The sequence below is a fragment of the Diabrotica virgifera genome, chromosome 6 (assembly GCF_917563875.1).
Source record: "Diabrotica virgifera virgifera chromosome 6, PGI_DIABVI_V3a".
NCBI lineage: Eukaryota > Metazoa > Arthropoda > Insecta > Coleoptera > Chrysomelidae > Diabrotica > Diabrotica virgifera.
In genome coordinates this window covers 13378917-13451005 of record NC_065448.1, presented here as the reverse complement: position 1 = coordinate 13451005, position 72089 = coordinate 13378917, and the positions used below count along the sequence as shown (strand labels likewise).

The window sequence follows — 72089 nt, the reverse complement described above, 5'->3', positions numbered from 1 at the left end:
GGTATACTTATAGATAAACTCCATTATAATTGCAAAAATATGAAATACATAAAATATGCACAATACATTTAAATTACGTACAGTTGTACACAGTACCTATTGTTTATTACTTGGTAAAAAACTTGGTCAAAGTGAAAAAATGTTTGTTTTGTCTGATGAAAATCGGTTCGGGTTAGCCAGACTTCCGGGTTATCGGAGGCCGACTTATCGGAGTTCCACTGCACGTAAACAGAGACGGCTGCGATTCACGTGTACCTACAAACATATTGAAAATATTCTTCGAAATCCGAAGACCGGGTCAGGACTGACCCGGCATCATATATGTTACGTAGAGGAAAAACTGTAATTTGCATGTTCACGAATTATATACGAAAAAATAGATTGAAACAAATAAGGAGAACTTACGATCAATCGGATTTGTAAAAAAATTATGTACGGGTAATGTTCTGGATTTTTTTAAAGAAAAAAATATTACGCCACTGAGGTATTTCAAATTTAAAATCATTTTTAAATTCCACGTTTAATTTTCGATAAACAACTCTCGTATCTTATTTTCATATGGTGCGCCGTTGTTATGCAAAAATAATACATCTTGGCGCGTATTTTCCATTTCCTAATACATTATCAAAAACTATCCAAAATAATAATACTAAACTAGAACAATAACAGAAAATATTACTAATAAGATTTTAACTAGATGTAAAGCTATAAAAAATGTTCAAAATGACTTCCTTCACTGGTGACAAAAGAATTTTATATTCATGATTTGCGCGTGTACGGGTAATGGTCTGAATTTTTTTAAGAAAAAATTATTACGCCACTGAGATATGTCAAACTAAAAATAATTTTTGAATTACTCGTATAATTTGTGACAAAAAATAAATCTTGCCCTTTTTTCATACGAGGCGCCGCGCCGTGTTTATTTTTTTATACAAGAAAAATAAAACATCTTAACGCTTACAAAGTATTCGAGGTATTTTCCATACGCATAGAAACTTACTTCAAATACTTTGTAAACGTTAAGATGTTTTAGTTTTTTGGATAAAAACGGCACCTCATATGAAAAAAGGCAAGAAAAATTTTTTGTCGTAAATTAAACGAGTAATGCAAACATTATTTTTAATTTAAAATATCTCAGAGGCGTACTATTTTTTCTTTAAAAAAATTTAGACCATTACCCGTACGCGCGCCAATGATGAATATAAAATTCTTCTGTCACCTCTAAAGTAGGTCATTTTGAACATTTCTTGTAGATTTGCAGCTAGTTAAAATCTTATTAGTAATATTTTCTGTTATTGTTCTAGTTTAGTATTATTATTTTGGATAGCGTTTGATAATTTATTAAGAAATGAAAAATACGCGCCAAGATGTTTTATTTTTTTAGCATAAAAACGGTGCACCACATGAAAAAAGGCAAGAAAGGTTTTTTACGATAAATTAAATGCGGAATTTAAAAATGATTTTTAATTTGATATACCTCAGTGGCGTACTATTTTTTCTTTAAAAAAATTCAGACGTTTACCCGTATGTGCGCCAATGATAAATACAAAATTTGTAGTTATATATTACAAATGCGCAATAACTACCTCTTAAAACCCACCAAATTTCATTTTCATAGCTCAACCAGTCTTAGAACAATAAATAAATTATCAGTTTGAAATAAAAATTTCAACACCCCGTATCTTGGAAACGAAGATTATTTCGGTCATTATTTTTTCATGCAGAAATACCCCTAAAATACTTATTTACAAACACCCTGTATATTAAAAAAAGTAACAAGCAAAGCCGTATGACCTGTTTTATTTTACTATCTAATAATCATTTAAGCAATTTTGGACGGCACAGTTCTTCGAATAAAAATGCGTAAAATGACATTTATACCATGTCAGAAGTCTTGTTTTTAATTAAAATCTAGTCGGTAATCAAATTCTTTAAATATTTCAAATAAAGTCCGATCAAAAAGCAATAAATTCTAACTGTCAACGTTGAAACGAACACTGAGTGAACAATCATCCTGATCGATGAGTACCACAATTTACTCATCTTTTAATTAGTTTTTACGGCAGTCTCAACCTTCTTGTCGGCCTTTGAATTATTAAGATGTGAGAACAGTGAAGTGCCAACTAATCCATAAATCGGGATCATTGGGATCAAGTCTTATTCTTCAGTGTAGTGTTGCGTTCTTACTGTACTGATTTATTTATTTGTGAACTATTACGCGAATTGACTTTTAATTATTATTAAATAAATAAAAGACTTACTTGAAATTGTTTAATTTATAACACTTACAATTTAACACTTAATTTACAACAATATCTAATTTATGTTACACTTTCTAACTTATTTAATTCATTTACAAATATTATTTATCTACTTTAAAAAATATATACATTTCAATAACCCGATCGCCACGTTACAATAATTCACGCGATGGTAAAATATTAACTGACTGCCCTCTGCTTAAAAATCCTCCGCTTATATAGATACGGCTCTGCTTCGAGAACATTTCGAATGCCTGAGACATGTCTCCGCCCATCATCGGGAATACTCTGGCTTAGGCCGCGTTCAGAGTGGACGAGCAAAGAGCAAAGAGCAAAGAGCAAAGAGCAAAGAGCAACGAGCAAAGAGCAAAGAGCAAAAAGTGCACGTTCAGAGTGGACGAGCAAAGAGCAAAGAGCAAAGAGCAAAGAAGTGCTAATAGCGGGTAGTTACGCTAGACGAGAGTTTAGTTTTTTTCCACTCGGCAGTATGGATAGGAGCGGTAGGATATTTGCTCTTTACTCTCACAGTAATCCATGTAGTGAGACCGCTCACGTCTGAAAAAATTTCCGATTCGGTCTCTTTGTGGATTCCTATTTAAAAATATTTTAAAATTTCCTTTAAACAAATCTGAAGGGTGCCGGGCGGAATTTTTGGGCAGAAATTGTTTAAACAATTTTTTTTAAACAAATACAAAAGATCACGTTTTTTGCTCTGGAACATATTTTTAAGTTTTGTGGGTCATTCTAAACAACAAAGGTATCTTGTAAATGTTCTCAAAAATTGATAGTTTTCGAGTTATAGGCAATTTAAAATCTGAAAAATGCGAAAATACGCATTTTCGAGGCCTAAAAACTCATATTTAAATTAGTATTTTTGAGGTTGCCAGATACTTAAATTGAAGTTTAAACATTGAGCCTCAAGACTCTGAAGAGTGATCGCGTCTAACCTTAATTTATACCGTTGTTTTTTAATTGTTAAATATGCGTGTTTATCCGATTTTTTGCCGGTGTGGCGCGCTCTATTTCAAAAATCTCCTATTTTCCTCCGAAAATTATTTTTTCTAGATTGTTTGGGATTTTCTAAATAAAATAAGTTTCTTGACATTTTTCTCAAAAGTTAACAGTTTTAAAGTTATAAGCGATTTAAAATCCAAAAATGAGTTTTTTATTAACTTATAACTTTAAAACTATTAACTTTTGAGAAAAAGTCAAGAAACTTATTCTATTTAGAATATCCCAAAAAATCTAGAAAAAATAATTTTCGGAGGAAATAGGAGATTTTTGAAATAGAGCGCGCCGCACCGGCAAAAAAATCTGATAAACACGCATATTTAACAATTAAAAAACAACGGTATAAATTAAGGTTAGACGCGATCACTCTTCAGAATCGAAGCTGAATGTTTAATCATCAATTTAAGTATCTGGTAACCTCAAAAATACTAATTGAAATATGAATTTTTAAGCCTCGAAAATGCGTATTTTCGCATTTTTCAGATTTTAAATCGCCTACAACTCGAACACTATTAATTTTTGGGAAAAATTACAAGATACCTTTTTTGTTAAGAATAACCCAAAAAACCTAAAAATATATAATAATAAAAATGCGAACTGAATAAAAATGGTATACATTTTTATTTTATAGTCGTATTACTCCGTAGAGTAAGTGCACACCTACATTGCATCCGATTTTCTCCGATCAGATCAGATCAGATCAGATCCGATCCGATCCGACAGGCGGTGCCTACATAGGGCTTTTCATTCACAGTCATTTGTTTCGAGCTTCTGTCATGTGTCACATAATAATAATTTATCTACGTCATACGTTATTGGTATATAAACAATACAAACCAAAGACGTATGGCGTAGATATATCAATATTATGTGACACATGACAGAAGCTCGAAACAAATGACAGTCGATGAAAAGCCCTATTAGATCCGTCTTTCTCCGATCAGATCAGATCCGATCAGACCGGTTTTCCGGCGAGGGTGCCTACATTGGTTCAGTAATCTTCCGACCACCGACCACCGACAATAAGTTGCGATGAAGTGTTGAGATGATGACATTGAATATATTTAAACATGTTAGCTTGCAACCCCCAACTTGCAACCAACTTGCAACCAGTTTGCAACCAGTTTGCAACCAGTTTGCAACCAGTTTGCAACCAACTTGCAACCATCTTGCAACCAACTTGCAACCATCTTGCAACCAACTTGCAACCAATTTGCAACCAACTTGCAACCAACTTGCAACTAAAATTGCAACTCAACGTGCAACCAATCGGAATGAAACCAAACACTTCTCGATGAGAATAGGAGAAGCTACTCCCGACGTCGGCCGATATCGGATCTGATCTGATCTGATCGGATCGGAGAAAAACGGATCCGATGTAGGCACCCCCATTTAATACTATGGGTTTATTTTCTATTCCGACGTCGGCCGACGTCGGATCTGATCTGATCGGAGAAAATCGGATCCAATGTAGGTTCGGCCTAACTAGGTGCATTTTTCCGTTGGAACTTTACCAGCTGCAGACGGGGGATGTGAATTACATAGTGTAGAATTCCTTCCCTCTCGTCTTCACTGCAGCATCCATTTGATTTGCAAATTGTAGAAGTCTTGGAGGTGTCACCAGGAAAGTGTACCAATAAGTTTTCAATTTAAAAATCTTTTAGTAATATTTTTAATATTTTCAATATTAATAATTTACTATTAGGATTGAAAACTACTTCGTCTAAAAATATATGTTCCGGAGCAAAAAAACGTGATCTTTTGTATTTGTTTAAAAATAGTTATTTATGAAACAGTTCGTGAAGTATGCTTTTTGCGAACGCACGCGATATTTAGAGCACGAGCGACAGCGGAGCGAGTGCTATACATCGCTTAAGTTCGCAAAAAGTACTTCATGCACAGTTTCATACAATATTTTATCTACTCTACCATAAACAAATAAAAAAACTGTAACTCTTCGTCACTGGAATTCATTTCTATTCTACAATTTTTAGAACTTTGACATTTAAAAATTTTAACTTCTTTCAAACCACAAAACTGTAAAAACTTTTGTCGTACTTTATTGCTCATTATGTCATCACCATGACAACGCCAAAGTTAAGGATATTTGATTATATGAAAGTGTGTTAAAAACAGTGCGAAAAAGTAAGTCCCATTTAAAATACATTGTTACTTCACGCTCACTTTAAACACTTCACGCACTGCTATCTATAATGACAGTTTTCACAAACTAAAAACTTACACATAATATAACATAGAGTAGATAAAATTGTTTAAACAATTTCTGCCCAAAAATTCCGCCCGGTGCTCTTCAGATTTGTTTAAAGGGGACATTTTTGAATAGGAATTGACAAAGAAACCGAATCAAAAATTTTTTCAGACGGGAGCGGTCTCACTACATCGACCAAAGAAATCAAACTTGTTTGGTTTCGCCGCTTTGCTCTTTGCTAGCACTCTGTGCACCTCCGTTTGCCAGTATGAGTTTGATTTCTCCGCTTTGCTCTTTGCTCTTTGCTCTTTGCTCTTTGCTCGTCCACTCTGAACGTACGCTTAGCGGAGAAATTACTCGTCAATGACGTGGCCCCGTTGTTTGTGACTGCTAGGGGCAGGGCCGGCCTCAGTTAGAAACTCGTCACAGTAGCATTTGTTGCCCGTTCTTACATCAAACTTTAACTTCCTAAAATAAATTCGAGAGGCAGCAAAGAATAGATCGATGTCAATATTTTCGAGAAGATTATTCAGTAATTCAGTAATTGCAAGAATATTCAGAAATAGACAGTTTGGCTTTCGTAATGGCTTGGGAATAGCAGAAGCTCTATATAGTTTCACAACTCTTGTCCAAAAATGTCGAGACCAACAAAAAGACCTTTTCGTCGCATTTATAGACTATGAGAAAGCTTTCGACAAAGTTAAACATAACATCCTCATGGAATGTCTAAAGCGAAAAGGACTTGACAAAAATGATATTAACATAGTAAGACATCTGTATTGCCACCAACAGGCTGTGGTAACATTAGATGGAAATAGCTCGGATGGACAACAGATAAGTACAAGAGTAAGACAGGGCTGTGCACTTTTGCCACTACTATTTAATATAATACTCCGAGGAGGTATTTACACAAGCACTTGAAAACTGTACAGAAGGGATCAAGATATAATATAAGCAGTGGGGTTCCTACGGTCTCCTCCGCATCCCATATTTCGCTCGCCATCGTTTTCTATCCACCCATTCGTTTTCTTCAATTGCTCTATCTGCAGATTGCAGAGGACGAGGATGACCTACAAAGACAACTTTATCGATTCATCAAGCATGTCGACGACTCAACATGAACATATCCACGCAGAAAACAAAATGCATTACCATTGCTAAAGTCCCAATAAGACGCAAGCTCGTGGTAGAGGGGAAACCCATAGAACACTTAAACCAGTTCAAATATATAGGTGTAGATTTATTAAGTTATCATGTCCCAGCCAGAGACCTAAGAGGACAAATTAACAAGGTCGCTGTCTTGTCCGGATGTTTGAGATGTGGTCTGGAATAACCCATATATGAGAATGGATAGTAAAGTTAGAATTTATAAAACTTGCATCAGACCTGTCATAACCTATTGAATCAAGAGAAGACACCAATAAAACGAAAAGCAGGCTACGAACAACCGAAATGAAGACACTAAGAGCAATAGCAGGGAAGACAAGAAGAGATAGACTACGAAACAACATCATCAGGCAACAATGTGGCGTGCAAGATGTAGTCAGATGGAGCAGGCAAAGCTGAAGAAAATGGTTCAGACATGTAAAAAGAATTGCGCTAGAAGGAAAACCACCAGGCAAGCGTCCACCGGGGAGACCACCAAAAAGATGGTGAGATAGCTGGCAGTCTACCTCTCAAGAAATACTTCAACGTTCAACGTCGGAATTAACAGATCGACAGATCTACAACAGGTATAAGAAGAAGAAGAAGCTCTATCTGTCATATACTGTTCTATGCCTTTCTTTAATGTTTATGCAGGCCTTCCTCTTCTTCTTCTATTCATGGATGTGTAATTTAATGCTCTTTTTGGCCATCTTTTCTCTGACATCCTCATAACATGACCATACCATAGCAATTTTTTTGTTTCTATATGGTCAACCGTGGAATATACACTCTTTGTCCGTCGTCTTATTTCCTCATTTATTGGTACGTGTTCTAATCTAGATACCCTGCATGCTCTACGTAAGTAATCCATTTACGCTGCTTCTATATTTTTTCTTCCCTTTCTTGTGAGTTGCCAACACTCTGCTCCATAAGTTATAATAGGTTCCACAATTGTTCTGTAGATTGTTAATTTTGTGTTCAGCTTCACCTTGTTAGACCATAGTAGACCATTTAAAATATGAGTTGCTTTCCTTGTTGTATCCTATGCTGTATGTCTCTTTTTGTAGTTCCTTCTTCTGATATTATGCTTCCTAAATATCTATATTCCTTACATTTTCTTATACTTATTAACTCTAATTCCGGATCTTCGGTTTCCTCTCCTATTCTCAAATATTCCGTTTTCTCCATGTTCATACATAGGCCCCATTTTTCATATTCGATCTGTAACTTTCTTAGCATATAATCCATATCATGTTCATCGTTGGCAAGAATTACTTGGTCATCAGCAAAAAACAAAGTTGTTAAGCAGTTTTCTTCAATTATTATTTTCATCCCAGCAACTGTTTTCCTCCATTGCTCCAGAGCTTTCTGGATGTATATTTTAAAGAGTGTTGGCGATAAGCAGCACCCTTGCATTAAACCTTCTGTAACAGGGAATGGTTTCGACAAAAATGTTCCCCATTTAATGCAGATTTTCGGGTTTTGATACATATTTTGATTTGCTCGCACATATACTTCACTTATGCCTACCGTGGTCAAAATTTCAAAAAGTTTCTTTAAAGGTACCGTGTCGTAGGCTTTTTCCAGATCAATAAATGTTAGGTGAGTAGACAGATTTCTTGCTCTTCTTTTCTCTATGACTTGTTGCAGCACGAATATGTTATCTGCGCAAGATCTACCGGCGCGAAAACCACTTTGTTTTTCCATGTCCTGAATTTCTAATTTCACCCTTTTCTTTAATACTCGGCCATACAACCTCCCCATTGCAATGGTTATACTTACACCTCTGTAGTTTTTGCACAACGTTTTGTCTCCTTTTTTGTAAATCGAGCTAATGTATGCACAATTCCAATCTTTTGGTATTTTGTCTCCCTGCAACATGCATTTGTTGAAGAGTTCCGTCATTATTTCGTGCAGTATGTTTGATCCATATTTTATCAATTCGATTTGATATTTCCAGGTCCTGGTGCTTTCCCATTTTTTGATTCTAATAAGGCTTCTTTTATTTCTTTTGTAGTTATTTTTCTAACTTGTTCATTTATATTCGTCTACATATCTATTTCAATACTAACGATACAGTCATTATCACTGAAAGTGATAAAGACCTGCAGACGCTAGTTAACACAATTTGTTATACTGGGGAACAGTTTGGTTCAATAATAATCATAAAGAAAACAAAAACCATGGTTATCAGTAAGAGGGGAAAAGTCATTACAAGGATCCAGATAAAAAATGAAGGTATTGAGCAAATGGACAAAATGAAATTCTTAGCTGTCTGGATTCCGGAAGATCTAAATCCGAAATCAGAAATAAATTCGATCAAGAATAGAGCAATCAAGAGCAGCCTTTTTAAGATGTGGAAATTTGAGTAACCAAAAACTCAATCTGCAAATCCTATATCGGATGGTAAAATGTTATATCCACTCTATTCTTCTTTATGGTGTCGAAGCCTGGATGGTTAATGTTGACTTAATGAGAAAGCTGGAAGCTTTTGAGATTTGCCTTTTTAAGAGAATTTTGAAAATACCATGGACCGACCATGTCCGCACCTATCGAGGTGCCAATATTGATTCAGATCACTTTCTAGTTGGCACAAGAATTCGAGCTAGAATCTCAAACGCGAAGAAGAAAAGAAGTACCAAAACAACGCGCCTTAATATTGAACTTCTCAAAAATCCGCAAACGGTAGAAAGGTTTCAAAACTATATCAAAACTAACTACATAATTAATGATCACCTAACAATCAGCGAACAATGGGAAATGTGTAAAAATAATGTTAAAGATACAGTAAATAATATTCTAGGGCTAGAAAAACCACCATCACTCAATGACTGGTTCGATGCTGAGTGTGAGGACATTACAAGAAGAAAGAACGATGCATATAAACTGATGCAGCAAAGAAAAACCCGAGAAAAACAACAAAAATATAAAGACCTTAGAAGAGAAGAGAAGTGCATTCATAGAAAAAAAACGCGAATCTATGAAAATAGATTACTGGAAGAACTTGAGACATTAAAACAGGAAAATCAAACAAGAAAATTCTATAAAACTCTGAATAATGTAAGAAAGAAATTCAAACCGAGGCTAAGACTATGTAAGGATAAGGAGGGGCAATACTCAATACAAAAGAAGAAATATTGAAAAGGTGGGTGGAACACTATAAAGAACTACTTACTATCGAAGTAGAAGACCCAATTTTAACTATTTATAATGGGAAATAAGCCACAATATTATTAATATATATATATATATATATATATATATATATATATATATATATATATATATATATATATATATATATATATATATATATATATATATATATATATAATTATAATAATCCTCCATAAATATAATATATTTATGGAGGATTTCGAAACTAATATCATTTCTAAACAAAATTTAAAACCCACTGTATGGTGGAGATATGTAGATGATGTGTTTACAATATGGCCTCATAGATCAGAATTATTGGATACATTCCTGAATATTATAAACGATCAAGAAGAGAAGAGACAATAAAATTTACAATGGAAAAGGAATATAATAACACCCCGCCTTTCCTCGATGTTTTAGTCTCAAAGAAGGATACTGGATATGAGACTCAAGTGTATAGAAAACCAACACATACCAACAGATATCTCAATTACAAATCAAATCACAACTTCAACGTTAAAAAGGGAATCATAAAATCCTTATATGATAGATCCAAAATTACTTGTTCTAACGAAAATTCATTTTTAGAAGAAAAACAATTCTTAACATCTGTTTTATTAAAAAATGATTATCCTTTATCGTTTATAAATAAGGAATTGTCAAGACTGGATCGAATGGAACAGAACAACATAGAACGGGATCCTACAACATTCACAAGAAATAATACGAGGAAAATATCAATACCATACATAAAAGGACTATCCGAGAAACTTAAAACAATAGGAAATAAATTCAACATTTCAACAACATTCAAAACAACCAACACATTGAGATCTATTCTATCTAAAACTAAACCTAACAATGAACAAGAAAGGACAAAGAATTGTATTTATAAAATACCTTGTGAATGCGAACAGTTTTATATAGGTGAAACATCAAGACCATTAAACGTTAGAATAAGTGAACATCAATCTTATATTAAAAATAGAGAATTTGATAGATCTCAAATATGTCAACACGCATGGGATAATGAACATAGAGTTCAGTGGAGAGATTCAAGTATAGTCCTGAAAGAAACAGATAGTAAAAAGAGAAAAATCAAAGAAGCGGCTCTAATTATGCTAAACGAAACCAATTGTGTCGCAAATTCCTCGGTGGAATGCAGTAGGATGTGGATACCCATACTGAAAGAGGAAGTCAATAGAAAGAAAATACCACAATTAGTAAGTGAATAGTCGAGTTAGTACATAATTTATATTTTAGTATTACTTATATATCCATGTATTATTGATATTATTTATAATTTAAACAAAATTATAGTAAAGTCAGAATTTGGTATTAATTTTGAGAGTAAATTAAATGTAAGACCAAATACTTACGATATCGGGATAGTATCACGAGGTTTTTCCTGGTTTTTCCTCGTGATTTACTATGAGATCTCTAACGCGAGAATTTTAATGTCACCGTTGCATATGGTTGTCTTTTTAAAGACAGATCACATGCTATAATTTTTTTGTGACGGATATTCTTGAGCTGGGGTTGATTTCATGTAATCGAATGAACTATCTTTCAGTAAAGTCGTCCCAGGAACGCAACTCATAAATATTGGCAATATCATTTTAAAGTCTTCTACTTTAAAATGTATCATATGTATCTGAATTGCCGATATAAATGAGTCAAATTAAATAAATTATTAGAAGAATTTTTTTACTAAGCAACAACATTTTTGTTTGTGTTAGTAGTATTTTGTATTTTGACAACGGCACCCGATTTGGGCGTCGAAACGTTAATAAAAATCATTTTTTTAATAATATTGTGGCTTATTTCCCATTATAAATAGGTAAAATTGTAAAAATGCCACAAGAAAATAGCTTCAGAACAACATTAGAATATCCAAATCAACAACCCCCAGGAGCAAGCAACAATACACCATTAGGGCTTCCATCAATTCAAGAAGTGTGGGATGCAATAAAACACCTAAAAAATAATAAATCTCCAGGAAGTGATGGTATACCCGCGGAACTTATTAAATATGGAGGTGCTACTCTGGCTAATCAAATATATATAAAATAATACTGAGAGCCTGGAATGAGGAACAAATCCCGGAAGAGTGGCGTATTAGAATCGTTTGCCAACTGTGGTAGGGGAGCAAAGTATGCTAAATGTCCAGTCACTCGAGCGTTATGGGGACCTATTGGGTTGTGAAGAGTAAGTCCTAAACCAAAAAAAGTTTAAGTAAAGTTTTCCATTTTAGTGAGCGCTTGCCATTTTTTAATTTAATTTTCCATTTCCAACAATCGTTTTTTTCGATTATAACGCCACCTGTCCATTATTCGAAAAAATGTTTCGAATAAAAGTTACTTATTTTTACATAAGGAATCCAAATCTGCAATAAAAAATGGGAGCTCCTATTTAAGATTTTAAAGTAACCCACCACCCCACCTCCGTGGGAGGTCGTGTTTGGTGCCATTTGATAGATTTTTCAAAAATATTGAATAAGTGTATTTTACAGTTTTTCGATCTGATGTTCATTTTGCGAAATATCGCGGGATTCGTATTTAAAATATTAAATTTACCCCCCACCCCTCTCCGTGGGAAGTCATGTTTGGTATCATTCGATAGATTTTTAAAAAATATTGAGCACATATTTTTTAATCTTTCCATCTGTCATTTATTTCGCGAAATATTCGCTTTTTCCTTGTGAAACTTTGGGACTCCCCCATTTCCTTACGCCCGGCACAAATCGTCAGATTTTTGAAATATAGACTCTTTTGCATGGACTTAACTTACCTTATCTTAATTTGACAATTTCGAGTTTTATTAAAGATGGATTTTTTTTTCGGGCCCCCCATAACGAACTCCTCTGTGTTGAGAGCCAATATATGTTAGAGGTACGTCTGCAGGGTACCAGGTTTCTCCCCATGTGATAATCTGACGCGCTCGAGTAACTGCAAAAATCCCCGCTTTGGCTCCCCTACTACCACACAAAAAGGGTGATCAATTGGAATGTAGAAACTGTAGGGGAATAACCCTCCTTAATACAGCGTACAAAATATTTTCGAGTATCTTATATAGTCGCTTAAGTGCACATTCAGAGGAGTTTCTTGGAGAATATCAAAGTGGTTTGAGGCCTGGTCTACCAACAACAGACCAGATCTTTGTGCTAAGGCAAATACTGGAAAAAACTAATGAATTCAATATCGACACATACCATCTTTTCGTAGATTTTAAATCGGCCTATGATAGTGTTCTAAGAAATAAATTGTATGAAGCCATGGATGAATTCCACATCCCTAATAAACTAATAAGATTGGTTAAGTCTACAATGCGTTAAGTTGTTTGCAAAGTCGAAATACAGGGCAAACAATCACAGGCGTTTGAAACACATGTTGGGGTGCGACAGGGAGATGCGCTGGCTTGTCTCCTCTTCAACATAGCTCTGGAAAAGGCAGTCAGAGATGCCCGAATACACAACAGACGAAATATTTTTGATAAATCATCCCAAATTTTGGCATATGCAGATGACGTGGACCTAGTTGCCCGCACAACACGCAAGCTAGAAGAAATGTTTACCACCTTCTCAAATGCCTCAAAAAATATGGGCCTGCAAGTAAACGAGGAGAAAACTAAGATAATGGCATCAACACCCAACAATAGAGCCAGAAACATCGGTCACCAATTCACGGTTGATAACTCTACCTTTGAAGTGGTGGACAAAGTCACATACTTAGGCTTCCTGATCATCAAGGAGAACGTCATGACGGAATAAATCAAGCAAAGGATAATCCTAGCAAACAAATGCTATTTTGGACTGAGTAGACATATGAGAAGCAGAAACTTTAGCCAAAAAACAAAAATAACCATATACCAAACCCTTATACAACCAGTGTTGACATGTGGATCAGAGACATGGACCATCTCCAAGGCAGATGAAAACCTTCTCCTTATATTTGAACGAAGGTTCCTGTGAGAAATATTCGGTGGTATCTGTGAAAATGGTGTTTGGAGGAGGAGGTAAAACTACGAGGTATACCATAGATATAAACAAAAATTTGGTGGTAACGACGTAGACGTAGTATCTCTTATAAGAATAGGAAGACTAAGATGGGCAGGACATCTAGCAAGATCGCAGCAGAACAACCCTCCTAGAAGAATACTTATGTCACAACCTGTGGGAAGTAGAAATAGGGGTAGGCCAAAACTCAGATGGAAGGATGGTGTAGATGAGGATGGGAGAAAAATAGGCGCAGCAAACCGGCAACCGTTGGCAATGGATAGGACTGATTGGCGTAATAGACTTAGGAAGGTCGAGGCTCTTTCATAGGGCTCTAGCACCATTGATGATAATGATGATGGACCGACCATATTACGAACGAAAGACAGAGGACTTTTGACCACCATTAAAAGGCGAAAGACAGCATATCTGAGCCACATACATACTTAGAAATGATAAGTACCAGTTGTGGCAGTTGATTATGAAGGGTAAAATCGAAGGAAAAAGGATACTGGTAGACGACAAATGTCCTAGCTAAAAAACATTCGCGACTGGACCGGGTTAAACACACACTGTGTGTTCCTTTTCTTGTAGTTCTTGTTGTTCTAATAAATTTGCTTAATTTGCTGTTTGTTCTGAAAGCTGGTGTTATTCCTTTCTTTTTTATGTGTTTTTTCAATTTTTGTTGATATCTTGGCTGTATACGTAAACGAGAAGAAGGTATTGGGTTTTTCTCTGGTGGTCGAAAGACTAATTTAGATCATATTTTTGTCATCTGTTAAATTGATTTTAAGTACCAGAATAATTAAAGAAAGTTACACAACTTGTACTACAATAGAGTCTTGCATCTTGATAATCATAGTAGTGCAAAGTGCAAAATTTAATTCGATGAACACAGTTCGATTTTTTTATTTCCAACAAACATTTAAGACAAATATTCGTCTTATCCTCGTAGATGTCCTCTACTTTCTAGACAACCAATATATTTTCATCACACATTCCTCGGTTATTACTAATTAATAAAAATTACGCATTTTTAAAAATTATAGCTCATATTTATTAAGGCTGAAATTAAAATTCCTAATATAAAATATTGAACCGACAAATGTAAACATCAACTTCTTAATACTGTTAGTTTTTGGTGCTCGAACAAATCAAACTAATGACCCGAATCAAGCGGAATACCTGCTGAGATAGTTTTTCATATTAACAATCGAAGAATTTGGTAGCAGAGCATATTCATTAAGTATTCAAACTGTCGAGATAGAAACAGCGGGATAGTAGAATAATATCTTCAAAAAAAAATTTACTGTTTCGCTCGACAATGGATTTATTAAAACAAAAGATATTTTAATTATCATTATAGTTTACATGCCTCTTCTTCTAACAGTGGTGCAGAGGTGATAGTTTTTTCTGTCTATGTAGCACCTGAATCTCTGCTCTCTCTTAATGAAAATATAAGAAACTGAAATGAAAACTAAATGAATAAAAAAGGAAAGATATTAGTGGAAACCTACAAATATAAGGTCTAGAGGGAGACCACAGTGCAGGCGGGAAGATCAGACGAGAAAAGATAGTAACAGAAACATACCGAACTGGAGAAGAAAAATAGAAAATAGAAGGGAATAGAGCTTAAGCACCAATCGAGCGCAATCACACAACAACCTATAACGCAAGACGACAGAGAACAAGAAAACAAAGAAAATTTGGAGTGATCCCCCTCGGAAAACGGATCAGAAGAGCTTATATTAATGAGCAGTTTATACACATGCCCAGGAGTGATCATGGCAGGATCGCCATATTCTATGTAAAAAGGCTCTTCGTCATGTACTATGTTAACTGGAGTAATCTTATTGGATCGAATACCTGGGATTGGATCCAGTAAAAATTATAAATAAATTAACTTACGTTATTTTATTCAAATACCGCATCTTCTTCTTCGTAAAGTGCCCTGTCCTCAATGGAGGTTGGCTACTACAATTGCAAACTCTTCTATGTCTCTACCTGTTCTTATTACCAGTTCAAAATTTAGCCCTGTCCATTGTCTGATGTTTCTTAGCCACGATAGTATTTTCCTACCTAGTCCCCTCTTTCCATCGATCTTTCCTTTCACTATAAGTTGAGCACATTGGTATGTAGGCCAATCAAGTTAGGTTTTTTCTAGACATAACGGAAAAGACGAGGTTTGACAGTTGAAATGTGTAGTATGAGATATTACAAAAAGACTACCATCTTGGGATTCATCAATTTTTTAGTGGAACATTTTTTAAATAAACAATCAAAACGTCAAACTTAGTTTTTTGCTCATAACTTAAAAACTTGTTTATTTAGAAATTTGACGTCAACAGATAACTTTTTCAGAAAAAAAAGATACATCGAATGAGATACGCTAAATGAAAATCGGTTAATAAACAAAAAAGTTATTGCAAAACGAAAGACAAAATCACTGTTTTTGAATATTGTTAATAACAATTTTATTGTTTATTAGAATATGTTTAATATAACTAAAATTGAGGGCATTATGGTGTTTGAATGGTGTTCAAAAAATGGTCCAGATCTGTTAAATAGTTTTCGCAAAATTGAATTTGTTTATAAAATTTTTTGAAAAACGAGCTAATTTCTGAGGCTGGTCCAGTTAATATGGCTGAATGTATCTCAATAATCTGGGGCTCATTTTCTTCGTTAAGATGTATACTAACAGCGTATGAAAAAAAAAGTAAAAAAAAAATTACATATACGTACACAAAATTATTTGTTAATAAATAGCAGTTTTTAAGCTTAAAAACAATTACAATAATTTCGTAGAAATTAGATCAAATTAAATGGCAATAAAAAATACGGAAAGCTGGTTAAAATACACAACTTGTAAAAAAAATTTTAGGTCGTACGACTCTTGTGGTCTGAGATAGCCCCTTTTTTTGAAAAAATCACTGTTACGTTAATTAACAACACTAAGATCTGAAATTAATCAATATTTTATAAGAAAAGTCAAAGTTTTTAACAAAGTTTTTAGCAAGAAAAAATGTTAAAAATTGTTTAAACAGTAGTGTTATAAACAAAAAGTATTTTGCGTTCCGACTAAAGTAAAAAATAGCGGGCGTAGTCGACTGACTGAATAGTGGGCGCGGTTGGCGACCGGCAGCAACTCCTAAAATTACGTTATACCGACCACAAAAATCAACTTTAAAGTGAATAACAAATTTTCATCATTCCTTATGTTTTCGAGGTCTCCGAATCCGAATATGGAGTTTATTTTTTGCTAGAATTAGTGGAACATGTTCAAAAATCAAATTTTATGCCAAAATGCGATAAATAAATTTTGATGATTTTTCAATTTTAACTCACTGTATTTTTGGTCGCTGTAAATATTTCCTTTTGAAAATTTTACTGTGTGATCTTTAAAGTATTTAGATAACGACGGGCTTTATCCAAAATGTTTAAACGAATTAAAAGAGGAGTTGTTAATTTTTAAACATTTTGTCGTCAGATTTCGTTAGTTTCATGCTTACTTAAAAAAGTTGAGTGACAAACTTTTTAGTTTATAATTTTAACTAACACAGAAATAAAATATAATTCATGAAGAAGTTTTCCAAAAAAATTTAATTTAAAATATGCAATAGGAAAAATGTTATGTGACTTTATAGACGAGCGGCACACTGGCACACCCCAAAAAAAGCTTATTTCTCGAGATACTGATACTAATTTTGGTAATAGGTACTTTAGATAATAGATATTTGGTAGATTTTTGGTAATAGATATTTTTGATGGTGCTGAAAACGAAAATTAGGGTTGTTTTGAATTTTACGTGGGGGAACATTATCAAAATCGTAACTTTACCCTAAAAATAAAAATCACGTTTTTTGCGTTTAACTTGTTACAACTCAGTTTCATTGTAATATTTTTTTCTGAAATTTTTATAGTATATATTTCTCACCATTCTGAAGACAATGGGACCTGATTCAATATTTCTGTCTTGCTATAAAGAAAGTTATAAATTGTTTGAAGTAAAAGGTGCAGATTCTTGAACTGCAAAGTTTAATCGCAAAAGTTGAGTGACAAAATTTGAAATTTAGCTGTTCAATTAATTTAATGTTAAAATCTAGAGTACAGAGAACAAAATGTTTTATAGAAAAAAGGTGGTGTAACTTTTAATTTTAAGAAAAACGTGATTTCATTTTTTTTATTTTTAGGGTAAAATTTCGATTTTGACAATGTTTCCCCATCTAAAATTCAAAATGAAACTCATTTTCGTTTTCAGCACCATCAAAAACATAAAGTAAGACCAAAATTAAACATTCACCACAGTGTGGTTGATATCTCGAGAAATGAGCGTTTTTTTTTTGGGAGTACCACTCGTCTATAAGGTCGCGTAACTTTTTTTCTGTTGCATATTTTGACTTGAAATTTTCCAGAAAACTTCTTCAGGACCTATGTTTTAATGCTGCGTTGCTTAAAATTATAAACTAAAAAGTTTGTCACCCAACTTTTATAAGTTAACAGAAAACTAATGAAAACATTGTTTAAACAATTTTCCGGCCGCGGTAGCTCTTGGTACCCTTTAGATTTGTTATAAGGAACTTTTTTTTGAGTAAGTTTGTGCAAAAAATAAGAATCGGAATAATTTACCTAACGGGGTCGACGATACAGCCTGGACTACACACGGATTCAAAATAGAGAATAAAAAATGGCCTATACCTACCAATCGGGTTCTACTGTACCAAGTTTACTATTTTTTTTATCTATGGTACCACATTAAAATAATAATGTTTATCTTATTTTCATTGCAAAATTATCCAAAACAAAGCAGCTAATGGGATGTATAAACCTTTTTTAAGTAGCCTTTTTATTGTCATTTTTTAAATTTATTTATTTAAAATATAATTTTACTAAATAAATGTGCAAGATAATGATATTCATAAAATGCAAGTTTCTACCAAAAAATTTAAATATAATATTAAGCTTCAAATCCGGTATACTGTCAATGTTAAAAATGGGCTAGCGCTAGCGAATGGTAGTCCGCAAATTTATTCTCATTCGGCTATGCCCATTATTTTTTTTTACTTTAGTCGCAACGCAAAATACTTTTTGTTTATAACACTACCGTTTTAACAATTTTTAACATTTTTTCTTGCTAAAAACTTTGTTAAAAACTTTGACTTTTCTTATAAAATAGTGGTTAATTTCAGATCTTAGTGTTGTTAATTAACGTAACAGTGATTTTTTCAAAAAAAAGGGGCATTTTTTCAAAACAACCCTAATTTTCGTTTTCAGCACCATCAAAAATATAAAGTATTACCAAAATTAGTATCAGTATCTCGAGAAATAAGCTTTTTTGGGGTGTGCCAGTGTGCCGCTCGTCTATAAAGTCACATAACATTTTTCCTATTGCATATTTTAAATTAAATTTTTTTGGAAAACTTCTTCATGAATTATATTTTATTTCTGTGTTAGTTAAAATTATAAACTTAAAAGTTTGTCACTCAACTTTTTTAAGTAAGCATGAAACTAACGAAATCTGACGACAAAATGTTTAAAAATTAACAACTTCTCTTCTAATGTGTTTAATCATTTTGGACAAATCTCATTGTTATCTAAATGCTTCAAAGATAGCACAGTAAAATTTTCAAAAGGAAATATTTACAGCGACCAAAAATACAGTGAGTTAAAATTGAAAAATCATCAAAATTGATTTATCGCATTTTGGCATAAAATTTGATTTTTGAACATGTTCCACTAATTCTAGAAAAAAATAAACTCCATATTCGGATTCGGAGACCTCGAAAACATAAGGAATGACGAAAATTTGTTATTCACTTTAAAGTTGATTTTTGTGGTCGGTATAACGTAATTTTAGGAGTTGCTGCCGGTCGTCAACGGCGTGCACTATTCAGTCAGTCGACTACGCCCGCTATTTTTTACTTTAGTCGGAACGCAAAATACTTTTTGTTTATAACACTACTGTTTAATCAATTTTTAACATTTTTTCTTGCTAAAAACTTTGTTAAAAACTTTGACTTTTCTTATAAAATATTGGTTAATTTCAGATCTTAGTGTTGTTAATTAACGTAACAGTGATTTTTTCAAAAAAAAAGGGGCTATCTCAGACCCCAAGGGTCGTACGACCTAAAATTTTTTTTTAGAAGTTGTGTATTTTAACCAGCTTTCCGTATTTTTTATTGCCATTTAATTTGATCTAATTTCTACGAAATTATTGTAATTGTTTATAAGCTTAAAAACTGCTATTTATTAACAAATAATTTTGTGTACGTATATGTAATTTTTTTTTACTTTTTTTTTTATAGGCTGTTAGTATACATCTTAACGAAGGAAATGAGCTCCGGATTATTGAGATACATTCAGCTATATTAACTGGACCAGCCTCAGAAATTAGCTCGTTTTTCAAAAAAATTTATAAACAAATTCAATTTTGCGAAAACTATTAAACAGATCTGGACCATTTTTTGCACACCATTCAAACACCATAATGCCCTCAAGTTTAGGTATATTTAAACATATTCTAATAAACAATAAAATTGTTATTAACAATATTAAAAAACAATGATTTTGTCGTCTATTTTGCAATAACTTTTTTGTTTATTAACCGATTTTCATTTAGCCTATCTCCTTGGATGTATCTTTTTATCCTAAAAAAGTTACCTGTGAACGTCAAATCTCTAAATAAACAGGTTTTTAAGTTATGAGCACAAAACTAAGTTTGACGTTTTGATTGTTTATTTAAAAATTGTTCCACTAAAAAATTTATGAATCCCAAGATGGTAGCCCTTTTGTAATATCTCATACTACACATTTCAACTGTCAAACCTCGTCTTTTCAATTATGTCGAAAAACGGCTTATTTTTTACTAACTTGATTGGTCTAATGATGTTTTTCTAACTTTCACTGTGTTAAAAAGTTCTCTTTCCTTGCCTATTTTATGCAGCACTTTTTCGTTTGAGGTACATATACGATGTCGATGAAATTTTGTGGATTCTCCGGTAGATCCACATTTCACAGTCCTCCAATTTATTTACGGTTGATGTTTTAAGGGTCCATGTCTCAACTGCATAGAGAAGGGGTCGACCAGACTATTTTGAAAAATGTAGTCAAATTTCGAGTTTTATTCGAGAATCACAAAGTAGTTTTTTGATTTTTTTGAAAGATTTTCTGGCCTGTTCTATTCTCGATCTTAATTCCAAATCAGGATTTAGGCTAAATCAAGGTTGAGGCACGTTTTATTTTTTTTTTTCGGATTTACATCACTTTGGTTTTTTTATGTTTATTTTCATACCAGCGGATGACACCGTCATCTTAGCAATTCACCAAGATCCAGTAGAAGCTTCCAAAATCCTACAAAATGACTTAGCAAACCTAGAAAATTGGGTAAAAAAATGGAAAATTAAGATAAATGAGGCTAAATCCGTCCATGTCAACTTTACTACAAGAAAAGATCAGTGTCCATCACTATACATAAATAACAAAATTATTGCTAAAAACAACTCTTCCAAATACCTCGGCATACATCTAGACTCTAAACTTACTTGGAAAGTGCACATAACAAAGAAGAGAAAACAAATAGACATGAAAGTCACAGAACTCTACTGGTTGATAGGTAGAAAATCAAAACTAAGTTTGGAAAATAAACTGCTGATATACAACACCATAATCAAACCAATATGGATGTATGGTATCGAAGTCTGGGGATGTGCAAGCAAATCTAATATTGCTATCATCCAAAGGAGCCAGTCAAAAATACTACGCATGATCACAGATGCACCTTGGTTCGTGTCGAATTTAACATTACATGAAGATCTGAAGGTTCCATTCATCACAGATGTCATTAAAGATAGGTGCAACAAACACCACGAGAAAATGGAAACACACCCCAACGCAGTATTACAGCCGCTAGTACAAGCTCCAATTGCCAGAAGGTTGAAGAGATTATGGCCAGCTGACATGAAGACTATCTAGGACTCCTTCATTGGAGGGAGTCCCTTCACGCCAATGAGGGGCCCAGCTCCCAAGCCAACACATTAACTTATAGGATGCTAATGTATTCTGATTGTTAAATAAAGCATAACAAAAAAAAATTTCATACCAAATTGCTCACAGGTCGAGTTGGTCTTTGTTGATGAGTCGTTGTAGACCCAAGTCGGAATCCGCAATCAACACCGTATAAAATCATCCGTAATAAAGTTATCTGTTTGTTTTTTGACTTGTAAATCATCCAATACTGCTGGAAAAACTTTATCATAGTGGTGTTAGACGAACTGCGTTAAAGTGGATCCACACCTTTTTATCGAAAAGGTTTCAAAAAATTAAGATCAATGTGAATGGGAATGTAATATTTTCTTCAGAAGAAAGTGTCCTCTCCGGAGTTCCACAGGGAAGTATCATTGACCCTCTTTTATTTTTGATTTTCGTCAATGATTTAAATCAACTGATAAAAGATAGCTCAACATGTTTGGTTCGGAATCCATTAGATAATTTTTCTGATACAATAAGCGTTCAAGTAGAAAACGTGGAAGAGCGATCAGGCTGTTATGTCACTTAATTTGCTAATGATACCACAGTTGCACTAAATTCCAATAATTTTTTTCATGTAGTACAAAAAGCAAACTGTCTTGTAAAAAGTATGACTCATTTACTGTTTAAATAATGACCTAATCTTAAATGGATCAAAGACCAATATGGTAACCTTTTCACCTTCTACTATGCAGATGAGTCCTAAGTAAAACTTGACAATGGGTCAGTGGTAAATAGCTACTCCACTAAGTTGTTAGGTGTTTACCTGGATTCTAATTTGTCTTGGAGCTCTCACGTTGATTATGTAGTGGGAAGATTGTCTGTACACTGTTATGTTCTATGGTAACTTAGGAATTTTGTCTCCCTAGATATCTTAAAACTTTACTACTTTGCTCATGTAGGTACAGCCAATTTTGCAGTATTGCTTGGTTTGTTGGGGAAATTTCTCGCGAATTAATGAGGTGCTTGTTCTTCAAAAAAAATTATTCGTACCATGACGTTTAGAAGGCGCTTGGATTCCTGTAGACTAGTTTTTAAACAATTAAATATTTTAACTGTAATTTCGCTGTATATTTTCAGTTGTGTTGTTTATGTAAAGTCACATAGATGCAATTTTTTTGCAGAAATGATGTTTCCTTAATGAGTGGCTAAAATTTTCGTTACAGAAATGATTTGGTGACCCCTGCTCGCCACTTGACCGCTGTGGGCAAGGGCCCTTACTAGTGTTGCCCAAATGCAAGACCAAGACGAGACTTGGGCAGTCTTGGTCTTGGTCTTGCACCAGTACACCTGGTCTTGGTCTTGGTCTTGGTATTGCACTCCCAGTCTTGGTCTTGGTCTTGGTCTTGCAGCAAGAGTCTTGCAAGTCTCGCAGTTACCCACTAGCATATTGCTATTTATTAATAAACAACTCACATTAGGTGGTTTGAACCCACGATCTAAACTATCCCTGCCTATACTCTAACTAACTGGGCTATCTACCATATCCCACGGGAGTCAGTCTGTTTCTTAATAAACGTTTGCATTTAATAACCTGACATAATGTGCTAAAACATGGTGAAAACGCAAAAAATCAAACAAATGACATAAACTTATCTAGACTGTATTTTAAAGAACATTATCTGTCTAGAAAGGGATTGATGGACTCTCACATTAGGTATATGAAATGAAATGGAATAAAAGAGTTCTACAATTTGCCATTTATTCAAATAAAAAATAAAAATAAAATAATTAATTTTCATGTAATATTTCCTATACCGAAGTGCCGTAATTTCTGAGTTATTTCTATATTTATTTAAAAAAAAATAAAACAAATTATAAAAATCAATTGTTTAGCTGTGGCAGACTTATTTTAGGTTCTTTGAATCATATGGAACAGAAAAGGTCTTTTGTAGTTTTTGTCTAAAATTATTGGTTTCCGAGTTATAAACAATTTAAAACTGAAAAAAATCGAAAAATGACGATGTTCAAGGATCAAAAACACAAGTAATAGCTATTTGTATAACAAGGGAGGAAAGTGCTACTTTTCCTCCCGAGAATGAAGCTTACTGCCCGACGCGTAGCGGAGGGCAGTAATCATCCAAGGGAGGAAAAGGCACTTTACTCTCATGTTATACATATGGTTTTTCCACCTTCCTCAAATAACAAGTTATTTTTTCATTTTTACTTAATTTATTTTATGTAACTAACCAACAAAATTTATTAGAACTAAATCGAACAAGTAACTACAATATAACTGTCAACTGTCAAATATGAGTCAAATTATTAATGTAAACATTGTTAAATCAAAATACCAATTTACTGTTTTTTACCATTCTGCAAAATACAGAGTGTTTTATAAATAAATGTTAAAATGTATAGATACTTACGTAATAGAAAATAGATATTATACAGGGCGTCAATAAGTTATATTTCATGAATGACATATGACGTTACTTTTACTTTTCCTCCCTAGGGAGGAAAAGTACAACTTTGCTCCCTACAATCAGGTTCGGAAAAGTATACTTTCGGTAGAGGTAGGTAGAAAAAAATATTATTTTCGAAATCTCGAAGTGCCTAAACTGAAGTTTAAACTTTATTTATCAGTTGTCGATAAGTAATTTGTTTATTTCATTTTAAAAAACATTGTTTTTTAGTTTTTAATGCAGCCCGATCACCCATCCTCTCATAAGTTCTTCATTAACAATAAAAAAACAATGACAAAATCACACATCGGCCAATATCTCTTTTTATATAATAATAAATATCTCTTTTTTTTTAAATTTTAAGGTTTTTTAACATTTTACCGTGCGCGAATGGACTATACATGGTAGCCAGGCATTATCTTATCTAGTGCTTTTTCAGCAAAAATTTTTGTTTGGCCGATTGATCTAATATCTAATTGCACACCCTGCAAAAAGTATGACGTTTAGTCTTTACGATATGGATAAGGAAAAACAATTGAGTGGTTGTCCGTAACAGTGAATATGGTATTCGTATTATATTTTTATCACCTTATAGGCGACATATTTCTTTAAAATTTTCAATGCGATATTGTTATACACACAACACAAGAAGATTATTTTATGAAAGGTTGCTATTCTCAAAATCTAGACAATTGCTCAATTGTAATTAATTTCGGAGCGAAGGCGTCGTCTGATATTAGAAAAGAATGAAATATTTTATTTTTACATTGTATAATAATTTATTATGACCTCTGAGTACGTATCCAATAAATAAGTGTTCATATTTTTAATTCGGTATGTATGTTCATCGTATTGTTCATAATGCGGATAAATCCATTTTTCCAAATTTTTGTTACATATTTTTTTGTATCTCATAGTCTCTAAGCATATACCCGAACTAATATACAGGGTGTAACAAAAATACAGGTCATAAATAAAATCACCTATTATAGGACCAAAAATAGTTCTAATGAACCTGTACAAATATGCATATAAAAAAGTTACAGCCCTTTGAAGTTACAAAATGAAAATCGATTTTTTCCAATATATCGAAAACTATTAGAGATTTTTTATTGAAAATGGACATGTGGCATTTTTATGGCAGGAATATCTTAAAGAAAAATTATAGTGAAATTTGTGCACCCCATAAAAATGTTATGGGGGTTTTATTCCCTTAAACCCACCCAAACTTTTGTGTACGTTCCAATTAAATTATTATTGTGATACTATTAGTTAAATTCAATATTTTTAAAACTTTTTTGGTTCTTAGTATTTTTTCGACAAGGCAGTTTTTATCGAGTTGCGGCTTCTTTTCTAATATGTTTACGTAGAGATTTTATGGGGGTTTTGTTCCTTTAAACCTCCCAAATGGTTGTGTACATTCCAATTAAACTATTACTGCGATACCATTAGTTAAACACAGTGTTTTTAAAACTTTTTTGCTTCTGTGTATTTTTTCGATAAGGCACATTTTATCGAGATGTGACTTCTTTTTTAATATGGTTTAAAATATACCTAAATAGGTAAATCATAAATAAATTTTCCTATTATTATCAAATCTTCATAATGGTACTTAGCCATATCACAGATGAACATAACATATATGTGGCCATATACAAATGTGTGGTGGATTTGACAAATAATATGCAAAATATTTCGACAAATACTGACTTTTGGAAAAAGTACCAAGAGGCAAAGAAGTTTTTAAAGCATTGTGTTTAACTAATGGTACTACAATTATAATCAAATTGAAACGTACACAAAAGTTTGGGGGGGTTTAAAGGAACCAAACCCCCATAAAATTTTTATCGGGTGTCTAAATTTCACTATAATTTTTTCTTAAGATACTACTGCCTTAAGAATGCCACATGTTCATTTTCAATAAAAAATCTCCAATAGTTTTCGATATATTGGAAAAAATCGATTTTCATTTTGTAACTTCAAAGGGCTGTAACTTTTTTTATGTGTACATTTGTACTAAGGTAAGTTAGGTTCAATCGAACTACTTTTGATCCCAAAATATGTGATTAAATTTATGACCTGTATTTTTGTTACACCCTGTATTATTCCATAAAACGACACTCAAACTGCAAGACGCAAGAGTCTCGCAGGCTTGGTCTTGTTCTTGCTCAAGTCTTGCACGGTCAGTCTTGGTCTTGGTCTTGCTAAAATAAGACGGTCTTGGTCTTGGTCTTGGTCTTGCTAAAACGCAAGAACAAGACCAAGACTGCAAGACCAAGACCGATTTTGGGCAACACTAGTCCTTACCCAACATGCGTTCGTTTGTATAATAAATTACGTAATTATGTTAAAGAGTCAAATATTTATGTATTTAAGAGAACACTTAAGGACTTACTTCTGGCAAACACTTTCTATTCGTTAGAGGAATACTTGCAGGCATCTTTTTAACAATTTGTATGCTTTTGCGTATATTTTATACGTTTTTATGTTAACTGTTTTTATATACTTAGAGTTACTAATGACCATGGATTGAATTTGACGCATTTCAATACTTGTAAAAGTCAGATGAAATAAAGAATATTGATTGATTGATTGATAGACATATCTGATGCTGTTGATATTTACGCCATTCACCTTGACTCCATCCTTAGAATCCTCCAGTGCCTCTTTAATTAGAAACTCGGAGTAAAGATTAAACAGCAGGGGCGACAGAACACATCCTTGTCTAACTCCCCTCTTAATTTCTACTTGTGCGGATGTGGACCGCACAAGTAGAACTACCTTCGATCCTAACTCTGGCGTTTTGGTTCCAGTACAAGTTTTTTAGTTATTTGATGTCTTTTCCATCTAAAGCTCTAATAGTAGGTCATATTTTAGTAGGTTTACATCTTTTGCAAACGTTCTAATAGTAGGTCGTGTCTTACTCTATCAAATGCTTTTTCGAAGTCTATAAAGCATATAAATATATCTTTCTGTTCGTCGTAGCATGTTTGGGGGAGAACTAGTAAACTGAAGAGGGCTTCTCTCGTTCCCATGTCGGCTCTGAATCCAAACTGATCGTCTCCGATGATTGTTTTGCACTTTCTATAGATACGATTATGTACGACTTTTAAAAGGACTTTTACTGCATGACTCATACATAAGGCTTATCAGACGGAACTCATTGCAGTGTTGTGGGACTCATACTGCACCACTGCAAATTATACTGTACAGGATATAACGTACTCAAACGGCCTTACATCAGCCTTTAGGGTAGTAAGTAGGGTAGTAGCCTACATATTTACAAGTAAAGATTATTTCCGTTAAAGGGTAAATTTTACCCATTAACTAATCATTTATCTGGCAAAATTCAAACAGTCTGTCCATTTGTGTTTTTCTTATTATCATTTCTTATTATTTCAGTTTTTATATTCTAAAAAAGGTCTTCATTTCTTAAATTTAAATAATTTCGATCATGCGCAAACAAAAAATATGTACATTTCCATTTCGACTAACAGAACTGGTCATATTCTTTACACAAAAGAATCAAAACAAACAAGCCAGTCACTTTTGGCAGCACAAAGACTAAATTATGCAGCACGTGTCACAACAGGTAAGTTTAACTGCCTGGTGTTAAAAAGACATTGTAAACAACTTTTTTATGTTATTTGAACGTTGTTTAGTACTTCCACGATTACTTGTAAACATTTTCATGCACATTTTTCACCGTTGTAATTTTCTAGAATTATTATTATTTCATTTGAAAGGTTTTTGTGAAAAAAATATTGGTAGGATAATTAGGTATTTATTATTTAGCCAAGATATTCTAGATTATTATTTCACGACTAAAGGATCTGACAAAGTAGTTCTTCTTCTTTTTATGTAGACACGTATATCTGTACTTCTAGTTCTGTCTAGTTCTGTCCCATAGTGTCTTTGTATAAATTTTTCTAAGGGTTTGCATCTCTGCTGTTTCTACCATTCTTGTTGTTCTCTCTGTGTCGGGTCGTGTTTCTGCCGCGTATGCCATCACTGATCTGATGTATGGATGTTTTGAAAATTCTGCCTTTCATCTCTTTCCCGATATTTTTATTCCTCTAAATTATTTCGTCCAGTAATCTTGCGGCTCTGTTTGCTGTATCCTCTTAATCTTCCGCTTCTGTTTCAAGCTTTCCTTAGCTATCATAGATAGTGTAATGCCCAGATATTTAAACTCAATCACTTCTTCTAAGTCCTTGGGAAGCGTTCAAGTATTACGTAACGCAATTTTTGAAGATTTTTGACCCCCCCCCCAACCCAACCTGCGTTACGTAATACTTAACTTCATGTTTACATCTTATTGCTTCTTTACTGATTACTATTGGTCTAGTTTCCTGAGTTGAGATCATCGTGCTAAATTCTTTTGCTCTTGTATTAACTCATCTGTGAACTGGTCTTTGAAGGCTATTTTCATTTTGGACTATCAAAGCTGTATGGTATGTTTAACAGAAAATTTTATTTTCGTTGTTCCCCATTCTGTATCGTCTTCCTTTATTGACATTCTCTTTATGACTTCATCCATGATTAGATTTAATAGCATACGTCTTAGTGAATCCTCCTGTTTGATGCCTTTGGCTGTATTTATAGGTTCCGTAAGTTGTCTATATCTATACCGACTTCCATCTTATTGCTTCGATAGAAGTTTTCATTTGTTTTTATAATAATGGCTATCTTTCCAGCTGACTATCTTTGTTATACAAGAGATGTATTACCTCTTTAAGTCTTACTATACCAAATGCCTTCTTCAAGTCGATCAAACATAGAAATGTGGATCTATTGTATTCTAATAGAGTCTCTAATCTGTTTTATGAGAAATCTTGTTGCTCATTTGCCAAGTTGATAAGCCTTTATAACCTGATCTATTCGTTTCGTTCTTGCAAAATCCTGCGGATCTATTGGATTCTAATGCTTTTTCCAGTCTGTTTTATAAGAAATCTTGTTGCTCATCTGCCAAGCTGATATGCCTTTATAACCTGATTTATTCGTTCTTTCCAAAATTTCAGTTTGTAAGTTTCAGGGTAGTATTTAGCAGCAAATAATAAGAGTACTTCAAATAATGAGAGTACAAATTACTTGCGATGAAGAGAGGAGGTGAAGAATATGAGGCGACGAAAAGTAACACTAGGAGTAGAGTTGGTATAATTACTGATAAAAAGAAATTAAACATAAAGTAGTAGATCTCCATCTTCAAGTACCCCATCTATGTCTGTTTATAAAAATCTTTACGTCTAAAAATATCTTTATGGGAAAACAGATAAATAAAAAGATAAACCACCAATTAGACACAAACAGTGCAGTCATTCAAATTAATTCGTCTAAAATGTTTGTCCTCTCATTTATATGCGATTCAGAGAATAAAGTAATTAGCAAGTCAGTGACTCATTTGGTTTTTTTTTAAATAGATGATTTGTATTTTCGGTGAAGAACTAGGTGCAAAATATTTGTCGAGACCACTTCACTTATGCAAATGACAAAGACGACGGTGAATCCATTAAAATTCTGGACATTCAGTGTCAATCGCTGTCCGATTTTCATTTCTAGGAACATTACACGAAGTAGATAAGTATATTATAATATGATGATATAATTGCTTAAAATATCTAACTACATAACACAAAGTTGATTCATATGAAGGAGTGAACAGGTAGAACGAATTAGAAAAGAAAGTTATATTGGGATAGAAAAAAAAGCGAAATTTCAAATTATAAGTTAGGTTTAGTAAAATAAAACATATTGATCTTGGGAAAGCATATGATAGAGTTCCTCGAGAGTTTGTGTGCTGCGTATTTAATAAGAAAACAAGAAAAGAGTCCCTGGTGAATATATTGTATAAAGATTGTGATAGACATGTATGAGGGAGTAACGGCCACTAGGTTTAGGACAGATCGACAGTTGTGAAAGAAACTGATTTTCATGTGAAAGTAGTAGTGTAGGAAACAGAGGTTGAACCTCGCAAAATGAACACAAGTCCGGTTTTATTCTTTTTTCTGGTATATCGAGGGGTGCTTATTATGAGACTTTCATTTTCTTAAAAAATATCGCCCCGGAACCTCCTTTTCATCCCTTTAAAGGGGGTAATTTGTGGTTTTGGCAAAACGTAGCCCTTCCTGTATACGTTTTGCAAAAAATGTATTCAATAGTAAAATGAAGAGGACTATATTTCCTACTATTTATTTTCCGACAGCATATGTCTATCACCCACCGTTTAGCGGGGGTGGCGCCCCAAAGTTGACAAATTTTTAAAAAAGATTTTTTTAAAAAAATTATTTTTCTCTAACGGTAATGGCAATTAAGAAGAAACCCTTCGGCAATTAATCACAAATAAGTGGCTAATTTTTTGGTATAGGTTTAATTTAAGGGCAATTGCAAATTTTTTAATTACAGGGTGTTACATTTAACAAAAAACCCCTTTTTATAGCATCTGAACCGCCTATGCTAGAGTAAAAAACTTTCAGCGATTATTCATGTACTGGTGTTATTTACAAATTTGTATAATGCACCCCCATATTTTCCCCGGGACCACCCCAAAAAAGAGGAGAATTAATAAAGAAAATAATCAAAAATTGATTTTGAGCCACCTCTGTGGCTTTAGGGTGCAAAGAAAATAAAATATGCATGGGTCATAATGTGTAGCAGGCAGTATGTTCTTTTATTTTCCATAAGTACGTTATCAATAAAATGAATAGGCGACGAAAAGAAAACAAAAACTGGAGCCCGCCAAAGCATTTCTGAGGTTAACGGCGCTACTGTGCTGCAACGGTTGCTTATGCGAATAAAATGCATAGGACCTTATTTGTAGAGAAAATAGTGGCCTTTAATTCTATATAAGTTTTGTTTTAAAAAAATGCATGGGTAATGAGAAAATCGTAAAATCATGTTTTCCAAGGGATAGGGGTAGTTTCTGCAGTTTATTAGCAAGGATAGGCGTAGTTTCCGCAGGAATGTTGCAATAATCATATATATTTATAAAAACCCAATTGATGGAGCATATGTCCATATGGGTCAAAACGCAAAAAAAAATTTTTTTTAAACCCCCCCCCCCCTTTATTTATTTTTTTTTACTACAGGGGTTGCATCAAGACATCGCTTTTGGTGTCCATGCATGGGTAATAAGAATGTGCAAAATAGTTTACGCACATAGTGCACGCGCGATTTTTAGAGCACGAGCGACAACGGAGCGAGTGCTATACATCGCGTAAGTTCGCAAAAAGTACTTCATGCACAGTTTCATACAATATTTTATCTACGTTAAACAAATAAAAAAACTGTAACTCTTCGTCACTGGAATTCATTTCTATTCTACAATTTTTAGAACTTTTACATTTAAAAATCCTAACTACTTTCAAACCACAAAGCATTTTTTTCGTATAAGCAACCGTTACGGCACAGTAGCGCCGTAAACCTAAGAAATGCTTTGGCGGGCTCCAGTTTTTGTTTTTTTTTTCGTCGCCTATTCATTTTATTGATAACGTACTTATGGAAAATAAAAGAACATACTGTCTGCTACACATTATGACCCACGCATATTTTATTTTCTTTGCACCCTAAAGCCACAATGGTGGCCCAAAATCAATTTTTGATTATTTTCTTTATTAATTCTCCTCTTTTTGGGGTGGTTCCGGGGAAAATATGGGGGTGCATTATACAAATTTGTAAATAATACCAGTACATGAATTATCGCTGAAAGTTTTTTACTCTAGCATAGGCGGTTCAGATGCTATAAAAAGGGGTTTTTTAAAATGTAACACCACGTAATTAAAAAATTTGCAGTTGCCTTTAAATTAAACATATACCAAAAAATCAGCCACTTATTTGTGATTAGTTTCATTACAGTTAGGGAAAAATAATTTTTTTAAAAACATCTTTTTTGATAATTTGTCAACTTTGGGGCGCCACCCCTGCTAAACGGTGGGTGATAGACATACAGATAGACAGTGTATGCTGTCGGGAAATAGTAAACCAGTCGAAAACTAGTTACAGTAGGAAAAATGAAAGAATACCCATGAACGAACATATAAAACACGCTGTATTTTCCTGTCACCGTGTCATACAAAAAATTGGCCAGCGCAAGTACATGTAATAATTTTTATTACATGTACTTGCGCTGGGCAATTTTCTTTGTGACACGGTGACAGGAAAATACAGTGTGTTTTATATGTTCGTTCAAGGGTATTCTTTCATTTTTCCGACTGTATGTATTTGTGATGTAGCCCTTTTTAGGGATTTTAAATATACCTTTTATACAGGATTTGCTGTATTTTGATTATTGGCGTTTAAGTTGCAGATGGAGATAAAAAGTAAGAAATAATAGATCTATACAAATAACTTCAAACAAGACTTAGTAAATGGATTAAAATAGACCATGTCATTATAGGAGGCCAAATACAAGATCAATGGCATAATAATGGAAACAGACACAACGGTGAGAGCAAAAATATGAACGAAAATAAATGTAGACATAATTTGTATACAGTTAATGAAATGTAATTAATGTCTATTAATAAATATCATTCAACTACTTAATATAAAAAAGTACCAAGTTTTACTACGTAGTAATAACGATTCTGCTAATTATATAAATCTAAACATGGCACCTAAATACTTCTTCATCTGCTTACTAATTAAGCATTTATCCTCCGTCCCTGTGAAACCACAGTTGACTTCCTTGGCCCAAGGCAAGGTGAAGAAGCTGAGAGCTCAAATTAAGAAGCTATTGAGGGCGCTACCGATCTGCGATGACGGCCGACAACCGGACGACAAGACATTCCACGATTCCACGCACACTTGATGTAGTAATGATGATGAACTTGGGTTCGAGGGCCCTAACGTACGCATACACTGTAATCTTTCCGATCCGAACAGAGACAGCTCTTATAAGAGTTGTTGCACAGATTTGCTTACCGTTACGATTTAATTGGTGTGATGGTGCGTGAGTTCTGGAGTCATTACAAAATTGGTACATTAAAAAATGTAATTAACATAGTTACTGATTTTCAAGGAATTTTATTCGGAAAGTCAAATTATCAACATTAATATCCCAAGAGAGTGAGAATAAATTTAAAATGGTAATCGTACTACATATGGGTATCCCCGAAAATAGTGCGTTCCTTTAAGGTATGGATATGATACACAATAATTTAGAACAAAAAAGTTCTATAACATTTTTTTAAGTTAACCGTTTCCAAGAAAATAATTACATTGTTCTCCATATAAGTGAATTTTTATTTTTATGAGTTTAAATGACATGGCAACGTGGCGTAGAAGAACTTGTTGTGACGGTTAAAAATTTAACCTAATGGAACCCCTTGTTTATTTACTATTTGGGGTGTGATTTTTGGGGTTGTTGACATCGGTAGGTACCTACCTGCAAAATAATTATTTCTTGCTTTAATAATGTGGCATTTTTGCTATTATCTGAATTAATTCAGGTTTTATAATTAGGGCTCGAAATTTTACATAAATTATAACTTTTACTTAACTATGGTTTAATTCCTAAAATGTAAATGCACCTAGAAAAAATTATTTGTACCTACGTCATGTTTTTCTGAAATCTATTGAAATATGGAATAATTTTAAACGTGATATCCAGAAGATTTTTCACAGCTCTGGGGCTTCGATGTGACGAAACTACATTTCACGCCGTGTTTGCAAAGGCACTTCAAGAAGTACCGGCAAAACATTTTACAAGTAATTTATAGGCCTATCCATTTAGTGTTCTGGGAAATTCATAAAATATTTCACACTGTACCCATTCTGTATCCTTTACAAAGTAATGGATATACCTAATATTTGTTTAATAACCAAAATACCTATTTGTTAAGAAATAAGAAATACCCGTTCTTTTGGTACAGAATAAAACTAGATCAACAATTATGCCAAATATTCAATGTCGATAACATCAAACAAACCAAATTCTTGGTTTGTTTGATGTGAGGGGACGACCACGGACAGGGTGAAAAAATGTAAACACTAGACCCCTGCAGAAGGTTTGGTTGATATTTACATTATTTTACCTACCAGATACAACTACTGACCTACAAGCCTACTATTGTGACTGTCTTTTGTTGCCAGACTTCAGTTTGCATATAAAAATGTATTTTCGTTTTTGGTCAAACGGCTGAATTTAGAAAAAAATGTTATAAAACTTTTTTGCTCTACATTGTACCTTCTACCTATACCTTTAAGGAACGCACTATTTTTGGGGACACCCTGTATAGAGCGTAATAAGCAATATAATAAATAAGAATTCGAAGGACCACCGACTAACGAGGGAAATAAAGAATACAAGTATTAACAAATTGTAATTTAATGACTAACTTTGTTACTATAACTAAAGTAAGATCTGGTTAAAGTCTTAGCGTAAAGTTGTTATATTCAAAACGCTGATTTTATGTCCAATTTATATCAGTTCGCGACACGTGTTGTGAAACGTGCAGTTTTTAAACTATAAGCTAGACACACAATAACTATATAAATTACGCGAGAGTTAAAACTATAAACAAGCAATGCGTCGACAAGACTTGTCAAATACTAACAAGATACGTTTTCACACAAATACGCGAGAGTTTTCCATCCAAAACTCTAAACTAACCAAGGCGGTGTCTAGCTACGCTGGCTTCCAATTCGATATTGACTACCTAAAATTATAATTGCAATGCTAAGCCAAGCCCAAGTGGTTAGCTAGGGACAACTTCGAAATTTCTATAGGTAAGTAGGTAAAACCACACCTTTTGAATAATGAAATTTATCCAAGTATATCTACTATTTACGTGTTTGTCTCTATGCCTGTTAATTCTACAATTTTACTCTCATTCTTTGTCTCTGTCTTTTTATAAATGTCCACATTTCCTTTTTGTAATCCATACAACTCATATTCCAGATCTTTTGAGAAACGTTTTCATTGGTAATTATTTTATTATCTTATAGTTTTCATAAAAATGTAGACATTAATTATTCTCATATATGCACTCAAAAAAATTTAGTTCATAATATTGATTAACAGTGATTACTGAATAGTATTTCGTTGTAACAACAATTTAATTTTTGGTTTCAACGAACCTTTAGACATTGATGAATGTATTTGGTTATTGTCACAATGATTGAATAATAATTGTGAAAATAACTAGAGTACATTAATCAATAACACTCAATTTATTCAGCCAATAAGTTAGTTTCGTATATTTAATAAATAATAATGGTAAATCTGGCAGCAAACCCCTTTCTTGATTTCGTAGATGATAAGCAATTATCTTGGTTTATCGTGACGACGTACAGATTTCATTAAAACAATGTACAACTGTTGTTAATATAGAGTAATATTTGATTATTCCATAGATGTAAACTGATTGTTGTGACAACGAATGTATTAATCGATCTACTACTGCATTTAATAACCACAATCAATGCGTTCATGGTAACAATAAACGCAGTTGTTGAAACAATAAATGTTTTGCTTGACCATTTGAAATATAACGGCTTTTCCTTATCGTGATACCCCGAGCTTCTCTGTGTTACCATTGTTTAAAAAAGAATTCTTTGCCGAAGTGCCGAATAATTTCATTTCGTTTCCAAGTGTAGTCCGTACTGGAAGGAAGTTTTCGTGTGTCTATTATCGTGTTAATTTTTTTCGAATCCTGAGAAAACTAATTAGTATTTTTGAAAAATTTAAACACAGAATAAAATATTACAGTATTATCGAGGGTCCCTGAGAACTTCTATATTGATTATTTTAATAAGTCACAGGGGTGAGAAAGAGAAAATTTAATATGATTTTTAATTTCAAATATACCATTCAAAAGAAACTTTCTGTTTATTCTAAGGGACTTTCAGCCCTCGGTAATAATGTAATCTTTTATTCTGCGTGTAAATTTTTCAAAAATACTTATTAGTTTTCTCAATATTCCAAAAAAAATGAATGCGTTTAAAACGAATTCGATCGAAACTTTGCACCTGCGCTTTCAAAGAGGATTAAAGTGTTATACATTTTGGAATCAATATTTCAAACGCTTTTAAATGAGCTGTCACATGATGTACTTTCTCATTTAAAAAAAAATAAAGTTGTGCCTGTCACCTGAAGAGGGATCGCGTAAAGTTCGAAACATTGATGTTATAATATACTTTGATTATTTTAAAAATCGACCTGTCCGAGCGTTTTGATTATGTGCTAAAAATAAATAAGTTAATAACTTATTCCAGCGCACTGTATAAGTGAAATCATATGAGAAATCATACAGTGTAAAGTCCATTAGGTTTAGGACAAAAAAAGGGGATTTTCAAAATTATTATTAATCAATAATTAATATCATACATTGAGCTAATGAATTCAGTAATTATTAGTATAAAATACGTTCATAGTAGGAATGAACGAAACTGATTGTAGGAATGAATAGAATAGGGATGTTCACAAAAAATTAAAAAGTCATTTCAAACATGTAAAACGATTAAGAAACACCCTAGGAATAATTGTCCAAAATTTCAACAAAATTGAAAAAGTCTTTGTATAAAAAATCTTTATTAGACATTTAGCATTATTTTAAATTTCAAGAACGCTTCTCTATTGGCCTGACGTCACTAGTTGCATACCCCAAGCACGCGCCATTCTCATAGTGTTATTTTGACATTTCAGGTCATTTTATTTTGTTCTCTTCTTGTTTTATCAGGGTTAAAGTGGAGTTTTATAGTGAATTTGTTTAGTTTAAAGTGGATAGACTGTTTGTAACAACATATTTCGGCTGGTACAAAAATAAACAAATAAAATGGAAGAAGGTTTTCAGAAAGCCGATTCGTATAAACTACTGACTGTAGTGTAGATGTAACAATGGTGTATGATTTATTGGCATCTTGTAAAAAAAAAACAAATCTACCACAGCTTTACTGAGTATATATTCCGTATAATTTTCCATGTCTTCTTTAAGCTAAAAAAATAAATGCTTAATATGTACTCCACAAAAAAATAGAGAAAGTTGTATGCATGCATTGTATACATGCATATTGTATACATACATTGGCTGGTTATTACCTTACCTTGGTTAGGTGTATTAAAACTATTTTTATTCTTCTTCATGTGCCTTGTCCGTTGTGGACGTTGGCTATCATCATGGCAATTTTAATTTCATTTGCGGCGTTTCTGAATAACTCGATCGATTTTTGTCCAAATCATTGGCGTAAGTTTTTAAGTCATGAGTGTCTTTTCTTCCGGGTCCGCGTTTGCTCTCTATTTTACCTTGCGTTATCAGTTGGAGTATACGATATTTATCATGCCTCATGAGATGACCGAAATATTTAAGATTTCGTTTCTTAATTGTAAAAGAGATTTCTTTTTGTTTTCCCATTCGACGCAATACCTGTACGTTGGTGTGGGTCGCCAGGATATTTTGAGGATACATGGGTACACACACATCTCGAATGCCTCTAGCTTTTTCATTAATGTTTCCATTATTGTCCAGGCCTCTGCGCCATGTAGCAAGACCAAAAATAATAACATTTTAGAAGCCGCATTTTTAGTGAAAGAGATATTATATCGCAATGGGAGAAAATATTTCTCATGCATGTTGTTAAATGTTGCTCTGTCCTTTTCAACTCTAGATCTTATTTCGGTTGTTTCGTATTTCGAGTTGACAACTGTTCCAAGGTAAAAATATTTTTGAACTTGGGTATTATACATTTTCATTTCAACCAATCTTTTCACTAAATTATTAATGATTTTAATATAATATAAAGTCATACCTACATCCACATGTAGTTATTTCAATGTTTACTTTTACTGTAAGTATGTATTATTAGAATCCCGTTTTTAGGAATATCCCAGTTTAAGGAATACAAATTTGAGGTCCCGAAACTTTTTTATTTACTCCTTAAGGGGGTAGGTGCAAAATCTTGGTCTAATGCTATTTAAATTCTTTAAAGTTTTTCGAATTCTGAGAAAACTAATGAGTATTTTTGAAAAATGTAAATGCAGAAAGAACAATTAACTTATTACCAAGGGCCGAAAGTCTCTGGAAAACTTCTATAGTGTTTATTTTATTAAGTTAGTTCTTTAAGTTAGTTATTTTAAGTTATAGCTGCAACAAATCATTTCTGTTTCTGTTTTAAATTGGCTGGAACGGTCATAAAAATCTTGTCAGAACTGTTTTTTGATGTATTTACACACCCAGGAACAAAACACCACTTATTTGGCTCATTTTTAATAATCAAGTACGTAAAAAACTGCGCACATTCAAATACACTTCGTAAATAAGTATACAAAACTAGTCGTCGATCAAAGACGTTACGACTGCTGACGTCACAGACCGTAGCCTCGCTGCAGGGTACCGTTTTTTTAGCCTCCAAGAAAATCAACATTATGAACTCATTTATCTTAAAAAATATACATTTTTAAACAGTTTTATGATTGTTACGTTTTTATATACCTTGTAATCTATTGAATTTAACTATATTTAAAAATTAGTGAACATCCCTATTGCTTGTAAGAATAACCGTATTTATTGTGGGAATGAACGGAAATAATTGTAAGTTTAAACGGAAATAATTGTAGAAATAAACGAAATTTATTGGATGCATGAAGCAGTATACGTTAGAAGAAATAACACTGTTATTGACACAACGAACAGTCTTCGTCGGTCAATTAACGACGTTGTCAGTGGCGGCTGGTCAGAGGAGGCAAGGGAGGCTTAGCCTCCCCATAAATGTTTTACACATGCTACACTGTTTTGTTTACTTTGCTATTTTGCTTCGCGTTAGAGATATCGGAAAAAGTTATTTGAACAAGTTGTTCCAAATAATGTTCTAATCCCACATACCAAATTTCATCACAAAATTCGCACTTTTAGTTTTATTCATTATTTTGTAGTCAGGATCCTAAAATTGGAGCGGAGGCTGCTGGGTGGAATATCTCACTTGCTAATGATCCGCGCAGCCCAGCAGTGTTTAAGGAGACCCGGTCTCCTTAGAGCTGCATTATCGCTTAACGCACAAGCTGCCCGGAGATTGGGCAAGGGCGGCTGATCGGCCAGCAGCCTCCTCTCCGATTTTAGGATCCTGACTACAAATAATGAAAAAACTAAATGTGCGAATTTTGTGATGAAATTTGGTATGTGGGATTAGAATAATATTTGGAACAACTTGTTCAAATAACTTTTTCCTATATCTGTAATGCAAAGCCAAATATCGGTAATTTACCGTGTTTTTGGACTCACAGTAGGCCGCTTTTAGAATTAAAAAAATTCAGTTGAGTATCTTAAAAAATGTGAACCTTCAACCTGTATGGACTGCAAAACTTCAAATCTGTATTTATCTTAATATGCATATCTACTTACATAGATAGAATTGTTAACAAATAAACGAGACAAACTTTGGTAATACACTTTTACAATTAGACTAACTATTTTTAACATGATATGATATTATGAAATTATGAATTATGATGATATTATAAAATGTAAATAAAAAATGGTCAAAAAAATGGGGCCTTAAATTAGATTTTTTTGGCGGATTTTTTTGCTAGTGCACATTTGTCTAGATATTCTACAGTTAGGTATAGCCTCCCCTATTGTAAAAATCACGAGCCGCCACTGGACGTTGTTGTTTCAATGAATAGTGTTCGTTGGCTCAGTGAACAGTGTTCGTAATATCAATAAAGTGATATTATGGTATACATAATGAAAGTATTATATATTAATGAATGGATGTTCATCCATTCAATAAACGTAATACATTGCATCAACTAACGAAAATAATGAATTGATGAACGTCGCTTTGTTGTTCCAATAAAACCAAGAATTGGCCAAATTTTAAGTATTGCTTTTGTTGTCTGAATTAACATTTTTATTAATATTACGTACCTTTTTCGTTGAGTGTGCTTTCTTCTTTTCTTTGCATGTTTTTGCGTTTTTCATCGTTCAATTAATTTCATCGTTTTAGGGTGTAAAAACATCGTTTAGTAAAACAAATAAAATAAACAAAATTGAAATACTGGTTTATTTTCGTTATACATTATATTCTTTTTTAATCGCATTTGAAATAACTTCAGCTACCATGATAACAGGCGCATTAGGGTGTCCAGCTAAAGTAAAAGGAAAGACACTGGCATCGACTACTCTCAGCCGTTTTATTCCATGAACTCTGCAAACGGAATCAACAACGTCACCTTTACCAGGATAAGGTCCCATTGGACAGGTGGAGGTAGGATGATAAACGTCCGTCGATAACTGTCTTATGGCACACATCCAATAATCCTTACTTGCGTATTCGAAACTTTCACACGCTGTTAATGGTCTTTTATCGATTTTTGCTCCCATTTTCTGAAAGGCTTTGGTCTTGATTAATTTTATAGATAGCATCAGGCCTTCGTATAACTTTTCTATGTCTTCACCCTTCGGATCTGATAAAAACCTTGGATCTATTAAAGGGTATTCGTACGGGTCAGAGCTCTTAAGTCTTATTGAACCTGTTGAAGCTGTGTGCAAAGCTACAGCCAGTATTAAGCAATTGGTCGTCACGTTTACGTTTTTCCACGTCTCGCTGTATGATTGGTCAGATAGACCAAACAGTTTTTGAGAAGTAGGTCCTGTAGCATTGGATACATACATTATGAGCTCTATATCAGGTAAGCCGCTTCCTAAAAATGATTATATTATACTGAAAATTTTATTATATGTCTCAACAGACCACCAATTACTAAGCCATGAAATTAAGTAAAAGAAGAAGATGAAGATTTTGTGTTCTTTTAAAAAAATATATACTTCATTTGATAGGACGAGGAAGCAATGCTTTCAACAAACTGAAAAAGTATTTCTGTAGCAGGAATATTACAGTTTCTTTAAAGATCAGATGCTACGTGTGATGCAGAGATGCTACGTGTTCTCCGTATTGTTTTATGGGTTGGAAGCTTGGACATTAAAGAAAGATGTTTCGGACAGAGTAGAAGCCTTCGAGTTATGGGCCTACAGCAGAATATTAAGAATAAGTTGGGTGGATAGAGTCACGAATGTCGAGGTGTTGAGAAGAATGGTAAAAGAAAGAGAGGTTTTGAATACAATTAGAGTTAGAAAACTGCAATATCTGGGACATGTTATGAGGGGCGAGCGTTATAACTTGTTACAATTAATAATGCAAGGAAGAATACAGGGTAGAAGGATTCGTGGAAGAAGACGCATCTTCTGGTTAAACAATTTGAGAGCCTGGTTTAACTCAGTTTAGCTCAGAACTGCTACGATCAAAGGAAATATGTAATGATGTGCTTTATAAATTATGAAAAATCCTTCGATCGAGTACATCATAAACTCGTACATATACTAAAACAACTCGACATAGATCAAAAAGACATTCGCTGCATAGAAGCTCTTTACTGGAATCAAGCAGCTGTCGTCAAGGTAGATAATGAAACAGCGCAAGCTCAAAAAATTCTCAGAGGTGTAAGACACGGATGCATTCTCTCTCCACTACTGTTCAATCTATATTCAGAAAGTATCTTCTAGGAAGCTCTTGAGGAATGCGAAGGCGGCATCAAAGTAAATGGTACCTGGGTCAATAATATACGATATGCGGATGATTCGGTCTTAATAGCAGACAATATAGAAGACCTCCAAAACCTTCTTAATATAATTGGAGAACATAGCGAGAACATGGGACTTAGCATCAACATAAAAAAGACGAAGTTCCTTATAATCAGCCGTCAATTATGTCAACATCAAAATGCAAGACTAGGATATAACAACCAAAATGTAGAGCGCGTAAGAAAATTTAAGTACCTAGAAACCTGGCTATGTGAGGACTGGATGTCGGATATGGAAATTAAATGTCGGATAGAAAGGGCCAGAAGTGCATTCATGAAATTCAGAAACGTCTTTACGAACTCTGACTTTGACCTGAACCTAAGACTAAAATTCACGAAATGCTATATATGGTCGGTGCTCCTATATGTCATGGCAGGATGGACTTTAAAAATAAACACAATGAATAAGCTAGAGACATTTGAGAAGTGGATTTATCGACGAATCCTTAAAGTTCCCTGGACCGCACGAATAACAAAGGAAAAAATCCTGAGAAGAATTGGTACAGAACGACAACTCCTATGCACAATAATTAAACAGAGAAAAACGGCATACCTGGGCTACCTAATTAGAAACGAAAGATACCAGTTTCTGCAAACCTTAATTGAAGAAAAGATCGAAGGAAGAAGGGGAGTGGGCAGGAAGAAAATGTCATGGCTCCGTAATTTCAAACAATGGACAGGACTACGGACTAAGAAACATAGGAGACCTAATACATACTGCAAGGAATAGAGAAAAATGGTCAAACGTGATCTCGAACATGCATTAGTGGATTGCATAAGAAGAAGAAGAAGGTTTAACTGTACTTCTGCTGATCTCTTAGAGCAGCGGTATCGAAAATACGAATTGCCATGATGATTGCCGACCTTCTTAGAGGAGATGGCACATAAAGAAAAAGATGAATAAATAAAGGAGGGCAGATAACTAGCGCTCCAAAAGAAATAAAATCAGTCTGGAGAGCCTATGTCTAAACTCATATTCTATTATGACAAAACATATTCATAGATTTCAACCAGGCCTACGACTCAATTAATAGACACAAGTTATATAAAATATTATATAACTTTACCATTATACCATTCCCCAAATATACATCTGACTAGTAAAAGCAACAATGGAATTGTGCAGAACACATCGCCAGATTATCAGATAACATATGGACAAAACGTGGACTTCAAACAAGCATCTTCGTGGACTTCAAACAAGCTTACGATTCTGTTAGTAGAGAAGCATTGTGGGAGACTATGGTAAAAATGGGAGTACCTGAAAAGCTGGTACGATTAGCAAAGGTGAGCACGGAGAACGCTTCCGCACGAATCCGAATGGGCAGCACCACGTCGGAGGAATTCCTCATTGACACCGGGCTTAGACAAGGAGATCCTCTCGCCCCCCTGCTGTTTAGCTTCGCACTGGAACATGCAGTAAAGAAAGCTCAGCCACAACTGACAAACGGATTTGCCGCCCAAGGATCAAAAATACTATTAGCCTTTGCGGATGACGTGGACACAATTGCACAATCCACCAGAGATGCAAAAGAAGTTTTCACCCTATTCGAGAACGGAGCCAAGGAAGTTGGTCTTAAGGTCAACGAGGACAAGACCAAGTACATGGTGGTTACGAAGAACCCAAGACCAGGGGTTAGACAAAAGGTAACAATTAATGAATACAATTTTGAAGTCGTCAAAGAATTTAAGTACCTGGGAGCGATCATAACATCTGGAAATAAATATGAAAAGGACGTGGCAGCCAGAATCATTGCAGGAAACAGTGCATATTACTCATTAAGGACCCTACTTAAATCAAAAATACTCTCAAGACCAGCAAAGAGTATATAAGACAATAATCCGTCCCACAATAACGTATGGAAGCGAAACATGGACTCTGAATCAGCGGGAAACGACAAAATTACTGGTACTTGAAAGAAAGATACTGCGGACTATCTATGGGCCTTGCAGTGAGGAGACAACAGGAGAATGGAGAAGAAGACACAATGATGAACTCCAAACAATATATGGAGATGAAAACATAGTACGCTACATTAAAGCAAACAGAATACGATGGGCGGGTCACGTGCTAAGATCAAGTGACGAAAGACTTCTGAACGCCACATTCTGGGAAAGGCTCGATGGAAAAAGGTCAGTTGGTCGCCCAAGAAAGAGATGGAAGGACGGAGTAGCCAGTGATCTACGTAAAATGGGAGTACAGCAATGGGAAATAGCTGCTCAGGACCGACAACAATGGAGGGAAATAGTAAACACGGCCAAGATTCACATAGAGTTGTAGAGCCAAATGATGATGATGATGATGACAAAACGTATTGTCGAGTGGTTTCCACGAGAAGAAGCACTACAGAGCAGAGGACGCCCATCAACCAGATGGACCGACGATCTGAAGCGTGGTATTAGTAACTGGTTGCAAGTCGCCCAAGACAGCGACAGATAGAAAGAGCTGAGAGAAACCTATGTCCAGCAGTGAACGCATACAGATTAATGATTATGATACAAATATTTCATTACTCACCTTTTGTGTATGAAGATTCGTAAAATCCAACCGCCAGTGAATTTCCTTGAGAAGTCAATGGCCCAACTCCTTTCAAATAATCTACAACATCATCTCTGAGAGGTCGAATTGGAGCACTGTAGTTTGTTGTTGAGAAGTTAATAACGAAAGCCAGGGGATGATCTCTTAATTTACTTCCCACTTCTAAATCTTCTACAACAGGAATTTTTAACGATTTTAGATGTTGTTTTGGTCCAATTCCAGACAGCATTAATAGTTGAGGAGTTTGTACAGCACCAGCACTTATGATTACCTCCCTGGAGGCTCTAACTATGTACTGTTTCTTAGTTCTTCGACAGGAAAATACAACCCCTTCTGCTCTCTTATCTTTACGATTAATTAAAATTTTTGTTACGTAACTATATTTTCTAAGCTTTAAGTTTTTTCTTTTTAAAAATGGTTGTAAAAAGGCTTTCCCAGTGTCATCTCTTTTGCCACTTATAGTTGTTGTTTGATAAACAGATGCACCCAATCCTGTACCTCCATTATAATCAGCAATTGGTTCCCGTATTTCTCTGTTGGCTTCAATAAACGCATCTGCTTGAGGATTTCTTGGTAAATGGTACTCAACGTTCAATAAACCGTTGGTACCATGAACTGTCCAGTTGACTGGAGCTTTCTGATCTCGGTGGTTAAATTTTTCTGATTTTATGAAGTACGGTAGAACTGAGTTATACGACCATCTAGAATCTTGCACTACTTCTGCCCATTTGTCGAAGTCTAGACTAGAACCTCTGGAGTAAACCAGCATGTTGATTAGACTGGTGCCACCAAAACCTTTGCCACGTGGAAACATGCATTGTTTATTTACCATACCTAGCAAGTTGTATGTACAATAATTATTATATCGCTAATAAAGTAACAAGCAAGAAAAATTATAGTCTAAGAGCTAGTGAACCCTCCGACTAACGGTCGTCCTGTAAGGCTAGAAATTTTTTTAGTGATAATTCATAGCACACCAAGGCTAAAAACCATGACCTGGCAGGCATCAGCGGTGCAGGTGAATCGAACAGTGCAAATTTAGGGGATAAAATAAACTTTCTCCTGTAAGGTTTAAAAAGTATGTGTTTGAGTAAGTCAGTTAGAAGAAATGTGTACAATGACAGGCGATTCTGAAGAGCATAAGATCTTGCCAGGCGAGGAGAAAGATTAGGAGTTTTTCCTAAAATTATTCTTTTTGCACCGAACAAATTTTTTTTAGGTTTTTTGAATCATTCCAAAGAGAAAAGGTCTTTAGTGATTTTTCTCTTAAGTTAATAGTTTTTGTTACATAAGCCATTGAAAATTTTGAAAATTGCGAAATCGGCCATTTTTAACCCTAAATCGGACATTTATCTAAAAATTTCAATGTTGCCAAGGTACGTAGATATTCTTTAAACATTTATTGATGAAATCCCGAAGAGATTTTTGCAATAAAATATCGAAAACCCCTTTGTTTCTTTAATTGCTAATCAAGCGGGCGCGACACTGTAGCGTGAGGACGTTTGAGTTTGCATACATTCATTATCTCGAGAATGGGCAAATTTCAAGAGAAATCCTCAGACAGGTCGATTTTTATTTTTGAATTAGGACTTTTTGGCATATATATAATACTAGTGACGTCATCCATCTGGGCGTGATGACGTAATCGATGATTTTTTTAAATAGGGTGTAGGGGTTGTGTGATAGCTCATTTGAAAGGTTATTTAATTATCTATTCAGTAATATAAACATTAACATAATTATTAATACAGGGTGAACAAAAAAAATTGTTCTTCTATTTGTCAAATTTAAACAAAGTTAATTTCATAAAAAATAATTTTTTGTACACCCTGTATAAATAATTATGTTAATGTTTATATAAGTGAATAGAGAATTAAATAACCTTTCAAATGAGCTATCACACAACCCCTACTCTCATTTAAAAAAATCATCGATTACGTCATCACGCTCAGATGGATGACTTCACTAGTATTATATATGCCAAAAAGTCCTAATTTAAAAATAAAAATCGACCTGTCTGAGGATTTCTCTTGAAATTTTCCCATTTTCGAGATAATGAATTTATGCCAACTCAAACGTCCTCACTTATACTACAGTGTCGCGCCCGCTTGATTAGCAATTAAAAAACAAAGGCGTTTCCGATATTGTATTGCAAAAAACTCTTTGGTATTTCATCAATCAATGTTTAAAGAATATCTATCTACCTTGGCAACTTTGAAATTTTTAGATAAATGTCCGATTTAGGGTTAAAAATGGCCGATTTCGCAATTTTCCAAATTTTCAATCGCTTATATAACAAAAACTATTAACTTAAGAGAAAAATCACTAAAGACCTTTTCTCTTTGGAATGATTCAAAAAACCTAAAAAAATTTGTTCGATGCAAAAAGAATAATTTTAGGAAAAACCCCTAATCTTTCCCCTCGCCTGGCAAGGTCTTATGCTCTTCAGAATCGCCTGTCATTGTACACATTTCTTCTAAATGACTTACTCACACACATACTTAAATTTAAACCTTACAGGAGAAAGTTTATTTTACCCCACAAATTTGCACTTTTCGATTCACCTGGTAGATACACGTGCACCGCTGATGCCTGCCAGGTCATGGTTTTTAGCCTTGGTGTGCTATGAATTATCACTAGAAAAATTTCTAGCCTTACAGGACGACCGTTAGTCGGAGGGTTCACTAGCTCTTAGACTATTACCTAAACAAGCATTTTGTTGTGGTTGCGTTTTGAATCCCCAGTTGTAGTCGGTGAAAGGTAGATCTACGTACAAGCCAGGCATATCAGTTTCATCGTTACCAAAGTCTCCCGCTTCTAACACTAAAATTCTCCATTGGTCTACTTCCGAGAGACGGTTAGCTAAGACTGAACCAGCTGATCCTGAACCAACTATTATGAAATCATATTCACCATAATCTATACAAAAATATTTTTTGTAAAAATGCGTATTAGTTAAAGTATAAATAGTATTTCAATAAAATCACCATCATTCCCTTTGCCTTTATTCAGTCTAGTAATCATGAAACTTGGAAAACGAGATCCGGCACAGGAGGAAAATCACAAGACTGCAAGGAACCCGGTCGTCAACATGCGAAAACCTGGCAAAGTAGCAGCTTGGAATGTTAGAAGTCTACATTAAGCCTGAAGAAGGAATAGACGATAGTCATTTTATGTTCAGAAACGGACTAGGAATCAGAGTATCAGAGAGGTGAGAGGAAAACAAGACAAGCAGTTTCTGTGAAAAACGTTGACTAAAAATGGATATAAAAAAGACTAATGTCCAGTTGCAGTTGCACCAACAAGTAAATAGTTCAGAGAAATAAGGAAAAAAATATCCTGGTGACACAACCCCCTCCAGGCCGAAACCAAATTTTTTGATTAGTATGGACATCTATATTAATAACCTATATGTTTCCTGCAGCCGATTTTGATGATATACATAGTTATAAACAAATGAAGATCAAAAAACGGTAAATTTTCGCTTTTTTCGTCTATAACCAAAAAGTTAAGTACTTTAAACAAATTTGAGAGTGAGAAACTCATAAATCGTATAAAAAACTTCAATATGGCGTTCGCTGAATATGTCTATCCTTATTGGTTGCTTAGAAAATTGCAAAATAAATCATAAATTTTGAGTTTTTATAAATATTCATAACTTATGTAAAAATTAACTTAGAACTTTCTTATTACACGGAATGCTAAGACTTCTGGTGTTTAAATCATACCCTAAATTTCAAAGCAATTGGTCAAATAGTTTAAAAGGTATTTAATTTGGTTATCCCAAATTAATTTTTTTTGCAACGCTGTAAGTCAGAAAATGATAAAGTTACACTAATACTTTGGATAGTTTATGAAAGAAGAAGATTTATATTATTAATTTAATTAAAAAAAAATAACAAAAAATAATTCTAAATACTGCAAAATTATTTTGCAAAAACATGTGAATTAAAAAAAGGGGGGCTAACTTCGTCCCTAGTTGTCCTAGGATAATTGTTTTTCTTTCTAAATGTGTATAAAAGTTCAGTCTTTCCAAATATGAAAAAATAATTTTTCTACGGGTAACGGTTAAAAAGTTATTCTAATTGTTTATAAGTAAGCCAAAAATCGACGTGTTTTTGCAAAATAATTTTACACTGTTTAAAATTACTTTTTGTCATTTTTTTTAATTAAGTCAATAGTATAAATGTTCTTCTTCCATAAACTGTCGGAAGTCTTACTGTAACCTCATAATTTTCTGACTTATAGTGTTGCAAAAAAATTAATTTGAGATAAACAAATTAAATAACTTTTAAACTATTTGACCAATTGCTTTGAAATTTAAAATATAATTTAAGCACCAGAGTTCTCAGCAATTCGCGTAATAAGAAGGTTCTAAGTTAATTTTTACATAAGTTATGAATATTTATAAAAACTCAAAATTTATGATTTATTTTGCAATTTTCTAAGCAACCAATAAGGATAGACATATTCAGCGAACGCCATATTGAAATCTTTTAGACAATTTATGAGTTTATTACTCTTAAATTTGTTTAAAATACTTAACTTTTTGGTTATAGACGAAAAAAGCGAAAATTTACCGTTTTTTGATCTTCATTTGTTTATAACTATGTATATCATCAAAATCGGCTGCAGGAAACATAAAGATTATTAATATAGATGTCCATACTACTCAAAAAAATTGGTTTTGGCCTGGAGGGGGATGTGTCACGAGAAAAATCTTATTTCTCTGGACTAAAACGATTGATTTTTTGATTTGGATTGCCCGTTTATTTTGAAATATAATAATTGTCAAAAAACTGTCAATTGAAAACAGAAATTTTAACGATTCTCCCGAAAAATATTAAATTTTTTACTTTTTAATATTATAACATAACACTTTCTTTTCTTTCGAAAAAGGTTAAAATTTAATAATTTTTGGGAGAATCGTTAAAATTTCGTTTTTAGTTTGACAGTTTTTTGACAATTATGTTCTAAAATAAACGGGGAAACTAAATCAATCGTTTATTTGTTGATGCAACTGGACATTAATATACAGGGTGTCCCGAAAAGATTGGTAATAAATTATACCACAGATTCTGGGGTCAAAAATAAGTTGATTGAACCTCACTTACATATATACAATAGTGCACCCAAAAAAAGTTACAGCCCTTTGAAGTTACAAAATGAAAATCGATTTTTTTTCATATATCGAAAACTCTTAGAGATTTTTTATTGAAAATGGACATGTGGCATTCTTATGGCAGCAACATCTTATAAAAAAATTAAAGTGAAATTTGTGCACCCCATAAAAATTTTATGGGGGTTTTGTTCCTTTAAACCCCCCCAAACTTTTGTGTACGTTCCAATTAAATTATTGTTGTGGCACCATTAGTTAAACACAATGTTTTTAAAACTTTTTTGCTTCTTAGTACTTTTTCGATAAGCCAGTGTTTATCGACATATTTTGAATATTTGTCGAATCCACCACATATTTGTATATAGTCCTGTCGCCAGGGGGGTACAACGGCCTCCTTTATTCAGATGGACTTACCCAAATTTTTTTTATGTATTTTGACCCGTAGAACACGAATTTTTTGGGTAACAGTTGATCAGGATGTCGATTAGATTGTTATAAGCAAAGAACTTGAGGAATTACATAACAGCGATTTCTCGCAAAACAAAACATTTTTTTGTATTTTTTGGGCCATTCTAAGCAAAAAATGTTCTTACAAGTTTTTTCGTAGGATGCATAATTTTCGAGATAAACGCGGTTGAACTTCCAAAAAATTGATAAATTGCAATTTTGAACCCGAGTAACTTTTGGTTAAAAAATAAAATAGCAATTCTGCTTACCGCATTTGAAAATTCCAGTCAAATTTTACCGGTTTTGATTATTTGCATTGCTAAAAATTTTTTTTTATTGTTAAACAAAGCTTTAAACACATAGTGTTTCCCGTACCCAATACATGCGTTTTAACGCATTCTACGTAGAAATAGCCTCGCTTGCACTTGTACCTACTCTACCTACTCGATTTTAAATGGGAGATCATTGAAAACATCACTCAAGCACTATGTGTTTATAGCTTTGTTTAACAATAAAAAAATGAATTTTTACTAATGCAAATAATCAAAACCGATAAAATTTTACTTGAACTTTCAAATGCGGTAAGCAGAATTGCTATTTTATTTTTTAATCAAAAGTTATTCGGGTTCAAAAATTGCAATTTTCTGATTTTTTGAGAGTTCAACCGCGTTTATCTCGAAAGCTGTACATCCTACGAAAAAACTTCTAAAAACATTTTTTGCTTAGAATGACACAAAAACATATTTTGTTTTGCGAAAAATCGCTGTTATGTGATTCCTCAAGTTCTTTGTTTATAACAATCTTATCGACATCCGGATCAACTGTTACCCAAAAAATTCGTTTTCTACGGGTCAAAATACATAAAAAAAAACTTGGGTAAGTCCATCTGAATTAAAGGGGCCGTTGTACCCCCACTGGCGACAGGACTAATATGGTTAAGTACGATTATAGAGACCTGTTAATAATCTGAAAATTTATTTATAATTTGCATTTTTAGGTATATTTTGAAAAAGAAGCCACATCTCGATAAAAGGTGACTTCTCAAAAAAGACTAAGAGGTAAAAAAGTTTTAAAAAGACTGTGTTTAACTAATGGTACCACAATAATAGTTTAATTGGAACGTACACAAACGTTTGGGGGCTTTAAAGAACAAAACCCCCATAAAATTTTTATGTAAATGTATTAAAAAAGAAGCCGCATCTCGATAAAAACTGGATTATCAAAAAAATACTAAGAGGCAAATAAGTTTTAAAAGCGTCGTGTTTAACTAATGGTATCACAATAATGAATTAATTGGAACGTACACAAAAGTTTGCGGGTTTAAGGGAACTAGACCCCCATAAAATTTTTATTTGGTGGACAAACTTCACTATAATTTTGTTTTAAGATGTTCTTTCCACAAGAATAATACATGTCCATTTTCAATAAAATATCTCTAATAGTTTTCGATATATTGAAAAAAATCGATTTTCATTTTGTAACTTTAAAGGGCTGTAACTTCTTTTATGAGCATATTTGTACTAAGGTAAGTTAGGTTTAATCGAACTATTTTTGACCCCAAAATGTGTGGTATAATTTATGACCAAGCTTTTCGGGACACCCTGTATAATAATAACAAAGACAACAAACATACATTGGGGAGATGCACTGATAGAAAGTGTTGAGTACCTGGATTTTACAAAATAATAATCAAACAACAGAAGTATGGGACAGGATAGAAATATTAAGAAATGTGTTTGTAAAAGTGAAAACAATTCTCTGCAATTAAGACAGATTAGAATTGAGAGTAACAGCTCTGGGCCTCGATTTTTGACCCTTCGCTTCGCTATCGAACGTATTCGCTTCGTATCTGTTTAGTATACGTAGCGAATACGTTAGATAACGAAGCGAAGGGTCAAAAATCGAGGCCCTGACACGTTATGTGTTTTTGATGCTGCAATAAGGACTTGAAAGCTGGACATTGAAACAAGAACACATTAATTAGTTACAGTCCTTTGAAATGTGGTGTTACGGAAGCATGCTAAGAATAGCATGGCTACAGAAGAAACGAATACGGAAGTATTGCAAAAAATGCTCAAGAAATACGAAATAATAAATTTAACTAAGTACCTAATAAGTAAAAGTTTTTGTGGCAAATAAAAACACAACCTGATATGGGAGATGTTGATAAATATGTTGAATAACCACTAAAAAATCAATGCGAAAAAATGACAGAAATAAAACATATTTTATGGAAGATACTTATAGATAGAATGGTTGAATGGAGAACTCAAAGACAAGTTGATAAAGAAAATAATATTGGCAGGATGCGACAGAAACTGCAGTGAAACATAATTGTATTGTAAAAACCAAGCTTGTATAATATAGATAAAGGCAAAGATAATGATAAACAAATAAAATATTAAATATCTACTGTATATACTGACCATGAACTATTTGATTTTTCGTTTGGTATTCTTTAGCATTTGTAGATAAAACAGTCGTTAGAGCGTCTTTTCTGCTTCTTGTCACTAGTTTTTCATAATATTGTATTTCGTTCTCTTCACTACAAAATTTATGAATATATAACGTTTAAATAATTAACACTATAATTAACTACTTAAACCATAAAAAATGATTTGTTCATTTGTCCAGTTGACGTTAGATGCAAACTCTAGAAGTAGACTCTAACATTGGCATGCAGTTTGTACTGTTTTTAGATAAAATAGATTCGATTACATAGATTTCGCAAATACATAGTAAAACAATTTTTACTCACCTACATTTTGTCAATACGCCTGAAACAAGCATAAAAATAATGAATTAAAAATGTCTACATTTAAAAATTACATGACACAAACAGTTAAAAATAAGAAAGATGCAGATGAACTAAAGAAGCACCGAGAGCAGTCTACAAAATGAAGCCTACAATGTGTTGCGGAGCTCGCAAAATTCCAGAATCCTGTAAAAAAGTAACAGAAGGTCAGTTGGTCGTCCAAGAAAAAGATGAAAGAATGAAAACTTGACCAAGACTCAATTACAGTTGTAGAACCAGGAAAAAAGATGAAGAACGTCAAAGGAATAATAGGAAAACTGAGAAAGAAATGAATAGGAAAATGGAAAATCAGCAAGAAAAAAAATTGTAGGCATCGAACAATTAATTAACATGGAAAAATTACGTGAAAAAATAAAGAATACCAGAACAACCGAGGACATTCTTGTAGATAAAGTTTTTGAGGTAGTCATAATGTCCTTGAAAGATTGAAAAACTTTTGATTTGGATGAAATTATCTAATAGATCTTTAAACTCTTCGATAAATATTGCAAGAAAGAAATAAGTTAAGTTAAAACTAAAGAAAGTCAAAATTGAAACTCAGACTGCTCTTAGTGTCTGGGTATAAAGAAGTTCAAGTTATTAGACTCACCGGCCAAGTATGGTTCTCAAAGAATCTTAATAGGTACAAAGCTATTCTGTGATATCACGAAAAATAGAAAACCCTACAAGGAAACTAAGAAGAATTGAAGACAGTCACAGAAATTTTGATCTGACACTTTTAACTAAGAAAACATATCTACAATGTAGGTTGAGTACAGTATTATGTGCAAAAAATGAAGAAATTCTTAGGCTTCATTAAGAAAATGTCTGACTTTTAACAATGATACTTGCTAGACTTGAAAGTACAGATTTTTATATATTGCAACCAAAGACAAGCAGTGTTTCGTCTAGTACCAAAGCAATACATGCACTATTATATCAATAGAAAACTGAATTAACTAATTATATTAAAAAATAATTTACCTTTTGTTAATACGCAATATGTTGACAACAAAATTATACAAACTAATTGTTTCATAATTGAAGAGTGATATTGGTATTGTAAGTTTTTACCTTATACATAAGCAATTTCCTTATCTAAAAAATGTAAATGGCATAACAATCTTTGGTATACGGCATGTCTAAAATTATGGTTTATACCCCAGTCTACTTGTGAAAAAATCATCGACTTCGCGTAAAACCCAAAAATACAGTTTTTTGAAGGTTCTAAAAGGTATATGAGGGATAGCTGATGACAAATCCTTGAAAACTTAAGCTGATTTTGCTTTGTTTGTTTGCACCTAGATCATCAGCCTTTGCTGATGATCTAGGTGCAGTCACTCATTCCACAAAAGACGTGAGACAGGTGTTTTCACAACTCGAGGAAGAAACAGGTGGTCTGAGCCTTTGAATAAATGAAGAGAAGACGAAATACGTTCTTGTAACCAAAAATCCAAGACCAAGAATTAGACAGAACATAACTATTAATAACTACAACTTCGAAGTAGGTAGTAAAAGAGTTTAAATATCTACGGGCGGTAATCACATATGACAACGGCATATATTATAAAAAGAGGTCTTAGCAAGGATAACTACGTGGAATAGAGCATTATACTCCCTATCACCATTATTAAGATCTAAGCCGTTAAATGCTAAAAACATGCCAATTATTCGCCCAATTGTTACATATATGGCAGTGAAACATGGACTCTACATCAGCGGGAAATAAATAAGCTGCTGGTATTTAGAATGATATTTGGCCCTCAAAAAGATGAATTGAATGGAGAAGGCGCCGCAAAGCTGAATTGGTGACTGTGTATACAGATTATTGAAAACATCGCCAGACATATAAAAGCTAAGATAAGATGGCAAGTCATGTGATAAGATCAGATGAAGACAGAGTGTTAAAGACAGTGTTTTTTGAGAGACGGTAGAGGATCAGTAGGCCGTCCCACAAAAAGATGGAAGGATGATGAAGAATCGAAGTATCCTGAACTAGTAAAGGCTGCTTGTAGGTGTGCATATTTAAAACAACGATGTGAACCATTTAATTTTACTTTAAAATTCGTGAAATCCAAACGCAGAGAAAAATTTAATACCTTTATTTTACACTTTCGCGACTTACGAAAAATTTCAAATTTTGAAAAATAGCTCGGTGTATCAAGGAGCTTGGCCGACCTTGGTATATAGTCAAAGCCCGAATTTCAGGCACTCCTAGGTTTGACTAGGAAATCCTCAGGTCTGACTGACGGTCTTAGTCAAAGCCCGAAATAAATTACAGTTTCGGCCTTTGACTAGTCAAACCTAGGAGAGACTACGTTGGTCAGGCAAAGGTCAAAATTTAATTTTATGAAATCGGGGTTTGACTGGTCGAACCCCGATCAGGTATTAAAATGTCGTAATTTGTTAGATTAGGTTTAATAGAACGTCATTTTTTAATTGTAATGTTTATTATTTTTATATTGTTGTAATTAAAATAAAAAAAATAGTGTTTATTCTCTCATGTTGAGGCATTATGGCATTTAGAGTTGCACAATACGTTAGACCTTTTACACTTACATGGTTCTAAAGAGCACTTCTTATTGAAGTGGTATTTTATAAATACTTGTCCTCCAAATTTAGAATCTTTTGTACTATTTTCTCTTAGAGACAGCTTAACGTCTGGAACATCTTCGAAATTAGGAAAATTCTCTTTGCATTCACTTATTTGATTTCTTGAAAAAAGTGTGTTCATTGTTCCGTATTTCGTACCAACTCTATATAGACGAAATGCGATTGAAGGTCTTCATGCCCAGTTAATGCTATGAAACAATTAAATGAAAAAAATGTCCTCGAATTTCAATCGGAAAAACTGTAACAATACCTATCTCCAGCTTTGATAGAGCCAAAGAGGATGCTCGAAATATTTTGAGTAGCATACAAGATAAAACAATTGACGGTTTATATAGAGCTGGTACGAAATACGGAACAATAAACACACTTTTTCAAGAAATCAAATAAAATAATGCAAGGAGAAATTTCCTAATTTCGAAGATGTTCCAGACGTTAAGTTGTCTCTGTCTCTAAGAGAAATTAATACAAAAGATTCTAAATTTGGAGGACAATAATTTATAAAATGCTACTACAATAAGAAATGCTCTTTCAAATTACGTAAGTCTAAAAGGTCTAACGTATTGTGCAACTCTAAATGCCATAATGCCTCAACGTGTGAGAATAATCACTATTTTTTTTATTTTAATTACGACAATATAAAAATAATAACCATTAAAATTAAAAAATGACGTTTTATTAAACCTAATCTAACAAATTACGACAGTTTAATAGCTGATCGAGTCAAACCCCGATGTCATAAAATTAAATTTCGATGTTTGCCTGACCAACTTAAGTCTCTCCTAGGATTGACTAGTCAAAGGCCGAAACTGTATTTCGGGCTTTGACTAAGACCGTCAGTCAGACCTGAAGATTGCCTAGTCAAACCTAGGAGTGCCTGAAATTCGGGCTTTGAATATAACATATATATTAATCTTCACATCTTATGGAAAATATAATGTCACTCAAATTCAATAAAATTTATATGAATAGATTCGTTTTAAATTAACGGTCAATTCTTATCATTGCGCCAACTCTTAATTATGATTAATTACGGCGCAAATTGCAATTAAAGTTTATCGAAATCACATTTTTGGAGTCCATAAATGTGCCAGTTACAATCACTATTGCTCTGGGTGCTATTCAAAACAGCTTAAACATCGCTGGGCATAAGCGTATTAGTGAAACTAATCCGCTGATTTATGGAGTACCGATAATTAGGGTATTTTAAAATATTTTTTCTCTCTCTAACTTATGTATGTACCCATTTGATTTCAGATTTATTTATATCAATTTCTGCTCTTCTCTTATTATTGAAAATACAGAGTTGGCGCAATGATAAGAATTTACCGTTAATTTGAAACGAATCTATTCATATAAATTTTATTGAATTTGAGTGACATTATATTTTCCATAAGATGTGTGCGGTGTCCTTTCCGTTTTTTTTTACTTTATCGTACTATATACGTAGTATAGTAGGGCAGAGGCACCACTTATGGCCACTTTAAGAACTTTCTTTATTATTTTTCTCTTGAGAAACATGAAGGATTCGAATAAAATCTTTCCGCTCAATGCTATTTTTACTTTCGAGTTAGCTCTACTAGGAAATCAAATGATCATAAGGATTCAATTTAGAATGAAAATAGTATATCGTTTTATATTTTGAACAACAAAAATCCCCACTTTTGGCCATGTGTTTCAACATTTGGCCATACAGTTTCCCCACTTTTAGCCACCCAAAAAATAGGTACAAATAAAGATATAAGTTGATATTTATATGTTTAAATATTTATTGAATACAAAAATAGGTAAAACAAAATAAATTTCTGGTAATACAAATAGGTAAAAAGTATTGAAAAATGTTGTAAATAGTGTTTATGATTTTATATTTGTTCATAAATGTTTAGTTTTCCTGGAAAAATAGTCTTAAATTTTCTTCCTTGTTCCTGGACAATGGGATCGGGTAGTTTTCCTAAAATATCGTTTTTATCTATACTGCAAACATTATTTTCTATAGGAAAAAACACAGTTTTCTCTTCATTAGCACTTTTGAAACATTGTATCTCATACTCTTCTGATGAAAGGACATCTATAATTTTGGGCAGCATATTTATACGTTGTCGTCGATCTTTTACCCAGTTGCTTAAATCTTGCAAGCACAGTCTCCCAATTTGAGATCATCGGTATCGAACATTTCAATATTTTCTTGTTCTGGTTCCACGAAGTCAACATCGTCTTCATTGCTACCAGTTTCCTCCCAGTCTTCATGTTCTTCCGAAGAAGAGTCTGAATATAGATCTTTAGAGACTCCTTTAAGTAGGGTACAAAAACGTTCGAAAAATATTCAAAAAACATTCTGCTGTCATCCAGCCTCTTTGACTTTTTCCTAAACCCCAACCTTTAGGAGCTGCTTTACACATAGCAGACGGGATCCGGTCATATTTAAAAATTGTTAAAGGTGGAGCGAATTTTCCTTCTGCATTAACTGTGAAAAGCGTAGTTACATTTTCCTTATCTGACGAAGTTCGTTCATCGTAGATGTGTTTTCCTCGCGGTCCAATTACAGTACCACTTTTTGGGGCTAAACAGAAATATGTTTCATCCATATTATAAATTCTTTTTGGACAATCTAATATACTGGTAGCACTCATATCACTTAAATTCATACGAACCTCGTCGAACCATTTACCTATTTTCTCTTCAGTTACTGCACCTCTACCACCGTGAATGTATTCTGCTTTCTTCTGGAAAAGTTGCTTGTGCCTATTAAGGAAGCTGTAATACCATTTTCTTCCTGGTCGATCATTGGCAAAAGGAGTTTTAATATTTGCCTCTCGAACAAGTTTTTGTACTGAACTCAATAACCAATCTTTATCAATTGGAAACCCCATCTTTGCAGAAGTTAATGTCCATTCAACTAGGAGGTCTTCAGTCTCTTTTTTCAAGTGACAGTCGAATTCACAGTGCACTGAATCTCTTGGAGACTTTCCGGATATTTTATTACGCAAAGTAGTTCTCGGAACTTTAAATTGACGACTGGCTGTGGCCACAGGCATTCCTTCGGATATGCCGTTTAATGCTAAACTTACTTTTGAAGGTGAGTACTGGAATTTAGGTATTTTTACCTTTTCTACTCTGCTCTTATTATTCTTCAGTGCGTTTGGCATTTTCACTAAAAGAAATAAAGTAGGTATACCTATGTAAATATGCTACATTAGTAGAAAAGTAAACTGGCCATAAGTGGATTTCGTTTACCTACTTGTGGCCAGCAGGTTTGCCATAAGTAGGTAAATAGTGATTTTTCGGTTTCCACTTATGGCCTCCGCCATTTTTTCAAATTTCATACTATTAATTATAATGAAAAATAAATAATATCAAATAAAAAGGGTCTATTTACCTTATCTAGCACTTCCAGTGCAGAAAAAATATCATATAGTATTGTATTGAAAAGGATGATTTCAGATATGTTTCTTATGAAAATTCGTTAATTAGCTTTGCACGTGCAACACACTACCACTCAAACATCAACAATAAAATAAACTGATCAGTTAGGTAGGTTTTTGTCACTGTTCCCACTTCCTATAGAATTATTTGACGTTTTAGCAGCTTCAAGGTTATTGGTTGATGGACGCCATGCTTATTATCTTACAAATCACAGCGATATGGCCATAGGCGGGATAGTGGCCATAAGTGGTGCATCTGCCCTATAATAGATAAAGTTATAGGATCGTGCAAAAAAAATTTTTTCAGATTTCACTTTTTTTCGACGTTTTGAGTCCCCCTGAGTCTAAAAAGCAAATAAAAAAAACATGTCGGAAGTATGTACGTACGTACGTATGTCGCCACCGCCCAGCAAAAACTACTGGACCGATTTTGATGAAATTCGGTATGAGTAAGTTTAAGAGAATTTTGTCGAGAAACTAAGCTGTTAAAAAAAACCTCTCAAAGGGGGGCCGAAATAGGGGGGTTATTTTGGGCCCATTTTTGCAAATTTTGACCGAAATGAATGAAATTCAACTCAAAGTAAGCTCATCGATAGGTAAATAAAAATACGGAATTTGACATTTCCAAATTCAAAATGGCGGCCAAAATGGCCGACCGCCCACCCGACACATTTCCCTATCTATCTAAAAACTTGTTGAAGATAAGTTTAATTTGAAAAAGTCGTTATATAGTCTAAAGATGGGGCTATAAGAAGGATGTTATCGTTTTTCAGAAAAAGTTACGGGTTGCCTATATTTAAGGGGTCACATTTTGACATAAATTTGAACTAGATTTTCTCAAAAATGGCTCCAAGGAATTTTTTTATTTTTTGATATATCTTTGATATCCTATCAGTAAATTGAATGACATTAGTCATATATCTTAACTCCCCATAGGAGGGGAGTTATGAATTTTTTATAAAAAAATATTCGAGTGCCCGTAACTTCCTTCTTAATAGAAACTAAAATTTGAAATTTTGCAAACATATATGGTACTTTATTATCTATTATCACAATAAATTTTACCAAAAATATGGCTTCCGGTTGAACCGGAAATGAATAAAAAATCTTAATTTTTTTAGATACGCCCTGTATATTTTAACATATTTTGAAAGAATGCAAAATTACCTTTCCAATGACATAAAATTCATTGCTGTAGCTCAAAAACTCGAAAAGTTACGGTATTGCTATAATCTTATGTGTGTCCTCTCTCACGCGTTCATAGCAGAGCATTATTGTAGGGCAGTCAATGAGGGTATTTGGCTCCGAATTCCATCCTACTACATTGATGTACTTATACATATTTTCACAGTAAGTAGGGAATAGCTCAAGACAAAATCTACCCTATATACTATGGCGCTTTTATCTTGGGGCGGTTCCCACTTCTTCAAGGGGGTGGAAAATTTGTTGGTCAAAATAAGCACGAAAGTGGCTAAAGAACCTATTTCTAAGCAAAAACTGGTCTATACTTTTTTTTTGGAACTCAATACTTTTTGAGTTATGCGTAGTTGAAAATTGGCCATTTTCATTGAAAAATGACACCTTTTCGGACGGATTTTTTGTGAATACCTTAAAAACTATGCATCTAACTAAAAACACTATATAAAACATTTTTTAGATTATAAATAATAAAGAGATTCGTTCCTTCGTAAATGTTCTATTTATAATACAAAAAGAGATATGGTAGGTGAAAATAGTTTGTTTTTTGGTGCATGCTCAAATTGGTGTATTCAACTTGAAATAACAGAGGAACGGTAGGTTTTAGGTGTATAATGCTACCAACACCTTTTGTAGTGTTTGAAAAGGCCTTTAAAACGAGCACCATTAAATGTCGGTTACTTACAAACTAAGCGAGATATGGTGCAAAAAAATATATGACTAATGTACTTTAAGGAAAAATGAAAAGTAAATACATTTAACTCATCATCTACCATAATTTAAATGCATTGTTTTCCTTCTACAATACCTTTTAATATATATATATATATATATATATATATATATATATATATATATATATATAGTGTTATTTCTACTTTCAAAATGTTGAACGGGTTTAAAATGAATGGTTTTTGTAAAAAATGTGATCAAATTATAGAATGAATTTTTGAATTTTCTTAAAAATCTTCCTTTTTCTCCATGTAATTCGAAAATAAAAATATTTCACCCCTGAGAAGTGGTGGGAACTTCCCCCATGATAAAAGCGCCATAGTATATAGGATAGACTTTGAATTAGGAGATTGGGCTACTCCCAAAATTTTATTAAAATCCATGCAGTAGGATAGAATTTGGAGATAATATCTTGTTCTTAATCTCGCGCATTGACTGGCGTAATCGAAATAGAATGAAATGCAAATATTGTAAACTATTAATTTCTCAGAAAAATGAACTAATTTGAAATGAAAGTATGACTATAATATTCTATTGATTTATGCAATAATCTACACATCTATAGTGTGTCCCCGAAATATGGCATCGAACATTTTCTCAAATGCAGGAATTAATGATGCGTAGAACCATAAAATACTTTTAAGTACAGTAGGTGTTTCTAAAATATCAAAATAACGAGTAACTTTGTTATTTTTATAGAATTCCAGTATCTAGTACCATAACGATAATAGATCGGTACGATAAAGTTCTCGGGCGGCCCTTCCGCAGCGTTTTTCTTTACTGGCCGAATCAAGATTCATACCCATATATTATATCAATACTTAACAACCATTCTTACTCTAATATTAATATGTAAAAGGCACAACTATTCACAACTAACAACATAAATAGTAAATACATAAACAAACCCGACTAGCTAATGATATCAATAATAATTCAGCTAGTGTGAATGCGAACCTCACGTACCCTATTTCCTGTTAAAAGTAGCGGAAAGACGGCACCCGGAAACGCAGGAAACTCCTCTACGCACAAACTCGTGGAATATTTCGACTCTCCCACGGGGAGGCCTTTTATCAGAAGCCGTCCAGCCAGTCAGTGATTCTGTTTCTGCGGGTTTTGGTTTCGTTGTGTTGGTACCCGAGGCCGGAAGTGTAGCCGCTGTGACGGATTTTTAGAATCGTGGAAATGGGTGGAAACGACCGATCGTAAAAACAAGTCCTGTCTATCATTATTGTACAGTATGAAAAGTATTTATGAGACTATCTGATTTTTTAAGAGAAAATATGTCAAGTTAGGTACAAAGCAGTTAAAAAATATATATTAATTCACACAACCAAACTTACACTTGAGTCCAGGGTTCTTTTTATCTAGCATCATTCTCTTCCACGCATGAAACTAAAGACAAACCAGCTACCGCCTGCTATTAAGAGGATCGGAACGTATTTTCGGCTGCAATGCTATTCAAATGGGGATTCATTTTTTTCAAATCCTGAGAAAACTAATAAGTATTTTGGAAAAATTTAAACGCAGAATGAAAGATTACGTTATTAGCGAGGGCCGAAAGTCCCTGAGAACTTCTACAATGTTTATTTTAATAAGTTACAGGGGTGAAAAAACTAAGAGAAAATTTAGTGTGATTTTTAAATTCAAATATCTCATTCAAAATAAACTTTTTATTTATTTTAAGGGACTTTCGGCCCTCGGTAATAATTTAGTCTTTCATTCTGCGTTTAAATTTTTCAAAAATATTTATTGGTTTTTTTAGGATTTGAAAAAAATGAACACAATGCCGTGGTAATATTTTCCAAATCTGTCTTTGTCTTACAAGGCACTCAACCGAATATAATATTGTCAGCATATATTGTCAGTCAGACACTGACAATCAGTGACAATTTTAAATACAGTAGGAAAAATGAAAGAATACCCATGAACGAACATATAAGACACGCTGTATTTTCCTGTCACCGTGTCACACAAAAAATTGGCCAGCGCAAGTATATGTAATAATTATTGTTACATGTACTTGCACTGGACAATTTTCTTTGTGACACGGTGACTGGAAAATACAGCGTGTTTTATATGTTCGTTCATGGGTATTCTTTCATTTTTCCGACTGTATTTGACATTGCATCGGGAATATTTTGAGAAATTGATTAAATATTATTGATATATAGTGTATTTGATAAATAATTGATTTAAGACGTGAACTTAATAAAAAGTTATTTATTGTGTATTATTTGTGAAAGATCCAAGCAGAGAATACATCAGATATATCCTGTGATCCAAGTATTTTGTTGTTAGAGATGTTCAAAATTGTAAGCGTTCCAAAATAACAACATATTATTAAAAAATCACTTTAACACTTTTCCTCTTTTCTCGATTGATTATTAGTTTTTGTTGTACAAATAAATTATTACAATCACTGAAAACATAGTTAGTGAAAAAATTATCACATTTATTAACTGAATTAATACGGATGTGAAACATGGGTACTAAACAAAACAGAAGAAGAAATGATAGAGAGATGGGAACGCAAGGTACTGAGGACTATTTTCGGGGGAAAAAATACGGCAGATGGTTGGCAAAGAAGAACTAATGAAGAATTAAGGATGCTTTACAAGGAACCAACTATAACAAGATACACAAAGGCACAAATAATCAGGTGGGCAGGTCATGTCGAGAGGATGTATAGGTCAAGAATGCCAAAGAAGATACTATTAAGAAAACCAGTTGGGACAAGGAGACGAGGTAGACCAAGAAAAAGATGGCACGAAAAGTTTCAAGAAGATATAGGATCGATGGAAATTACAGACTGGAAAGAGAAAGCGAAAAACAGGATACAGTGGAGAAACATAGTGCAGCAATTTTTACATAGTCATTAAATCAAATTATATAATAAATATAAGACATTAGTATATATTGTTATTTGTATTATGTAAAATTGTTATTGTTAAGTTGTAAAGCCCTAGGCCTCCAAGGTCTGTAGAGCATGTTAAATAAAATAAATAATTTGCAATTATAAAAATAACAGTTATCCAAGAACATTCAAAAGCCATCTCTTTAAATTAATTATGACATTTTCAAGTAGAATGACATTCTAGTAATGTTTACATATCCACACCAGTGTGAATTTTACTACACATAATTTGCCGTGTAAAGACAGAAAAAGTAGGGATACACGTAAAATATTTGCGAATTATGTACCCATAGCCTTAAGTAAAAACATATGTTTTCATTTTATGAACGCTCTAGACTCAGTACATTGAAAAGAGATGAGTACAAAAAAGACGTTTGGGCATGTTTTCAGGTTTTAAGTACAATAATGTGTGACGTTTCTGGTTTGTTTACTTTTGTGGCTGTCAGTCTGTTGAATTTTTTGCTGTTTTTTTTTGCATTTTGAAGTTTTTTATATAACACAAACAGTTTTTTCACAGCTAATTTTATATTGGAGTTTGAAATTTTATGTAAGTGTATTTATTATTAATTTTTACAACATACAAAGCTAACTTCATTCACACAGTAAAGGAATGGCTGTGTTTACGTTTCCGCCAAAGTGAATAAAATTATTACAAAAAGAAAATATGTTATTGAAGTTTTTTAAAAATTATTTATTTATTAATCACTAATGGTATTAAAAGAATTTATTAGGCTACTTCAAATGTAGCTGTAATTCTACACCAAAATTTAAAAGCAAAACTTACATTTTTTGACATTCTATTTATTTGATAACGTCAAATTTTATAATACGTATAACCCGTGATCGGAACAGTAGCAACTTTCTGTCACTTGCTTTTGCTTTTAGTAAACCGACTTATTTGCTTATTTCGTATGCTTTAAATGATGACGCACAGGAAAAGAACCCTAGACTCAACTATATATGGAATCATCTGATATTTCTTATTATTTTAATCGAATTAAAAAAACAACATAAGAAATCAAACAATATTTATTTTAACCTTCATAGGGCGGCATAGGTACAATTATTGTAAAGTAACTTTTTAGTTTTCAAATTGCGATGGGAAAAACACATAGAAGGGGACCTATGGAACAACCGGACGAAGTGGAAATTGGAAGTCAAACAAAAAGGCAGAGAACGTTTTAAAGCGACAAGTATAGTAGTAGTAAATTATAATAACTTTTTTGTTAAAGATATAGAGACTCGAACTTTTGTGACATCTCTACATTTATCCAGTAGATTATGTGAGCCAAATGTAACAAAAAATCTTTATACGGTTCCTACCAGAGGGCTTAAATTGTTTCTACCCCCATAAACGACGGCATAGGTACATTTGTACTTTGTACATTTTATTTAAATAAATGTTATAAAAAGTAAAAACATTTTGTATTTAAATGATAGTTTATTTGAACCCAAATACAAAAATGAATGTTAGTGTGGATTTTCGCAACACATACATGTCGTTTTAGAAAAAGAATGTTAGAAAAAGAACGTCACACACAGGTAAAAAACATACTACATAACTTTTTTCGTTTTAGGTTGTTTTTTCCGTTCGTTTCGACAAACATGGCAACTTTCGGTTACTGAAGTAGATCCACAAATGCTGTGAGATACTTGAGGAGCAGTATATACAGCAAGACAAAGGTCTTTAGAAAGATTCTTTAAAAACTTCTTGAGTTGGTCCTTTGTTTTTTGTAATTTTTGTAATTCTAGTCTTTAGCGAGTTCAAAACTGGTAAAAAGTTATCTGTTATTTAAAGGGTTTTTATCCACATATGTTGGTGCCTCAGCAATACTCAGCATGTTATAAACCTGTTAACAGCACTGATGATGAAGTTTTTAGTTCGATAACTTTCTGTGATGTAGCCCTTTAAGGGAATTTAAATAAAATGTACCGTTTATAAACGATTTTACCAAATTTTTTATTTTGTTTGTCATTCGGTACGTTTTGTTTCACATGTGCTCTTACTTTTCTGAAAGATTGCGAAACACGCAGTTAACAAGCCGCGTCTCTGATACAATCTTCCGATTACCAACGACTGCGTGAAGAACCAAAAAGAACCAGCGCCACGGTATCATCGGCGTGATCTCACACACAAAAAGAAGACGATTTTATTTACGGCGGGACGGTAAAAATGGTTCACTGGGTTGGCAGAAAGAAACTGCTTTTAAATTAACTTAAATCATTTTCAATGGTTAGCAGTAAGGATGTTATGCATTACCATGATCTTTATATCGATACGGCCAGAAGAAATTACTAACGACATGTTTTAGGAGGTAGGTACGCATGTAATTAGTGTTTTTAATGCGATGCTTATTATTGATGGTTTGCTAATTGTTAAAAATGTTGAGATTATCGTCGAAGAAATTCATGATAAATAAACATCAAAAATGTAGTAATAATTATGTAGTTTTCAGTACTAACTTCCAGAGAAAGGATATCCATAAAGGAACGTGGGCATTACCAGGAACCAACGAAGCCATTCAAATTGACCACATCATCATCAGGGCTTTTCATTCCGAATGGAATGTTTGCCGCTCTGCCGCTCTTACTTAGAGCTCTCTGATTCGCTTATTGCGGTGAATCACTCCTCATTCCACTTGAGTGTTGTCAAAGTTTGTTGTATGACTTGGCTTTCGTTACAATTTTTTCCACTAATTTCGATATGTGCATAGTTCCCTCCAGTTTCTCACTTCAGTCACTTCCAGAATTTTGATAAATCTCATGACCTGGTCCTCCCATCTCTCTCTTGGTCTTCCACTTGGTCTTTCAGTTTCTGGTTTCTATCTGATGATCTTCATTAGTAGGTCGTTTTTCCCTCTCTCTATGTGTCCCAGCTATCTCAGCCTCTGCGCTTTAATAAACCGAACTATATCGTCTCCCTTCATAATGTCTCTTAGTTCATGGTTCATTCTTCTTCTCATTTCTCTGTTTTCCATTCTTATCGGGCCCATAATCCGTCTGAGGATTTTCATTTCGAATATTCTCAAATTTTCTTTTTTTTTTCTGTGAGGCACATTGATTGCAACTCTGTATATTTTCAGTATTGTTTTTCTGAATAAGTTCTTGTCCTTCATTAGCCTATGATATTTCCAGTATGTTTTGTTGCCTGCTATTATTCGCTCCGTTACTTCTTCACTTCTCTTATTTTGTCCATTCACTATAACTCCCAAATATTTAAATTGTTGGACTCTTTCAAAAGTGTAATTTTTGAATTTTGATTTCTCTCGTCCTGTTATCTTCTGTTCTAGAACCGTTCTACTGCTTCTTTTAATCTTTCCTTGTCTCTTCCCATAAGAACTAAATCATCTGCATATGCAACTATTTGTGTTGAGGAGTGGGCTATAAATAGTTCCCTTCTACTGCTATGTTGAATAATGTAGTTGACAGGGAATCGCCCTGTAGCACTCCTGTTTATATTACAATTTATTTTGTGCTACCTTCCTCTGTTGTTACTTTAGCTCGAGATCCATCCATAGTCATTTTTGTTAATCTGATTAACTTTGCTGATATATATATATATATATATATATATATATATATATATATATATATATATATATATATATATATATATATATATATTGATGTGATCTTGATTATTGATATGAGATAATATTCTTATATGTCACTTAATTTAATCAATGTATTAATACTAATCTAATTAATTAACCAGATCACATATCAATATGTTTTCAATCTCAGGGCGAATTATAAATTAATTACTTACTTTCGTGGCTTCTAAATATTTCTTAATGGTTCCTAATCGGGATAGAAAAGAAAAGAGTAAAAAAAATACACATATGGGTTACAATTATAATCAAAATATTTTTTATTTTATTTAAAAGGCAATCAATGCTTAATATTTGCTATTTCTTATTATTCTTAAACATAACATTTACAAATGGGAATCTTATTTCCTTTTGGTTTTCAATTGAAAGTTTTTATTAACATTTAACTATTAGGAGTTATTAGGAACAACTCTATTTAAGTTTGATGAAGCTTTTCTGATATTATTGATTATGTTATTCAATTTTTTATGTGGAATTTAATACGAAAAACCCATACATTCATGTCCAAACAAATGAGACTGACCTTTTCCTGGTGAACTGAAAATGTCCTCACACAAGACCCGTTTCCTGCTATCCTTGGCTGCGATCAAACCTCGTCCTGGCTTCCAGTAATGTTCTCCTTTGAAAAACTAGCTCGTATAGCTCTCGTTCCTGCGTCTGTCGTGATGCTGTGTTCTACCTTTCTCGAAACTGCTATCAGCTACCGGGACATTCTTGGCTCAAGGAGGTTCTTTTACTCTCGACCTGGCCTACTTCTCGTTCCACGATAGATACTCCACACTCACGGAACTACATCGGCTTTCTCACTCTCCGTACACTACCGTCTACTACTCGACTTCACTTCTCGACAGCTCAAAACATTCTGATCTCACTTTGTCATTCATTCACCTACTTTCTAAATATCCCTTCCAGATTCACAAATCAATCTTCCACCACCAACTCTCATTCGTAATATTCCTCAAAACCAATTTTTAATCTTTCTAAATATGCTTAATGGATTTCAAAAGAAAATATTTAATTCCCATTCTAAAATACTTTCTAACTATTTACAAATTTTAATGACCTATTCTCTCTTTCAAATGAGTCTTATTTAGCATAGGCTAATGATCGAAACCTTCCGCGAAAAACGATAATGAACTATCATCTATTTCACTGAGTTTTATTTAGCATAGGCTAATGATCGACCTTCCGAGAAGAACGATAATGGTACGCGTCATTCACTTTGTTTATCTAAGCACATTGTTCCGAGTTTCGTACGCTTATTCTAATCACTTCTTAAAATTAAATATAACAATTTGTTGTATACAGGTTGTTCTAAATTTATATGCCCGAGGTTGAGAAAATTAAAAATATTTTATATTAAAGTGAATTTTGTTTATAATTATCAAAATTTAATTTTCATATCAAATAGAAATATAACAATATATATATTGATTCATTGACCACATGATTGACCACATCATCATTTCAAAAAGATCGGCAACAGTGGCAAAATGGACAAATAGTCAAATTAAAAAATGGAATGTTGAAGGATTAAAAAGTCCAACAAAGAGACAAGAATATCAAAGTGCTCTCCAGATAAAACTCAACAGAACCAGAAAGGTAGATACAGCAGAGGAGGATTGGAGACAATTAAAACCAATAATAACGGAATCTGCAGAGGAAACTGTAGGAAAAGCCAAAAGGCAAAGAAATGCGAAATGGTATGATTATGACTGCAGAAGTGCAGTAGAAAGCTTAACCAACTTCAAAGAAACAGAAGAAATAGCAGGGATATTTATAACGAGAAAAAAAAATACCAGCGACTAGAATAAGCAGTAGAAAAAAAAAGAGTCTTTGAAAAAAACAAATACAAGAAATCTTAGAGCATAACAGCAGACACGAAAGCAGAAAATTCTATAAAAGAATAAAAGAAAGCACACAATCATGTATACCTAAATTGACAATATGCAAAGACAAAAACGGAGAACTACTAACAGAGAAGTAAAAAATGAAAATGAAAAGAATACTTGGAAGAAAACCTAAATGCAGACAATGAAAATGATCAAAACGAGATAGTCCAGAAAGCCACTGCGCATCCGCTAGGAAAAATATTCTAATTCGGATTCTTTGCACAGTCTTACTCAAAAAGGGCCCCTTTTAACAAATTTGCATGTTGCCAGGACCAAAAGTTGGTCAAAAATTTTTTAAACGTTTTTTTTTTGTTTTTTTTTTTCATAAAATAATTTTTTTTGCTAGGAACAATTTTTTTTAGGTTTTTTGGATCATTCCAATCAGAAAAGGTCTTTAGTGACTTTTCTCTAAAGTTGATAGTTTTTGACATATAAGCGATTAAAAATTGAAAAATTGCGAAATCGGCCATTTTTGACCCTCAAAAACTATGTGAAAAACTGAAAATTTGAATGTTGCCAAGGTAGGTAGATATTCTTTAAACATCGATTGATGAAATCCCGAAGAGTTTTTTGCAATACAATATTCAAAACTTCTTTGTTTTTTAATTTCTAATCAAGCGTGCGCGACACTATTTTCCACCGTTGCATGTGTATACAATATGGTGCAAATAAAAGGAATAAATTCGTTCGTGTGACATATATGGTATACTAGTGACGTCATCCATCTGGGCGTGATGACGTAATCGATGATTTTTTTAAATGAGAATAGAAGTCGTGTGCTAGCTCATTTGAAAGGTTCTTCAATTCTCTATTGAGTAATATAAACATTTATATAATTATTTATACAGGCTGTCCAATAATTTAATTTTTTTGTCAATTTGCCAAATGATTTAATTTAATAAAAAAATTTTGGACACCCTGTATAAATAATTATGTAAAGGTTTATATTAATGAATAGAGAATTGAAGAACCTTTCAAATGAGCCAGCACTCGACTTGTAGTCTCATTAAAAAAAATCATCGATTACGTCATCACGCCCAGATGGATGACGTCACTAGTATACCATATATGTCACAATATCATAACTTAAAAATAAAAATCGACCTCTTTCGGGATTTTTCGTTAAAGTCGCCGGTTTACGAATTTATTTCTTTCATTTGCACCATACTGTATACACTGTATACACATGCAACAGTGGAAAATTGTGTCGCGCACGCTTGATTATCAATTAAAAAACAAAGGAGTTTTGAATATTGTATTGCAAAAAACTCTCGAGATTTCATCAATCGATATTTAAAGAATATCTACTTACCTTGGTAACATTTAAATTTTCAGTTTTTCACATAGTTTTTGAGGGTTAAAAATGTCCGATTTCGCAATTTTTCAATTTTTAATCGCTTATATGTCAAAAACTATTAACTTTAGAGAAAAGTCACTAAATACCTTTTCTGTTTGGAATGATCCAAAAAACCTAAAAAAATTTTGTTCCATGCAAAGAAAATAATTTTAGAAAAAAAACAAAAAAAAAACGTTTAAAAAATTTTTGACCAACTTTTGGTCCTGGCAACATGCAAATTTGTTAAAAGGGGTCTATTTTGAGTAAGATTGTGCAAAAAATCCGAATTAGAATATTTTTCCTAGCGGATGCGCAGTGGCTTTCTGGACTAAGACAAAATATTATACGGCGGAGCAGCAAATTGAAAATCTGAGTTTGAAGAAGTCTGAAGAAGTGGTGTAAATAACAAAGAAACTAAAAAACAATAGAGCGCCAGAAACGGACAGAATTTCGGCAGAATTATTAAAACATGGAGGGTGCGAAATCTGGGAAAAATGCATTGCATAATAACATTAATATTTACCAAATAGCAAATGCCGAAGGAATGGGCAGTTAGCCTTATACAGTTCATGTAAAAGAAAGGCAAGCACAGTTTACATCCAGAGACTAACGAAAATGGATATTTCCTGGTAGATTTTGCCAAAGAAAAGGGACTTGTAATAAAAAGTACGTACCACCAACGAAAGGACATTTATAAGGAAACATGGAAATCTCCAGACGGCCGTACAGTCAACCAGATCGACCATGTTTTAATTGAGAAAAACGAAGAACACTGCATAACAATGGTGAGAACATATAGAGGACCTGATATGGACTTAGACCACTATTTGGTCGGAATATGGATGAAACAATTAGTACCAACTCTTCGAAACAAAAAGAGATTAAAATACGAAAGAAACAAACCAATTAGATTACAGACAGAATGTGAGCAAACGTTGTATGGACAAATTATTAACAACAAATTAGAGAGCATAGTGGATGAAAGGAATGTAGAATGCATGTGGGGAACATTAAAAGATGTAATTAAAGAAGCAGCAAATATTTCCAGCACCAATGACAACACAAAGAAAAAACAAAAAGAATGTTTTGATGAAGAATGTGAACAATCATTGGAAGAACGGGCCAAGCTACGATTAAAAATGATAACTCAAGGAACAAGAGAAGCGCAGGAAAATTACACTAAACAAAGAAATAGAACCAAAAAAATACTATGAGAAAAAAGAGGAAACATTATGAAGCTAAACTGAAAAATATAGAGGAAAGCTACAAAAATAATCAAATAAGGAACCTGTACCAAGGGATAAAAAATGAGAAACGAGGGCACCAACCGAAAACTGTACATTATAAAGACAAAAATGGAGAAATGATTATGGGTGAACCAGAGATATTAGAACGCTGGAAGCACTGGAAGCAGTACTTTGATGAGCTTCTAAATGGACCTGAAAAGACAGACGATAATAACGAGGAAACAGAGGATCTAGTAAACGAAATACAAAATCAACAGGGTGAAGAGCAGGCTCCGACTGTAAGCGAAATTCAGATTATCATCGATAAATTAAAAATGAACAAAAGCCCAGGAAGCGACGGCATAACGGCTGAAATGATTAAATTAGGAGGAAATCAGTTAGTAGAGAAAATCCATAAACTAATTAATAATATATGGGAACAAGAAATACTACCTGAGGAATGGACAGAAG

General features: G+C 33.3%; 1 protein-coding gene across 1 annotated transcript; it reads right to left on the bottom strand.

The window, feature by feature from the left end:
- Nucleotides 1-40177: 40177 nt before the first annotated feature.
- LOC114335815 (glucose dehydrogenase [FAD, quinone]-like) lies at nt 40178-53773 on the bottom strand. Its single transcript, XM_028286103.2, has 6 exons — nt 53660-53773; nt 52640-52658; nt 52308-52426; nt 47019-47234; nt 44295-45149; nt 40178-40840 (listed from the first exon to the last, which is right to left on the bottom strand). The coding sequence occupies exons 1-6, from the start codon at nt 53712-53714 to the stop codon at nt 40209-40211; spliced, it is 1896 nt and encodes a 631-aa protein (XP_028141904.1). The 5' UTR covers nt 53715-53773; the 3' UTR covers nt 40178-40208.
- Between the last annotated feature and the right edge of the window lie 18316 nt (nt 53774-72089).

Coding starts and splice junctions, on each gene's coding strand:
- LOC114335815 (XM_028286103.2), bottom strand. CDS start 53,714: ATGAAACAATTAGTTTGTATAATTTTGTTGTCAACATATTGCGTATTA. Junction 47,235..52,307: donor GAAAAATCAAATAGTTCATG/GTCAGTATATAC, acceptor ATTTTTGTATAG/ATTATGGTGAATATGATTTC. Junction 40,841..44,294: donor CGAATCTTCATACACAAAAG/GTGAGTAATGAA, acceptor AATCATTTTTAG/GAAGCGGCTTACCTGATATA.